This window comes from Notamacropus eugenii, chromosome 4 (assembly GCF_028372415.1).
Source record: "Notamacropus eugenii isolate mMacEug1 chromosome 4, mMacEug1.pri_v2, whole genome shotgun sequence".
Lineage (NCBI taxonomy): Eukaryota > Metazoa > Chordata > Mammalia > Diprotodontia > Macropodidae > Notamacropus > Notamacropus eugenii.
The window spans coordinates 18,951,712-19,023,800 of record NC_092875.1 but is presented as its reverse complement, the minus strand read 5'-3'; positions in this window follow the sequence as shown (position 1 = coordinate 19,023,800).

The window sequence follows — 72,089 nt, the reverse complement described above, 5'->3', positions numbered from 1 at the left end:
CATCAGTGTGGGACCAGAATGGTAACCATAGGTATCTTCATGGAGGAATCAGGACTGAGGGAGGAGACTTGAAGAAAGATGAAGAAATTGGGGAAGTCCATTTCTGATAATAGAGAGGAACCATACAAGTAAACCAAGATGGGAGAGTATAGGAAGGAATCAGGGAAGGATGAATAATCCATCTTGCAGGAGTTGAAAAGGGGAGGAGTAAGAGATTGAGTCAGAAAGGTAGGTAGGAATCATATTATGGAACAACTTAGATGCAGAGGAAGTTTTGAATTAATATGTACAAAATTACTGAACTTGTAGTTGGGTAGACCTGGATTTAAATCCTACATCACACATTTATCAGTTGTATGACCCTAACTATGCCACTTAACATGTCTTAACATGTCTTAACAGTTTCTTTATCTGTAAAGTGAAGTGGTTGGATGTGATGGTCTTAAAGTTTCTTCTCAATTATAGTTTTTGGAAAGCTGAAGGTATTTGGACTTCATTAGATTCACAATAGGTAGTCACTGAAGGTGGGGTGACTTTGGAGAGACATGATGAGAACACTATTCTCAACTACTTCCTCAGACAGTCAGAGTAGAATGGTTTGGAAAGAGAGATTACAGAGGCAGGTCAACTTGTTAAGAATCCAGTGCTATAGTCTGGTTAAAAAGTAATGAGCACCTGAATGAGTGATTATCTTAATATGGATGGATGCAAAGACAAGACTCCAGTAAGGTATCTCAGATCACTTGCCTAAATAACTTTTACAGCAGACATGCCCTGCTCAGATAAATGACTCACCCCTTTTAGCATCTTGGGGAGCAAATAGGAAGAGAGAGAGAGAGAGACAAAGAGAGAGAGAGAGAGAGAGAGAGAGAGAGAGAGAGAGAGAGAGAGAGAGAGAGAGACAGAGAGACAGAGACAGAGACAGAGAGAGAGAGAGAGAGAGAGAGAGAGAGAGAGAGAGGAGAGAGCGTTGGCAAGATACCCCATCATTAAAAATAGAAACCAGCAAGATTATTTACATTTGGAGAATAGCATCTTTAAAGAAACTCTCCATCATCCTTTGAAAGGCCTTTAGTCAAACGTGCTCCATTATTAATGCCTGGTGGCTTTATTTAGCCTATGACTGCAATTATATATTTATGAGGTAATCAGCGATTGGAAATCTCCCTGTAATGGTAACTGGAGCATCTCAATAGAGTGAGCGCCATTAAGCCAGGATTGTGGGCGCTGGGGTGGATCAAGTGTGCTAATAGCCCAGCTAACAGCAATTAAGTAAATTAACCATTCAGACATATGTTGTTGGGTTTCCTTGCTTGGGCTTTTGGGGGCATCTGTGAAATTTCTGGAACTTATATATGGTGCACATGGCTGGCCCTCATTACTAACCAGGAGGAAGCTCAGGAGGGAGAGTATCAGGAAAAACAAATAGGGTACTTGGCTAAAGGGTCAATAACTGAGAATATTCCCTTCGATGGCATTCCCCTTCCCTGGATCCACCATTTTGCCAGACTTATGTAGTAGAAATTGTCCATTGCTTTGCGTGGTCCCCAAGTTTCACCCTGGAACAAAGCCCAGTCTTTTCTATACTAATACTCTCTCAGTGATGATAATGGGTAAAAGTCATGGAATGACAATGTCTCATAAAAATTGAAGTTGAGGATAATGGAAAAAGGACTATGCAGAGGTGTGTATTGGGCATATTGGGCATGAAGCACCTGAACTATATTATGAATACATACAGACTTAGGAATCTGAAGCAGTGTCAAGGATATATGATCAAATGAAATGCCTCATCACAAAACATTGGTCATTAATTTAGAGTGAATGAGGATAGCTGATGAACAGATACTCTAGAGGTATTCTTATGGTGCCAAGAAAACTTGAGGGAGGTCTCTTGTATGTTGGGTAGATCTGCTCTGGTGAACTTATGGGAGGATATGGACTGTAGCTGCCCAAGATGGATGAATGACTCAATGGTGACTTGACTCATTGAAGGGAATATGTATACTAATGAGACTACATTGCCATTTGAGAATTTCAGTGGCTATTTCAGTGGTTGATTGCATGGGATACCGTCATTTGGGGGAATAGAGCCTAAGGACTACCAGATGGAAATAGAGAGGTATATGGTACACAAGAGCAATCTATCCCATGAATTACAAATGATGAGGAGAAGTAGATTGAAGGACATCAGTAGAAAGTTTTTAAAATTACTTTTCCAACCCTATTAATCCATTGGTATGATGAACTCATGATATGACAACTTCTTCCACTGATGTTGGAGAGAAGTATCACTTTAACCTAAAGTCAGAGAGAATTGTACAGGACACCAAGAAGTATAGTGGTTTTCTCAGGGTACATATCCAGGAGGTATCAGAAGCAAGACTTGAACCCAGGTCTGCCTCACTTAAAACCACTCTGAATCTCAGATGAATATGGGGATATGGGAAAGAAGGATAACCTGATCACACAGCAAGAGTGAGGAAACACTTGAGAAAAATGTACAATTTTCACTAGTATCCAAACACTTCATAGTAATGAGAGTAAGACCCCACCCAAGATACTGACCGGACCCCATGTGGTGGCAGTAGGGAACAGATACAAATCACAAAGGACTGGCAGTCATGGGTCAGTCACAATTCACATTGGTGGAAGAGATACTCAAAAGAATGAAGTCCTAGACCTATTGTCAAGCTAGAGTGCAGTGTTTAGTAAAAGGTATTGAATGTCATGAATTTTCTATCTCCATTAGTCTTGCAAGCTAGTTGAATGCCTTAATTTGTCATTGCTTTGTAGGATGTCCACATGGCACGGTCCTAATCCTTCAGATTTATGGACTGCCCTGCTGAATGCCTTGGATGAAGCCACTGACTTCATCCATCATTGAACTTTTGTTAAACATCTGCTATGGGTCAGACACTCTTCTGAGGGCTAAGAATTCAAAGACAAAGATAAAACAGTCCCTGTCTTCTCTCTATCAATGGAAACATGAAGCCTTCAATGGTACAGATCTCTATAGATTCCCACCAGTTTATCCTGGCATTCAATGTCCTAGGAAGCCCTGTCAATATTGTGTGGACACTACTGCAATACTCTAGTTGATCATCTGTTATCCCACTCTCATGCCACCTGACTGACTTGTCTGTCTTTCTCTTTATACTCCTCTGATGATATGTTTCATGCCATGTCATTTTCCCAAGTCTTTCTGGAAAACATGCTACAAGTCATTTGTGAGGCTAGAAGACCACTGGCTGACTACATTAGAAGAGAGAGTTCTTCGTGTATGGGTTGGACTGGATGGCCACAGAGGTCCAATCCAATTCATTAATCCTGTGATTCTGATATTCACTACATGGATCTCCATTGTCCTTTGGATGATGCACAGTTTTGAGTCTTCAGATTTTGTGATGTTCCACAATTCACAGGAATATACCATCCATGGAAGAATATTAACCTTTTAAAAGTAGATTTGCATCTGTCCTGCACATAAGAATAGGAATAAGGACCTGTGTGATTTATTGGCATAGGGTTCTCCTGGATGAAGGCACTCCCTCTACCAGGGCTTCTTCCTGTCAACTTACAGTCTTAGAGATCTACCTATAACACTGAGAAGAGACTTGACTAGGGTCACACAACCAGTATATGTCAGAGGAGGAACTTGAACCCAGGTCTTCCTGGCTCTAAGTCTTCTATTTCCTATTTCACATTATACTTTCTGCTATTATTTCCTCTTCTACCCTTGTCTTATGTAAAGAATCGATCCTTCTTGCCAAGGCAAACCCCTTTACATAACAGAAATCATTCCACTCCATCCCATCTTGTCCAGCAGACTGTCCCTTCTGTCAGCAAAACCCTCACTGATTTTCATTGCTCCCTATTTAAGGGCTGCCTGTCTATTGCCAACAAACACACCCATCTCCAACATCAGAAAAAAGCCTGCGCTTGATCTAAACATCCCCATTAGCTATGGTTGTATACCTTTTCTCTCTTTCTTGGTTAAACTCCTTGAGAAAGCCATCTACACTTGGTACCTCCACTTGCTCTCGTCTTAACTCTTTGGCTTCTAACTTCATCATTCAACTGAAACTTCTTTTTCCCAAGAAATTTCTTTTTCCACCAACCATGTCAGCAGAGATTTCTTGTTGTTCTATTCCTGTTATTTAATTGCTATGGGGAATCCATGGCATAGAAATGGAATTTTAAAAATCAATGACCTTTTTTCAATGCTCATCCTTCTTGACTCTGCTGCAGCATTTGACACTGAATCACCTTCTCCCTGATAATGTTTTCTCTCCAGGTTTTTGTGAATCTTCTCTAATCTGGTTCTTCTCCTACCTATCTGACCACTCCTTCTCAGTCTCCTTTGATGGTTCTTCAGCCAGGTCTCATATGATAATCATGGATGCTCATCAAGTCTCTGTACTGGACTCTACATTTTTTCTCTGTACCGTTTCATCTGATCTCAGCCGGTCTCATCATAGATTTAATTATCCTACTTACAATATTATTTTCAGATCTATTTATCTAGCCCTACCCTCTCTTCTGATCTTTAGGCTCATATTACTATCTGCTTCTATCTTTAGCAGTGGAGATAGAAAATGGAGAGAGAGAGGGTAAGGCTACATAAAGGGCATCTTGGCAGGAATATGGATGGAGAACCAAATGGACTTGATCTGGCAAAACCTCACTGTGAGAGTGGAAGTGATGGGTCGAGGTAGAGCCTTGTGATTCAGAGTACAACACAAATACAATGGACTGGTCATGTTGTTTGAATGCAAAATGTACACTTGCCAAAAAGACTATTTTATGAGAACTCGCATGGGGCAGGCGATCACAGGGGGTAGGCCAGAAGAAGCGATGCAAGGACACTCTCAAGGTCTCTCTCAAGAACTCTGGATTTGACTGTGCAACATGGGAGACACTGGCACAGGACCACTCAGTATGGTGTGCCCACATCAGAAAGGGTACTGTGCTCTATGAGCAAAGCAGAATTGAAATAGCACAAAGTAAACACAGGATGCTCAAATTTGGGATATCCACCCCAAATATTCACACGGGCTATCTATGCCCAACCTGGGGTAAGCATTCCGAGCTCGTATCGGTCTGATCAGCCACAGTTGAACACACTGAAAGTTCAATTTATCATGGTGATGTCATTTTGGCCCTCTTCAAAGATGAAGGACAACAGCCAACCAATCATCAACCACACAAATACAGCCAGGAATTAGTTTACCAGATTACAAACTCAGTGTGCTTCCCTACTACACCAAGTGGCCTCTTTGGAAATATGTTGTAATATAATAATATAATATGATATGATATTATGCAATAAATAATATAATACAATATAATATAATATAGTATAATATACTATAGTATAGTATAATATAATATGATATGATATAATATAATAATGGATATAATGGTGAAGTTACATGATTGGAAAAGGTCGCATGCTCAGTGTCACATATTAACAATGCTGCTGCTGCTGCTGATGACCATAACTAACATTGACATAGAATGTCTCAGGATGAAGTGAGGATTGGTAAGGGCAGGTACCACATCTGCAAAGTCAGGATCCCTGAGAAGTTCTTTGCCCTCAGAAAAGAGCTGACGTCACTCTCTATGTCGCTTTGGATAAGTCATTTCCCACTTTGGAATTTCCATTTCCTCAGCTGTAAAATTACAGTTTTGCATTGGTTAACTGCTTAAGTACTTCCCTGATCTGACATTCCCTGCTCTAATGGCCTTCCCAACTCTGACATCCCCTGGTTTAAGGCCCCTTCCATCTCTGACATTCTCTATTCTAAGCTCCCAGCTCTGACAGCCCTTATTATATATCTTAAGATTCCTTTCATCAGCAACGTTCTGTAGTTTTCTAGGTGCTTGGAAAATGAAGAAATTTGTTCAAACTTTACCAGGTGCCCACATCCAATCAACTCTCCTTAATCTTCTCTCTTCCTCTTTATCCCACCAAATTACTGGTCCAGGGTCTTCCTGGTTTCTTTAATCCTCGAGATCTGGAATCTAGCCTGTGACAAGGAATCCAAGAGCCCAAAGAAGGCAGCAACAGTCTGCCTAACTCTTGTAGCTCCCTTCTTGTCTTCTGAATCTTCATTTTGGAATGGGGCCTTACACTTGGCATTCAAGGGATTCCCCTGCTCTTTCTACCCCCGACCTCCAGACATATCAGTATGGTTTAAATTGAATTTGACTTTTCAACCGTTTCTCTCCTATTTCCCTCTACTTTCTTCCTCTCTCTCTCTCTCTCTCTCTCTCTCTCTCTCTCTCTCTCTCTCTCTCTCTCTCTCTCTCTCTCTCTCTCTCACATACGCACAGTTGCAGAGGGCAGAACTATGTACAAATGAAGGAAATGCACAGAGGCAATGTGGGGTCCCTATGAAACACTTAACAATGAGAGCTGTTCATAGTTGGGATGGGCTTCCTCAAAAGGTAATGAGTTCCCCATCATTGGAGGGCTCCAAGCAGAAATTGGTTGCCCTATTTAATAGGGATGGTGCAAAGTAGAATCTTGTTCAGATGAGAGATCCTCTGAATCCCCTTCTAAGTCTGAGATTCCCTGATGTGGTTCTCCCATTTAAATATTCTAAAGTACTACCAATCTCCTAGAAGCAAATATGAAGAACTCTTAAAGTTTAGCTGAGTAAACCATGATACCCTTGAGACCTCCCATCACCCCCGACTACTGGCAAGCAGAAGTAGCACTCTGGTTACAAAAGGACAGAATAAATAGTGTGATAAGCCCCTTTGTAAACCTTAGCCCCTCCCCACATCTCTTGCTTGAGAAGCCAGTATTATATACTGGGAAAGCGAGACATCAGGAGGCCAGAAATCTGGGCTCTCCCTTCCTCTTTGCCATTCCTGATGGTGATCTAGACAGACAAGGAAGGATTTTGAGTCAAGCCACATAAGAATCTGTTGAAGAGGTAGGGAATATTTTCCAATGGGAAAAAAAGGCTCGAGGAAGATATGGGGTCAGATTTAGATTAGATTTAGAACTGGAACAGACTTTCTAGGACAGATAGTCCAAGTGCATCATTTTACAGGTAACAGTGCTGAGGTCCACATGGGTGAGGTGATCAGTACAGGGTCCTATATAGGCAGTAAATGGCAGAAAGGAGTCCCATGACTGTAAACACATGATTAGTGTCTTCAAGTTTTTGCATTTATTTCTTCAGTAAGTCAGCAAGCATTTATTAAGCCCCTATTATTTACAGGCACTGTGCTAAGAGTTGGGAATAAAGAGAAAGGGAAAAAATAATCTCTCCTCTCAAAGAATTCACAGTTTAATGGGGGAGACAGCATGCAAACACCTATTAACAAACAAGATAAAGACAGGATATAAATAAGATTTATGCAGAACAAATTGCATACATTTCTTTTGAGATCTGCTTTCAAAGATCCCTTTCATCTCTGATATTCTATATTCCAGTGTCCCTTCCAACCCTGGCATTCTATGTTCTATGATCCTTCCCAGATTTGATTTTGGTAGCAGATGGGGCACCAGAACCCAGGTTTCCTGACTCTCATCAGAATTTTCTTTCCACGACCTCACACCAATGTACACTCTGATTGCCTTTGATTTATTTTTTGTAAGCCCACACTTTTCCCCTGGCAGGGATAAAATTAACTCACCCATCTTTCCCCACACAGGGTTCCATTTTGCAAGGGGGAAGGTGTGAATCATTCCCCTCCATGATCAGCCATTTGCTTCTGGCAGAGGCTGTCAAAAACACCGAGAGCAGCCCCAGGAGTTGGGCCAGATTACACACACACACACACACACACACACACACACACACACACACACACACACACACACACACACGCTGACTGAGAAGGAAAGGCTCTGAAACCCCATTCTGCTCAGCAGGGCTTCTCCCTCCTCCTCCTCATTCTTTTGCCAGCTGGGTGTCGATGCCCAGAAATATGCCCTGCTGAGCTCTTGCCTGCCTGCCAGGTCTCCACGGATCCCTTTGATGTAGACCAATGTGGAGCTCGAACCCAGATCCCAGAACAGAAATAAATCCTTCATGCCAAGTGGCAGGCGCTAATTAAGGCCAAGAGCCGGATTCCTGCCAACAGGCTGTCACTGCTGGCCACATCTGAGGTGGAGACTTTCTGGGAACTGACTGGAAAGGGCTGAAATAAGGAGAAACCTCCTCCTGAAAAAGACTCACTGTCAGATGGCTGAGGTGTGGGGCAGTGAGTATCCTTAGAAAGTGGGCTTAGAGATGCTATAGATAGGAAAACTGAGGCCCAGTGAAGTTAAGTGATTTGCCCATGGTCCCACTTGTAATAAATCCTGGGACTGAAATTTGAACCCCAGTCCTCTAACTTACTCTATCAGGCTGCTTTGCTAGCTTGAGTAATCTACTTCTTAGATCATCATCTTTGTCTATAAGAAGGAATTAGATGTTGCAAGAGATGGAAAAACTGGAACTGGCCATCAGTAAGACCTGAGTTCAAATCTGGCCTCAGATGCTATGTGAGCCTCAAGAAGTCACTTCATTTTGGTTTACCTCAGTTTCTTCATATGAAAACTAGGGGTAATAATAATATTCATAATAATATTCCTACCTCCCAAGCTTGTTGTGAGGATCAAAAGAAATCATGTTTGTAAAGTGTTTTGCAAACCTTACCATGCTTTGTGCTAGCTATTTTTATTAGCTATAAAATGTAAAAGGTAGGAGGTGGACACCGACCATTAAGGTCCCTTTTTGGAGCCTTATTCTATCTTGTCATCTGTTGGGGAATTCTAAAATCTACCTCCGAGTATCCTCACTCAGGAGGTGATGTGGTTTCATAGAAACAATTTGCTGGAATGTAGGTCAGAAGACTCATATTCAAATTCTGGCTCTACTACTTACCTGTGTGACCCTGGACAAGTCAATTAACTTCTTGAGATTTTTCATCTATCAAAGGAGAGAGTTGAAGTAGATGACCTCCAAAGTCCCTGAATTGATAATCCTATGATCCCTTTTAGTTTTAAATAGTTGCTGCTATGGTATCTCTCAGTGGTAGTATGGCATATTGAACAGGAAGTTACACCCAGAGTCAGGAAGATTTGGATTTGAATTCTACTTCTGATTTTTGTTAGTTGTGTGATAGTGGACAAGTGACTCTGAATCTCTAGGTCTCAGTTTCTTCATCAGTAAAATGGGAACAACATTAATCTATAGCTTCTACCTTTGCCCAGGACGAACAGATGAAATAAAGTACATAAAGTGCTTTACCAACCTTGAAGCATTCTCGAGATGGCCGTTATTCTATGATTCAGCAGAAGGGCTTGTGGCTAATTGTGGCAACAGGGGAGGGACAGGAATTCAGTGATAACCATAGCCCTCCTTTCAGTCAGCTGCTCCAGTCCCTTCTCCCACCAGGACTTTGCCAAGGGCTGCCAACAAGCAGCCAGATGGAAAGGTTTGAGTTTCATTCCATGTCTCTGCCCAAGCGGATGCTCTGTTCGAGACGTTAACTCCCCAGGGTGAATCTTTGTTGAGCTGGCATCTGGGACTAAGAGACAATCATAAATTAATGGAATGGCAGAGCAAGGAAGGAGTCTTAAAATATTATAAGAATAGTAACAAATAAAGCCAAAACCATTTCTATAAGACTTAGGACCACAGGAACTAAGAACTGGAAGGGACCTCAGAGGTGATCTAGTCCAACTCCTCTTAGAGTACAAATAAGGAAACTGAGGTCATATGATAATCAGGGAACATCCACTAGGATGATAGATTTACAGTTGAAAGGGAATTCAGAGGCCATCTACTCTAACATCTTAATTTTACAGATAATGTCCTTAAGGAGGGACAGATGATAATCAATGGATCATGGAATCATAAATCTAGAGATGAAAGCATCTCAGAGACCCATGCAACGTCTTTATGTTGCAATTGAAGGAACTTGGACTTTGGAGTTCATAGGAGGTTAGATCTTGATTTTTAAAGGACCTTAGATACCATCTAACCCTAGCTCCAACATTTCCAGTTTATAATTGAGGAAAACAAGACTGAGAGAGGTTAATTGATTTGTCCAGGGTCACAGATAATGAGTATCTGAAGTAAGCTTTGAAACCAGATCTTTCTTCATGTCTAGTATACTTCTTCTTCTTCTTCTTCTTCTTCTTCTTCTTCTTCTTCTTCTTCTCCTCCTCCTCCTCCTCCTCCTCCTCCTCCTCCTCCTCCTCCTCCTCTTCCTTCTCTTTTTTCTTCCTCTTCTCCTTTTTTCTTCTCCTTCATCATCATCATCATCATCATCATCATCATCATCTTCTTCTTCTTCTTCTTCTTCTTCTTCTTCTTCTTCTTCTCCTCCTCCTCCTCCTCCTCCTTCACATAAGTAGAGGGAAACCAGAATTGGGAAGGGTCTCTGCATGCCCTACGTGGACCAGTTAAAAGAACTGGAAATATTTAGCCAGGAGAAAACTTACAATCATTGATTTAGAGCTGGAAAGGACTTCTGATGTCATTCCTAGGCCCTCATTTTAAAGATAAAGAACCTGTAAATCAGAGGTGTAAAGAGCTTTCCAAGATCATAGAGGACTGGAGTTGTGATTTGAACCAAAGTCCTAGCCCTAATTCTATTCTTTTGAGACAAAATTGTTATTGACGCAGAGAAAGCACTGTGACTTGAAGGATGGGAGAGAGGGGGCCAGAAGAAATAAATAAAGAATCGCCCACACGTCAAAGAGTTAGACTAACTCTACTGTAGTCATAGCCTTTCCACTAACAATCCATATGCACTTGAAAGAAGTCCCTTTCCTTCTCTGAATCTCAGTTTTTTTTTCCAACTAGAAAATGAGGAAATTGGACAAACTGATCTAAAGACCCTTCCCAGCTCTTCCATTCTCTCTTCTAAAGTCCACCCCCCCACCCCCAGCTCTGACATTTCCAGTTTCAAGGCATCTCACAGTTCTGACTCCCTCTATTGTAAGAATTCTCCCAATTTGACTTCTTCTATTTTTATATTTTAAGATTGCTTCCAGCTTTGATATTCCATGTTCCAAGGTTCCTTCCTTGATAATTCTATCCCGTATATTTCATAGGTCCCTTCCCAATTTTAATATTCTACATTTGAAGTTCCCTTTCTTTCTACCATTCTATGATTTTACCATTGAATAGTGGAGGGACTTTATTTTTATTCTATCTTCATAACTAGGTTTTTGGATTCAGCCAGGGAATATGGGTGAGCACTGGGAAACCTCAATGGAAACCTTGATTTTTTTCCCTGTGATTCAAGTCCCTCCTCCACAATCTGGTTCCTGCCTATCCTTCCAGGCTTATTTCATGCTATTCATCTTTCTAAACTCTACATTCCTATGAAACTGGTCTATTTGCCCTTCAATGAACTTGACACTCTCTCCTGTCTCTTTACAAGAATGGAAGCTGTTCCCCATGCTCAAACTGTCCTCCCTCCTTCTCTGTCCTTTTCAGAAGTTTTATCTTTCTTTAAAGTTCAATTGAAGTTGAGCTAAGGTTCAACTTAAGGTATCAGTTCCTCTGTGACCCCCAGCACTATCCCTTCTTCCTTTCTCCTTGCATTAGACCTATGAATGTGGAATACCATCTAAGTAGAATGGAAGCTCCTTGAGGTCAAGGGTCATTTATTATTTTTGTTTCTGTGTCCCAAGCACTTAATATAGTTCCTGGTCCACTGAAGGAGAAAGACATATAGATAAATAGATAGATAGGTAGATAGATAGATAGATAGATAGATAGATAGATAGATAGATAGACAGACAGACAGACAGACAGATAGATGTTGCTGTTCAATTATTTCAGTCATGACCTAATTTTGGGGTTTTCTTGGCAAATGGTTTGCCAGTTCCTTCCCTAGTTCATTTTATAGATAAGGAAACTGAGGCAAACAGGATTAAGTGACTTACCCAAGATCACATAGCTAGTAAGTGTCTGAGAACAGATTTGAACTCATGAAGATGATTCTAATCACTGTACCACCTAACTGCCTATATATATATGTATATATATATATACATATATATATATATATTATATACACATACAGAGAGAGAGAGAGAGAGGAAATAAATTGAAGTAATTTACTTATAATTGAGTCCAAGATCTTTATCAGTTGAATTCCCCAATCTATTTGTAGCCCCAATGGTGAAGGACTCCCTACGACTATGGAATATAGTGTTAAACTGAAATAGAAGACTACATCTTGTGACCCTCTAACCCTAGCTAGCTGTGTGACTCTAAGCTAGTCACTGGATTTCTCTGAGCCTCAGTTTCCTCATATGTGAAATGTGAGACTAGGTGGGCTCTAAGTTTTCCTTCAGTTCTGAATTTATGATCCTTTGCTCCTGCAAAATGAAATGGAAATCATAGGATGATGAGATGTTAGATTGAGGACTGAAAAGGACCTTGGAGCAGACCAATCTTGGAAGCCAAAGCCCACAGAAGCTCAGTGGTTTATAGAAGGTCCCATAGATAATAGGCATGCTAGGTCCATGTCCTTGCTCTGCCTCTTACTACCTGAACAACTTTGGGTAAATCATGTTCCCTTTCTATTTTTGGTCTTTCCATCTATAAAATGATGAATCTGGACTGGTTAATCTCTCAGCCCCTTCCCATCCTATGTCCTCTGAGCCCAAGGAAAAACCCTGGAAGAGAAATCAAAAGCACTGGGTTCAAGTCCCAGCTTTGAGGTTGATCCATGGTGTGACCGTGGGAAAGTCCATTTTCCTCTCTAACCCTCAGGAGACCACAACACAGAACTGAAAGGAACCTCATCTGTCATTGTATAGATGGGGAAATATAGGCAAGAGAGATTTGTGTGAGATCATAAAAGTAATGAGTAACAGTGCAGAAATTTGAAACCAGGTTCCTTTACTTTAAACCATATTTTTTCCTATTACATTACAGCCTCAGTTTCCTCCTTCATGCAATGGGGATAATGGATTTCAATGTAACAATCACAATATGAAAAATGATGATGATGAGGAGGAGGAGGAGGAGGAGGAGGAGGAGGAGGAGGATAGTCTCTGCCTTCTTTCCAAGGATTATTGTTTGGAATGAAAAGAACAATGTATAAAGCCCTTCATCATCAGACGGCACCATATTTGAAGGTAAAGGTTTGTTTTATTTATTAAACAAGGAAGCGTAGAGGAAGTTTGAGCGGGAGACACCCTTCTAAATCTGCCTTCGTAGCTTCGTGAATGTCTCTGTCCTTCGCCCTTTGTCCAAACACGGAAGCTCCCGGATTCTTTTCATGAACCCCATTTAAAGCTAACCTAGCCCCACAATATATGAGCAAAATCTGCTATAAATAGAGGTAAATAGAGATTGTAAGATAAATAACACTTCCAGTGTGCAAGAAGTGATAATGTACTCTATTTACTAGAAGCTCATAAAGAAAGCTGGTAAAAGATACTGCCCCTTTAATGACTCACTCTCTCCCTGGCAGCCAGGGCGCTGTTAGTGAGCTAAGGAGGCAGTGACACAAAAAGCTTACAGATAATTAAATATTGATTTCTGTTCTCTAATCCTATATAAAAATTGTTCTGGGTCTCCCAGTGGTAGTTTCATCTCACTAGGACATGGTGGGGGGGCAAACGGGGGGAGAGAGGTCTTTTAACCCTCCTTGCTTTCTTGCTGTTCACAAAAAAGAGGGAAGACAGTGAATGGGGAGGGAGCTCTAGAACCTGGGGATTCCCCTGAGCTTTTCTTCCCACCCTTGCTTTCCCATGCCTTTCCCTTACCTCCCTCCCCACTCCATATAAGGCCCAAGTTAGCACCAGAATTGAAGTCTCTAAACAGAGCCAAGAAGACTCTTGAGATGACATGATTTGAAATGTTCTCTCCCATGCCCTATACATACAATTTCCCTCCTCCGCATTGCACCCTTTTGATTTCATCCCCCATGAAAGGAAAATCTCCTTGTTGTTTTGAGTTTGCCATGATAAAGTCGTCATCCTGTCATCCATAGGCCACATTTTTGTGTATCCAGTACGGTCACAAGTACAGAGTTCAAGTCCAAACAGTAGTGAAAGAAAGTCGAGGCAGATCAGATCATAGGCTCACAGAGTATAAGAGCTGGGAGAGTTTAGGATATGGAATGTTGGAAGTGGGAGGTACCCTAGAACATAGACTGGCAGAATTGGAAACACCCTCAGAACAGAAAACATTACAGATTAAGGGTCTATAAAACAGAAAAGTACAGCTGGGGCAATTTAGAAGTTTTTAATCCAACTTCCTTATTATTTACAAAAAGAGGAACTGAGAGCAACAGAAGTGAAAATAGAATCTCAGTGATTTGGTAATTCAGAGACCATTTAGTCCTATCAATATGTGAAAAGGAATTTCTACCTTAGCATCCCTAACAAGACTTCCAAAGTCAGCCCACTGCACCTCCATTATTCCAAGTGTCTCACCTTACCTTAAGCTTAACTGATTTGCTCCAAATCACAAAGTAGGTAAGCTATAGAGCTGGGACCCCCAGGTTGGATGGTATCTCCATTCTACCAAGGTGCCTCTGTCATCACACAAACATTCAGTGAGCATCTTCTCAGTGTCTTATCCTATGCTAAATGCTTCCAAAAGTACTAAGAAGGATAACATTCAGCTCCCAAACATCAGCTTACATTTTACTTTGGGGGCTGAAATTTCAGCTTCTGGACAGTTAAATGGAATTGCCCAAGAATCTCAGGTATCCTGCTATTAATCTGGTAATCATTCTGATGGAGAACTTCCCATTTACAAAAGCTGTTAGCAAAACCAGTGCACAAAGGCAGTATAGGACAGTAAAAAGAAGGATGGGTTTGAAATCAGGATGATAGTATCATACAGATATCTACCAAGAAGGAACCATAGAGCCTAATGAGTCCAACTCCCTCATTTTAAAGATGAGAAAATGAAGCCTTTAGGAAGTGAAATGACCTTTCCAGGATCCCACTGCTAATAAATGTCTAAGTCTGGATTTGAACTCATCTTCCTGACTGCAAGTCTAGGATCATATCTACTCTGAAATTAGTTGGAAGGGACCTCAGTGACCATGTAATTCAAGCAATACCTGAGCAAGAATTGGTAGTGCAATAGAATAGAATATAGATGTAAAGCCTCTATAAACCATAACTATATGGATTCTTCATATTGTTCTTGAGTGTTATTAAGCACTAGAACATGATAGATGCTATTGCATTATAGTGGAGGGTAAATTAAGTATGGCTTCTTGGAGAGAATAGGTCTTGGAGTTGTCCAAGGAAAAACAATATACATATATATGATGGATATAAAAACATAAAGGGAAGTCCTTAATGCAGAGCTGAAAATGAATGTAAGAGTCTAAGCCCCTCATTTTGCAGAGAGAGAAACTGAGGCTGAGAGTGGTTACATGGCTTCCCTATGACCATATAGGAAGTAAGAAGAAGAGTCAGGATTTGAATACAGGTTCACAGGTTTCCAAATCTAGTACTCTTTCCACTGTCCCACACTGCCTAGAAATTAAAGGATGGAAAAAGATGAGACACAGTGGAGAGTGAAAGAATATGGAAAACAGTGGGGTAGGATAGAGAATGGGGAGTGTGGTTACTTGTCAGAAAAGCCTACTTTGAGAGGTAATGAAATGTTGACTGGGTGGAAGCTTTTGACAGAAGAGAAAATTCAACTTCTACTTTTGGGGGATTGTGAAGAGATTCTTGATCAGCAATGGATTGAGTTGCGTAGCCTTCTAAATTGCAGATTCCATGATTATGTGAAAATAAAAAAGTTATGATGATGTTGAGGGAGATAGAATTGGAGCCCTAACTCTAAATGCACTCTGATTCTGTCTGATACAGTGAAAAATTATGGTTTATGAATGACATTATGGAGGGATAGAAGAGAATGGAAGAAGAATAGAAGGATGGCAAGGTGCTCAAATGTATGGAACCAGGATATAAGTGGATGGAAGGGTATGAGGAAGACAGATGAGAATGGACGGGCAGACAGACAGTCATAGGAGGCCACTGAAAGAAGGTAGAGGAACACGGAGTATGGGGGACAAGGATGGAGGACAATGAAGGGGGCAATAAATCACAGGGTCATCATCAAGTCCATCCACCTTTATTTTACAACTGGGGAAACTGAGGCCCAGGAAGGTCAAGTAGGTTCTAAGGTGAAAGCATCATAACTCTATAGATAGAAGGAAAGTTCATTTTAGACAGGATGAAACAAGGAGCTGGAAAGACCAAGTAATCCCTCCGAGGTCACAGAAGTCACAAGTAGAAGAACAAGATTTCATGTTCAATGATGGTTCCAACTGATATTTTCACCATGATGTCATGAAAAGCAGAGGATGGTAGAGTGAGGTACAGAGGATGGAAGAGGAGAAAATTCATATATAGAATTGTTATTTGCCCTCCTCTTTCCACTGCTTCCCCTTCAGTTCTTGCTTCATTTCTATTGGCATCAGATTGGTGTGGACAGACTTCTCTTTGGCTTTCCCCTTGTGAGACAACCTTTGCTGCAGTATTGTCCAAAGATCAGGATTGGGCAGAACTTCCTATCTGTCTGCAGGGGGAGATCAACTGTGGAGAGAGAGGCTTCTTGGAAACAAGCCATTTCCAAACCACCCTCAGCTACTTCCTCTAGCCAGTGCCCAGAAAGCGCCCACACCAACTCCCTGAAAGCTGGAAACATCACTGTCACTCTTTCTGCCATAGAAGCAGTGCCAAGAATAGCAGCCCTTGCATGCCCACCTCCCTGCATGTGGGAGGCTTGTTGTGAATAGAGGGAGGAAACCCAAAATGGTGGAATTCCAAAAAAGGGGATTTCGTAGCTGTGACGTGGGAGTGATGTTAGACTTGGTGGAGGCAGAATGGAGAAGTGGTGAAGTAGATGAAATCAGAGCTGAGAGACCTGAAAACAGAATGTCAGAGCTTGGAGGGGCCTTAGAACATGGAATGCCCATTCAGGAAGAGAACTTCAAATACAAAATTTCAGAACCAGAAATTATCTTAGGACAAGTAACAGAGATTTTGATGTTTATTTTTTTAATTTAATTTTTAATACTAGAAGAGGACATAAAGAGGAAAATAAAAATAATTCAGGACTAGAACTTTAATGATCTGAGTTCTAGACCCAGCTTAGCCCTAGCACTTCCTAATTGTGTGACCTGGGCAAGTCACTCTCTAGCCTTTAAATTTCTTCATTGACAAAAGGTTCATCTTGGAGTAGATGAAACTGAAGCTTCTCTTTACCCCTAACAACATTGTATTCTCTATGATCCCACCCTGACATTTTAAGTTTTAGGCTCTAGGATCCCTTACAATTCTAAAAGTCTCTGTTTTGGGGTCCCTTCCAGCTCAGATAGTCTACATTCTAAGGTCTCCTCTAGCTCTGATATTTCCTATTCTAAAAGCCTTTTCAGCTCTGCCATTCCCTGTTCTGAGGCCCGTCCAAGCTCTGATATTCCCTGTTCTAAGAGCCCTCCCAGCCCTGATATTCTGTGTTCTCAGTTCCCTCCCTGAAGGTTATTTCCATGCCTGAACTTTGTTCTTTGATCTCTCCCACCTCTAGCAACCTATGTTCCATATTCTAGCTCCAAAACTCTATTACCCAAATCTCAGTGAAGTAACTTAAGCCCAAAGAAAGAAAATGACTCCACTGGGACCGCACCAAAAGTTCATGGTGCCTCTGAGTTAGCTCTCTGACCTGGGCCCTTACCGCCACTCCATTCTCAGATCCAGTCAGTGGTATTTGTCTCTGAGGTGCCCGGCATTCATCAGCTCAGCAAGCTCCCAGAGGTTGAAGGGCCCTGTCTTTGAGCTTAATTCAGTGCCCTGGTGCCCCAGCATAATTCCCAGTGGCCCAGCTATTTCACATCCTGGCCTCCAGGTTTATCTCTCTTCTACCCAAAGCAGGGCCCAGAGTTATCACCTCTCCAAGTCTTCCACCTAGGCACCACAGCTATCACAGTCTGGGACTGTTGTTGTAAATGAGCCACTGAGAAAATAGATCTTGGCTAGAAGTAAACACATAGTAAATACTGCCTGCACCATTGGACACCGGGGTAAGAAAAACCTACCAGAACCCCAGGCGATATTTTAACTCATTCACAAAGTGAAGTGAGGGGTGCTGGGGGCTGAAGGGGGACTTAGCAGTAGCATCTTTTCCCCAGAACCTCCTGGCATCACTCACACAGCTTGGAGTCAATCACTCAGCTTTGCAGAATTCATTCCATTCGGCAAAGGAAGGGAACCACATTTATTTCTGTCGATTCCCCGAGATGAGACTGCTCCCCTAATGCTTGTCAAGGAGATTGCAGAGATAAGGAACCACAAAGACTCTCCCTGAAATCTCCATGAGCCATTTCTTCAGAGACATTAAATATTTTTCTCTGAGAGGGGGAGAAAAAGGTACCCTGGAAAGTGATCTCCCCAGGCACCCTCCCACCTACCCACTGCACCTCCCCCCCCCAACCTCCGTGGGGAATATTCTGTCTCCTGTACACCTTCCCAATGTCTCCTGATGGCAAAGCATGTGAAAAGCTGAGAATAAAAAGTGTGACTTGATTTTATGCTAATATATGTAAAGAAAGTGTGGATGGAGGCTCACACAATGAACTTAACTTTTTTCTGCCTTTTTTTTATTGAATTATAATCACTAGTTTCCATAGCAATTACTGTATTACCTCGCATGTTCCTGCAAAGATCTACCTCACTATTTCCCAGTCATTCTTGTAAACATTTTTACTTTTTTACTATATTCTAGGGGAAAACATAAGCCCATCTTGCCTAGTAGCAATCAGAGACATATTCAAGGGGGAAACAAAGCAAGCAGGGCTGAAAGTTGAATTTTGGTGTTGACTTTTCCTTACATGCCCATGAGTTACATGCCAGCTAGATGGCAAATTGGGAGAAGCAGCCAGTGACAAGCATGTCACCTACCGGCCAGAGGATTAGTCAGAAGACTGCCGGGATCCTGGGCCCTCTGATAAGGTCCCTTTTGAGAGAAGAAGGATCATTTCAGAAGATCAGTCAGTAAATAAGCATTTAGTAAACACCTACTATGTTCCAGACACTATACTAAACGTGGGGACATGAGGAAAGGCAGAAGATAGTCCCTGTTCTCAAGAAACTCACAGACCAATGAACAACAAGGTACAAAGAAGATATAAACTGAACATATCAGAGATAAATAGCAAGGGGAAGGCACTAGAATTAAGGGGGATTGGGAAAGGCTTCCTAGAGAATCTTAAAGGAAGCCAGGGAAACCTAGAGGCAGTGACAAGGAGGGAGAGTGGTCCAGGCATGAGGAGTAGCCATACAAAGTCTGGAGACAGAAATACTTGAAGGAACCCCAAGGAAGACCATGTCACTGGATCCTAGCATCCAGAAAAGAATCGAAGATTTAAGAAAAATGGACAAGTAGGAGGGAGTCAGGACTTTGAATGCCCAAAATAGGGCTTTCAATTTAATCCTGGAGGTGATGGAGAACCATTGAAGTTAGTTGAATAGAAGGATGACATGATCAAATTTGCCCTTTAGGAGAATTAATTTGATAGGAAAATGGATTGAAATGGGGAGCCAGAGAGAGGATATTTCAAAGCCTACTGCCCTGGAGCAGTGGCCATATCAGAGGAGAGGAGGGGGCATAGTCAGGAGATGTCATAAAGGCCAAATTAATTGCAACAAATTGGATATGACAAGTGAAAGAGAGGGAGGAGTCAAGGACAACACCCATATTAGGAGTCTGAGTGACTCAGAGGATGGAGGTGGCTTCAAGAATGATGGGGGGGGGGACGTTATTGTGGAAAGACAGTTAGCTTTGTTTTGGGCATAGTTTGAGAGCTAGGGCTTAGAAGATTATGGCTGAGAGGTTAGTGCTGGATAAGTAGGTCTGAGAATCATGAGCAGAGAGATGATCATTGAAAGCATAGGAGGTGATGAGATCACCAAGTGAAGGAAAATAGAAAGAGAAGAGAAGACAGTTCAGGACAGAACCCTGAGGGATGCCTGATCTGGAGGAGGTCCAGAAAAGGACATGGTGAAAGAGCCACCAAAGAGGTAAGAGGAAAACTGGGAAAGGGTAATGTCATGGAAATCTAGAGAGAAAAGGATATTAAGGAGAAGAGACTGATCAACAGTGGCAAGGCTGAAGACAGATCAAGAAGGATGTCAACTGAAGAAAAGCCATTGGATTTGACAATGAAGAGATTTTGAGTTAAGTGATGAGTTGGAAGCCAAATTGGAGAGAGAGAAAAGGACCAAGAGCAAAAGAAGTGGGAGCCCCCAGTTGTAGATGGCTTTCTCAAGTATTTTAGGCATAAAGGGGAAAAGAAATAGGGGATGATAGCTTGTGGAGAAGGATGGAGAAGGTGTCTTTTTTTGTTTTTTGAGAGTGAAGAAGACGTGGGCATGTTTGTAGGTAGTAGGGAAACAGCTAGTAGACAAGGAGAGAATGAAGATAATTGAGAAGATGGGGATGATGAAAGTGAAAAGCTGCTGGAAAAAATGAGACGGAATGGAATGAGGATAAGCCTTTTAAGCTACCTTCCTACTCCCTCAGGGCAGATATCACTCCTTTCTTAATTGTGGCTACTCCTAGGGGTTCCCTCTGTCTTCTCCCTAAGAGAAGACACTGCTTGGACCATTGCCACGGTCAACTTCCATTTCACCAGCCCTAAGAGTTATGGGAGTGACCTCCCTTGTGTGCACACCTGTCCTTCAGCAAGTCTTGGATTTGAATGTCATTTCCTAGCCATGTGGCTCAAGGGAGGCCATTGCCCTTCTAGAACCCTCATTTCTTTCACTTATGTAATCAAAAAATTGCACTAGATGAGTTCTAATGTCCCCTTTTAATTCTTGATCCAATAATCTTTCATTGGCTTTTCCAAGCCAGAAGGAGCTTTGGAGTTCAGCCCAATTTCCTCATCAGTAATAATAACCAGCATTTATAGAATACTTTAAGGTCTGTGAAGCACTGGACATATGTCATCTTATTTGATAAATATTTTATGCTAGAAAATGAGGACTGGATTATATGTCTTTTGAGGTCCTTTTCAGCTGTTATGTCTACATTCCCACTGACTTATGAAACAATCTTTTGTCTTAATGGGTGAAGAAACTGAGGCTCCAAAAGGAAAAAATTAGTTGCTCAAATTTGAATAGCTAACGGACAATATAGTTAATGACTGAATTCAGGTTTGCTGATCCCAAATTCTTTCCAGTCCCTGAGGATATGATCATAACTTCACATTAATAAGATACACTTTCACATTTCAATGACAGATTTGGCTTTGATTTCACAATCATTTCAATCTTCCTTCTCCCTCAAAAGCACACCCTTCTTTGTGATAAAAGAAAACAATCAAGCAGAGATAGAGGATGATAGAAATTGCGTCTGACAATGGAGACAGTATTCTCTTCTGTCAGTGCCCCACTTCTCAGCAGTGATGGAAGGCACATTTTTTAGATCATCTTTTCTTTGGAACTTTCACTGGTTTTCCTCTGTTTTGGGGGGTTGGTTTCCACATTAACTGAATGAGTACAGATGACAATCTACTACTATTGCTACAATGGATGACTTTATGACTATGCTCCCCAGCCCTGTGACTCCCCAGAATCCCTTCTCCCCAATCAAGTTCTAACATATTCCTACAACAGAATGTCATCTCCTTGAGGGTAAAAACCATCTCACCTTCATATCCACAGTATCTAGCACATAGTAGGTACTTATAAATATACGTTGATCTAGGAAAAGAAAGATCCTTATAATGCTGATATAATGGACTGTCAGAAACTCAGTCTTAGAACTTCAGGACTTGAGAATCATGGTGTAGGAGGAGGGACTAAGAGAAATCCCCAGTCCTTTGAATTGGAGCACCTCCCATGGTAATATGGGCATACACATTTTGACTCTGAGGAGAGGGTCACATACCCTGGCCCCTTAATAAATAATGTGAAACTCTGGGTTAAGCCTCAAGGGCTGTCTCAAAGGATCAGCAACCAAGGCACATTCTGTAGGATGTAAGGAGTAAGGGTGGTGAGGTCAAATCTTTTTGGAACACAACCAACCCAAATTATCCTTGGAAATCTATCTAATGGGTCAATGGGATTGCTTTCCTTTACTTCTCACTCTGTTAGTGACAGCAAATTTGTTCCTGCAAAGTGTTTCTGCTTAAGCTAGTCTGAGATTGGATCTCAACTCTTGCCCCCTCTCTTCTGTTTGGTGTTTCTCTCCCTGAGCTTAAGTTATCAAAAAGCAATCAAGGGATGTGCATGCTTAGATCTACAGAATGATAGAACTCAAAGGAAACATACACTTTGATACCTCTAACTTTTCAGTCTCCGAATGCCTTTGCAATGTTAAAAATGATGGCGGACTCCACCCACCATGAACTTTTGTCTGAGGGGAGTTATATTTGGAGATATTTGTCATATTAGAAATGCATAAAATTTAGAATATGTTATAAAATATAAATATAAAATATATTTTAAATAAAATAAAATATAAAATATATTTTAAGTAATATAAAAATATATTTAAAAATAATTCATTAAATATAACAAGAATATGCTCACTATATTGGTAATTTAAATAACATTCTTAGTGAAAAATAATTATATTTTTTTCCAAAATAAAAAAACAAATTTGTGACAAGACTGGGATGGTTTTATATGTTTTTGCAATTTCTTTAATGTCTGGCTTAATAGAAGGCAGCTGTATTCTCATATCTTACTTTTGCATTCAATCCGTTACAATATATTATTTTGGTCAAAGTATACAAAGAAAATCTGGCCTCACACAGCTAAGTAAATAGAAAAGTGGCCAATGGTTTAATAGGTGAATAAAACTCTAGTATTATTTGGGAATAGTTCTGACCTCAGGGAGCCACTGAAGGTCTCAGAGACCCTTTGGAACCTGAGGACCACCTTTGGAAAAAGCTGATATCAGCCCACCTCTTCTTGGGACCAAACAAGCAAAGAATGCCTAGGGGAGGAGAAACAATGGGAGTGCTGGGTGAGACCAGCCCCAGAGTGAGGTAGAGGATGGACTGAACTCAAAGGTCCAGTCAAAGTCTAGCTCTGTCAGCATGACCTGGGGCAAGTTACAGCTCCCTTGGCTGAGTGTCCTTAGCTCTAAAATGAAAAGGACTTCCATAACAGATGGAAGGGCCCATAGAACAGGGGTGTCAGGGCTGGGAGTGGCCTTAGAACAGAGAATGACTCTCAATCTATGAGCTGCTGTAGACACAGACAGACCTCTCAGTTTGCCTCTGGTTCAGCTCTCAGCACCCCCAGAGCCTCAGATCGTTCAGGGATCCAGATCTCCAGGTGGAATGACAATGGAGCTATTCCAAATCTGTAATTACAGATGCACCAGTGTGAGGTGCAGGAAGCTCAGCTGATTGATTTCCTGAGGATTCCTCCATTTCCACTCTTCTAAGCACCTATCTCCTTTCCTTCCCCTCTCCGCATTCACTCAACAGCAGATGATAAACGAGGAGAGACCAGAGGGGAGGCTCCAGGACTCCATGCAGAGTCCCAAAGAGCTGGTTAATGAACATCTCCATTACCAGGAAAAATCATTTTGATCAGAAAGGGAAGGACATATCTTCTATTTTTTGCCCTAAATAATTGAAGGATGGGAAAAGCAAAACTCCTGCAAAGAGAGGCAGGGCCCCCATCCCACCCTCCCTGTCGTCCTGGCATGGGCCCATAAGCCACCTGTTCCAGCCTTCCCTCCAAACCTGGGAGCAGAAAGAGGAGGGACCCCAAGTGTTAAACAGTAAATTGTCTAATTGGAAATGAAGTGTCTGGGAATGCTGGGAAGGACCACCTGGTAATCTCATTTAGTGTGTGTGTAGCCGTTGGAGGTGGGGAAGGATATCTCCAGTAGCTTCTGGGGAAAGACAGAGGCAAAGGATCAGGAAAGCTTCAATCAGAACAAAGTGATGAGTTGGTTTGCTCCAAAAGGACACCAAGCTGGGTGCAGAGGAGGCCAGGACTGGGTATCTGATAGCTCCTACCATGCTTTGGTAAGTGCCGCTGGGATTGATAAACTTGGGGGGGGGATGTGCCCCCCAGGGGAAGGGTCATCTGGGTCTCCTCTAAACTCAGTGTGTGTGGGGGTGCTGAAGAAGAATGAAGGAGGGGGGCACCACATGGCCCCCTGGGGTGACACTCTTCCAATCTCAAGGACAAGGGTGATTTGGAAACTCTACATCTGATGGATGTGTGTCCTTTGGAGGTCACCAGCCTCAACTTCTGGGACCATCCTTACATTAAGCTCAAAGTCCTCCAGCCCCCAACTCCCTGAAGCAGGCCTTGTTACCTGGGATATCAGCTAAGAGCCTGGTCTTCTTGGAGAGAATCTATTAAACATTGAACTTTGAGGGATGAGTCTAGCTGGAAGACGGGGGTTGGAGGTGGAGGTTGGAGGTGGGGAGGAAACCTTCCTTCTTAATAGAAAGAAGCTAAGTAAGACAGGGAATCTTCAAAGGTTGAGTTTAGGAGGTCCCATATGACCTCCTGTAGCCCAACATGGGGGAGAGAGGCAATGACGTGTCATGGGAAAAATGCTGGATATGGAGTCAGTTGGTCCTGGTTTTAAATCCTGCCTTTGTTGCTATGGCCATGAACAAGCAAATTAGTCTCTGAAATTCAAGTTTCTCATCTGTGTATAAGGAAAAGGGTTCCACACCTACCTTGATCAAAGAACCAATATATAAATCAACCTTATGCTTTTAATAAGGTGCAAATACGATTGCCTATATTCTGTGCTCTCTTTAACAGGAACACCCTTCTCTTTAGTTTGGTTAAAAAAGGAAAGTCAGGATGGGCCAATGAACGAAATTAATTAATATGTCCCTGGCTCAGCATTTGTTCAGTTCCAAGAGGGCCAGTCAAGTCGTGACAGACTTCAAAGGCAGGAGAACCATGAAAATGCAGAGCTTTGAAGGAAGCAAAAGTTGGGGGTTGGTGTGGGAGGGAAGAAAGAATTGAAAGGGAGTTTTACATTTCCCCTCTCCACCTCTGCCCATAACTTCACCTCCAGCACACCATCATTGTTGACCATATTATTGGAGGAACCAGGCCAGTAGGAGATAACACATCAATCTTGGAGCAAAAAGAAATATACTAAGGGAAGATAGGAAGAAAGGGAGAGATTTCACATCTGTTCTCCAATCTTCTGTCTGGAAGGGAACTAGCTTCCAGCTTAATGCCCTAGAAGAGCCAACAAGGGAAGGGTGGTCACCTTGTCTCCCCCATAACTATGAGCACATGGTTGTTTCTGTCACATGTTGTTTCTGTATTTATTCCTTTCAAGGTAGATGTGTCCATGGGTACTTTGTGAGTCTGTGGATCCAGAGACACATTAGAGGTCCTCCCAGTAACTGGAATCAGTAGCAGAAACCACCAGAACTGATGACAGTGGCCACAGTAGTCAGGGGATAAGATAACAGTGGCCTACTCGCCATTACAAAGTCAACAGAAAATGTGGGATGCCAACTGAGATGTCTGACTTGGTACAGAATGACCTAGCAAAGCAACATAGTGACCCTTTTAGAAGAGATGGCAAGCCCTGGGAAGAGTTGGCCCAGCAAAGAGACTCATCCATTGCTGGTCCCACATCCCACAAAGAGAGAAAAAAGACTTGCAGAAATAGGCATTACCCCTTTGCCATACAAGTTCTCTCTTTTTACGAATCAACACCATCAGATCTGAACTTAAGTTCATTCTTCCCCTAGCCTCTGATTACATTTGAGGGACAGTGTGTTTCAGGATTTGGGGGGGAAATGCTTAATATTAACTATTCTTAACTATCCCATCTTAGTAAATGCCCTTTTTAAAAGCTAAAAGTTAATTAAGTCTGACTGTCTACCATTTGGAAGCACACTGGTGGGTCTTATGAGCAACAGCAGACAGCTAACTAGTACAGTGTATAGAGCATTAGACCTGGGAAGATCTGAGTTCAAATCCAACTTCAGACACTTAGTAACTGTGTGACTTTGGGCAAGTCACTTCACTTCTGCTTGCTTCAGTTTCCTGGTCTGCAAAATGTGGATAATAGCTTCTACCTCCCAGGGTTTTGGGGAGGATACAATAATTGTAAAATATTTAGCACAGGGCCTGGTATATGAGAAGTACTATAAAAATGTAATTATTATTAACAGCACTAGGAACCCAGCCCTTTATGGTTAGCCAAAAATATGTATTCAAATGCCTTCTTGGATCTTGTCTGACATTATGAGTAGAAATTTTGGTAAGGGGGAGGCAGGGTTGGTACTACATGTGAAATAAATGAGGATGCTGAAGAAGAGGACATCTTCTTGGTAAAGATTCTGCAGTGGTTTTCCATTTCCTTCTCCAGCTTATTTTAAGATGGGGAAACTGAGGTTAACAGGGTGGAGTGATTTGTCCAGGCTCACACAACTAATAAGCGTCTGAAACGGGATGTGAGCTCTGGAAGTCTTTCTGTCTCCAAGCCCAGTGTCTATCCACTGCACCACGCAGCTGCCCTTGTGATCTTATACTCTGGGTTAAAATCTTAGCTGTACTGACTTACTTCCTGTGAGATCTTGGGCCCTTTCCAACTCAGAGAACCCTGAGATCATAGAGTCAAAGATCAAAGGACCTCCAAGGTCATCCAGTGCAACCTTCTCATTTTATAATTGAGGAAACTGAGGCCCAGAGTTAAGTGACTTGTTCTAGGTCATACAGGTAGCCATTTAACAGAGTCAGAATTTCACCCTAGGTTACCTAGGGTTATAGAGTTAGAACTGAAAAGGACCTGGGAGTACATCTACCATACCCCACTAGAGTTTGACTCTGAGGCTTGTAGAAATAAAGTGACTGACCCAAGGTCATGTAGGCAGTAAATGACAAAGGGAGAACTCAAAATCACATCTTGTGACTCCAGAAAGCAAGATCGAAATTTGGGAGGAAACTGAAGACTGGGGAGAGGATAGAAAATGACTTCCTTAAAATCAAACAGTGCATTGATTGTAGATAAAGGCTAAAAGTTGGGAGTCTAGAGGATCATGTCAATTCGTTTCTTTTTTTACCTCCATCACCATGCCTGAGGGAAGGAGGAGTTTTATTATTGGTAAGAAATAGTCTCTCTGTGCCAAACACCCATCCTGAATAATAATAACAATGCTCAGTCTCCATAGAGCTCTGAGCTTTGAAAGAACTTTACATCCACAATCTCATTTAAACTCATCCTAGGAAAAATGGCAAGGATAAGCATCATCCCCATTTTGTGGATAAAAGAAATAGGTAAATGAGGAATGGGATGTGTACACAGTCACAGCAGGTCCCATCTCTGTCTTTAAGTCACTCTGGGGAATTCCATCAAGTCACTCATCATCTTTGGACCTCAGTTCTTTTGTCTGTAAAATAGGGGCATGGAGAATAAATGATCTCTAAGATCCTTTCCAGGCTGATATTCTATTTCCAAGGTCCCTTCCAGATCTGATATTCTATATTCTAAGATCCTAAATTCCCTTTCTGTTCTAGCAATCTTTGTTCTAAGGTCCCTCTGGGCTCTAATGTTCTATGCTCTAAGGTCCTCCCAATTCTGACATTCTATGTTCCAAATTTCTTTCTGTTCTGCTCACCTATATCCTGACATCTCTCCCAGCACTTAAACGCTATGCCCTCAGTTCTTTCCCAGCTCTGACATTCCCCATGCCCCTATTTTACAGACAAAAAAACTGATGTCCAAAGATGATGAATGACTTAATGGAATTCCCCAGAGTGACTTAAAGACAGAGATCAGAACAAAAGTCATGCTTTTGTTTCACAGTTCTTCCACTGAACCCAATAAATTTCTACTATTCACAGATTATAAAAGATCTGAAGTTCCCAAAACAATCGTTTCTACTTTTTCCTGTAGGCAATAATGAGCCAATAGAATTTCTTGAGAGAGGAATGACATCGTACAATTAATGCTTTCTCATCACAATGAAAATGATGACAATCCCTGGTGGATTCTTCATGGGTGGCAAGGGCGGGGCAATGTGTGAGTTAATGTGAATAAGAATCACTTAGGTTGAGAAAGTGGATGTGAAGGGGTTACAATCTGTACCACTGGGTGGCCTGGACCCTTGCATCTGCCCTGATAGAGGGAGCACCCAAACAGATGAGATTCCAGAGCCATCAAGAAAGGGAAATGGGGGAAGAAGCCAAGATGGTGGAGTAGAAAGGCACATATACACAGGGTCTCCCCACACAGCCCATAAAATACATGTAGAGAGGGACTCTCAACAAATTCTGGAGCAGCAGAAGAGGAGAACAACACAGTGGAGGAGATTTCTAGCCCAGGGTGGCCTGAAAGACCCACGGGAAGCATTGGTTGCACCAGACATGGAGCGGAGCCCAGCCCAGCCTTGGCTGTGCAGTGTGGGTCATGAGCAGCCCTTGGGGGCAGAATCTCCAGTCGTAGAATCCCCAGTTCCAGTAGCAGCACTTCCCAGATCCCTCAACCCACAGGTGCCAAAGGTCAGTGATTGGGTATTTTCAGCTGACCAGGAAAGGAGAAGGACCTTCCCATAGCTCCAGCAGCAGGCAGTGGCCACAGAGGCTGCTCAGCAGCCCGTGTGGACCACTCCATTGTTGGAGCATAAAAACCCCTGGGGGCACTGAAGAACTGAGTCTTACCTCAGCCCTGTGTGGAGGCCTTGACTGAGATGGTCTTTGTCTCACGCTGAATGGCAGCCCTGCCCATCCAGCTTATCTGAAAATCAGCCCTCAGTGCTGACTTGGCGGAACTGGGGACCAGGTGGCCGTGGAGAGGTAACTGCTAAAATTCTGGGCACAAAAGTCCCTTTCTGCATCCAGACCAGTACATGCTTGATTGTGCCACCTTGGAGGAACTGAAAGCTCACAGATTCCCAGAGTATATCCTTCTCTTGACAAAGGATCCCAAAATCAAGTAACTGGTTGGGGAAAATGCCCAAAAAAGGGAAAAAAGTAAGACTATTGAAGATTACTTTCTTGGTGAACAGATATCTTCTCCCATCCCTTTGGATGAGGAAGAACAATGCTTACCATCAGGAAAAGACATAAAAGTCAACGTTTCTATATCCAAAATATCCAAAATAAATATGCAATAAATATTCAGTTCATGACTCAGGTCATGGAAGAGCTCAAAAAGGATTTTGAAAATTAAGTAAGAGAGATGGAGGAAAAATTGGGAAGAGAAATGAAAGAGATACAAGAAAAGCATGAAAGACAGGTCAACACCTTGCTAAAGGAGACCCAAAAAAATGCTGAAGAAAGTAACATCTTTAAAAATAGGCTAACTCAATTGGCAAAAGAGGTTGAAAAAGCCAATGAGGAGAAGAATGCTTTCAAAAGCAGAATTAGCCAAATGGAAAAGGAGGTTCAAAAGCTCACTGAAGAAAATAGTTCTTTCAAAATTCGAATGGAACAGATGGAGGCTAATGATTTTATGAGAAACCAAGAAATCACAAAACAAAACCAAAAGAATGAAAAAATGGAAGATAATGTGAAATATCTCACTGAAAAAACAACTGACCTGGAGAATAGATCCAGGAGAGACAATCTAAAAATTATGGGACTACCTGAAAGCCTTGATCAAAAAAAGAGCCTAGACATCATCTTTCTTGAAGTTATCAAGGCAAACTGCCTGATATTCTGGAACCAGGGGGCAAAATAAATATTGAAAGAATCCATCTATCACTTCTTGAAAAAGATCCAAAAAGAGAAACTCCTAGGAACATTGTGGCCAAATTCCAGAGTTCCTTGGTCAAGGAGAAAATATTGCAAGAAGCTAAAAAGAAACAATTCAAGTATTGTGGAAATACAATTAAGATAACACCAGATCTAGCAGCTTCTACATTAAGGGATCGAAGGGCATGGAATAGGATATTCCAGAAGTCAAAGGAACTAGGACTAAAACCAAGAATCACCTACCCAGCAAAACTGAGTATAATACTTCAGGGGGAAAAATGGTTTTTCAATGAAATGGAGGACTTTCAAGCATTCTTGATGAAAAGACCAGAGCTGGAAAGAAAATTTGACTTTCAAACACAAGAATGAAGAGAAGCTTGAAAACGTAAACAGCAAAGAGAAGTCATAAGGGACTTACTAAAGTTGAACTGTTTACATTCCTATATGGAAAGACAATATTTGTAACTCTTGAAACTTTTTTCAGTATCTGGGTAGTTGGTGGGATTACACACACACACACACACACACACACACACACACACACAGAGACAGAGACAGAGAGACAGAGACAGAAAGCACAAGGTGAATTGAATAGGATGGGATCATATCTTAAAATAATGAAATTAAGCAGTGAGAGAGAAATATATTGGGAAAAGAAAGGGAGAAATGAAATGGGGCAAATTATCTCTCATAAAAGAGGCAAGTAAAAGACTTTTCAGTGGAGGGAAAAAGGGGAGAGGTGAGAGAAAAAATATGAAGCTTACTCTCATCACATTTAACTAAAGGAAGGAATAAAATGCACACTCATTTTGGTATGAAAACCTATCTTACAATACAGGACAGTGGGAGAGAAGGGGATAAGCAGGGTGGGGGGATGATGGAAGGGAGGGCAGTGGGAGGAGGGAGCAATTTTGGGGAGGGATAGGATCAAAAGAGAGAACAGAAGAAACAGGGGGAGGATAGAATGGAGGGAAATATAGTTAGTCTTACAGAATATGACTATTATGGAAGTCATTTGCAAAACTACACAGATATGGCCTATATTGAATTGCTTGCCTTCCCAAAAGGAATGGGGAGGGAGGGATGAAGAGAAGCTGGAACTCAAAGTTTTAGAAACAGCTGTTGAGTATTGTTCTTGCAACTAGGAAATAAGAAATACAGGTAATGGGGTATAGAAATTTATCTTGCCCATCAGGACAAAAGAGAGGATGGGGATAAGAGAAGGGAGGGATGTTAGAAGGGAGGACAGATTGGTGATAGGGGTAATTAGAATGCTTGGTGTTTTGGGGTGGGGGAAGGGGAGAAATGGGGAGAAAATTTGCAACCCAAAATTTTGTGGAAATGAATGTTGAAAACTTAAATAAATTTAAATAAAAAAAGAATAATACAAAAAAATAAATAAATAAAAAATGAAAGGGAAATGGTGCTTTATGGTTTACAAAGTCTTTTCATTTGTGCCTTGTTTTCTGATAACTCTCACAACAGCCCCATGGGGTGGGTGGGGAAAATAGAATATTCCTCATCTGACAGATTGTAAACTGATGCACAACAGGCATATGCTGGGTGAACTGGTACAAGTCACTTCACCTGAGTATCAGTTTCCATATCTACCAAATGGAGATATAATTCAATTCAGTTTAGCAAGCATTAATTAAGCATCTAATGGGTGCCAGTTGCTGTTCAAGTTTCTGAGGACAGGAAAAAACTGGTGGTGCAGATGGAAGTCAGCAAGATCTGAGTTCAACTTCTGCCTTACCAGCTGTGTGACTCTGAACAAGTCACAACCTCAGTCTCAGTTTACTAATCTGTAAAATTTGATCCCTTTGGCCTCTAAGGTCTCTTTGTGCTCTCAGTCTAAGATCCCAGGACAGGCAAAGGATTCAAATCCAGCTCTTCCACAAAAAAAGTTACTTTTTCCTTTTTCTACAGTAGACCCAAATTGGAAATATTGGGGAATGTCTAAACAAATTGATGTATGTGAATGTGATGAAAGATCATTTTGCCATAAGAAATGATGAAAGGGACAGTTTCACACGAAATTGGAAAGATCCATGAGAATTGATGGAGAGTGAAAACACTTTATACAATGACAACATTATTTAGGGAAATAACTTCAAATGACTTTGGAACTCCAATTTAGACAACTGACAAACCAGGATTCCAGAGGACTGAAGATAGAGGAAATTGATGAACTTCAAATAGTCCATATAATATATACCTTGAGACATGGCCAAGGTGGGAATAGATTTTGAGGAAACATGCATATTTTAAATGAGGGCTTTATTTTGCCTTTTTTGTTCAGTGGGAAGGGTTAAAGAGAGAGAAAAATGCCTGCTCACAAAATCAATCAATCAATTAATTAAAACCTCTCTCTACCAAAGGACCTTCTTTCTTTAGAAACTCCAGCTTACAACTGCTCTAAAATGATGGGACCCTAAATTAGAAACAACCCTAAAGATATACTCTTACCAGGGGTAAGACATCAGATTTCTATTAAGGTGGCCTAAGATTGAATTAGTTATGTTGGCTCCTGACTCTTTGCCACAATGCTGCCTTTTATTTAATTGAGGAGGTGGGGGGCAGAGGGCAGCCCTGAGGTAGGGAAAGGAGACAGTAAGAAGAAAGGCAGGGAGAAGACCTCTAGCTTTCTTTTTTTAAGCCTGGCCACTGTGGTCAATTCTAGAAAGCTGAGGCACCTTAAAAGATTGACCCTCAGTGGTGTGATGTCCCCAGAGCTAAAAGTACAACAGATGTTGTTTGGCCCAGGGCTCTGATAGTCAACTCATCCCAGGTCTGAAGTTGTCAAAAGCAGCTCAGAGGTGAAGATCATATTTCCTTTGTAAGCCCTTTCTTCTAACAGCTCCAGTCTGTGAAAATGTATTGGTTGCATGAGGCAGATGGAATGTACCAGAGAAGCAGTAGCCCCTTGGGAGAGAGTGGTTGACACCCCGATACAGGCATGCTCATACACTGTTAATGGGCCTACAGATTGGTCCAACCATTCTGGAAAAGGATTTGAAATTATGAGGGGGAGCAGGGGTCAACTAAAGATCAAACCCTTGGATCCATGGATCTCATTTCCAGACAAATATTCCCAAGGAAGTCAAAGACAGAAAGAAAGACCCCAAATATACCAAAGTATTCGTAGCAATCCTTCTCATGGGAGTGAAAAAGACTAGAAACACAACAGGTATCTATTCACCGGGGAATGGCTAACCAAATTGAAATACTGAATTTAATAAAAAAAATAGTATTGTACTCTAAGAAAATCAGAGAACCATGAGAAGACTTGAATAAAGTGGCATGAAGAGAATGAAGTAGAATCCCAAAATATCCTCTCAAGGGGAAGTTGGATTAACCCTGACATTTAATAAGGGATGTATCCCCTGCTCTGGGCAGCTCTGGGTTTCTTAATGCATTATAATGACTCTTCTCCCAACACACACATGTACACACACTCTATTGTAGCAGGGGAACAGAGGGTCTCTTCTTTCTTGATCCATAAATGACATCAGAGCTGATGAAGAGAGTGCAGATACCCATCACATTACACAATATAGAGCTTGTGCAATGGTTGGACCTTTCAGGAGTCCAGAAATGTGAGTTGAAGCTGTCAATAGAAAATTCAAATAAACTCACAGGTAGTAAGTAGAGTGCTAGAGGCATTACAAAAGTTGTTGGGCTTGAGTCCCAGCTTGGTTACTGGCACCTACCTATGTGGCTTTGTAACTTGTGGCAAGTAATCTCACCTCTCTGGTCCTCAGTTTTCTCATCTGAAAAGGGAGGGGGAGGGAGAATGAGCACTGGTTATGACAGGTACAGTGCTAAGAACTTTACAAATATGACCTCATCTAATCCTCATAACAACCCTGCAAGGAAGATGCTATTATTACCCTATTTTACAGTTGAAGAAACTGAGGAAAATAGAGGTTAAATGACTTTCTCAGAGTCACACAGCTAGTAAGTATCAGAGGTTGAATTTGAAATCAGGTCCTCTGACTCCATCCCAATACTCTACCCACTGGGCCCTCCTAGTGGTGAAGGAAGGAATGAAAGAAGAAAGGGAAGAAGGAAGGAAGGAAGGAAAAATGGAAGGGACATGCAAAAAAATCAGAAACGAGGCAGAACCAAGATGGTGGAGTAGAAGGACAACCTGCTGTAGCTCTCCCCCCACAGCCTATAAAACACCTGTGAAAAATGACTCTAAACAAATTCTAGAGCAGCCAAAGCCACAAAATGCCAGAGTGAAAGAGATTTCCTGCCCAAGGCAACCTGGAATGCTGACAAGAAAGGTCTATCTAGCCAGGCACCGAGTGGAGCACAGCCAGGCCTTGCACATGCAATGCAGCCAGGACAGGACTAGAGCATGCTTCAGGGTGCTACCATCAGCAGCTGAGGTTCCCAGATCTCTCAACCCACAAATGCCAGAGACAGCATCAAAGGTCAGTGAGAAAGCTCTTTCACTGGAGTGAAAAGGGAGCAGGGTCCTCCCTAAGCCCTGGCCCCAGGCAGAAGCAGCAGCATCCATTTTTGGAGCCCTCAACCTAAAAACCCTGAGGGAATCAAGTAACTGATCTGGATCTCAGCCCTGAGTGGTGGTCCTGGGGTGAGGAAGAATGCTGGGATGAGGAAGAGAGCTGGCATGGTGGAGCTGCAGGTGGTTGTGGAGAGGGAACACTACTTGCAGATCCTGGGCAGAAAAACTTGCAGTAGCTCCTAGATCAGAGTTTAGGCCAGGAGAGGAAGCTCCTCTCCCTTGATTGTGCCACCTTGGAGGAAGTGAGAACTCACAGGTCCCCAGAGTATACCTTCTTCTTGACAAAGGACTCAAAAGGCAAGTAACTGACGGAGAAAATGCCCCCAAAAGGAAAAAAAAATAAGACTACAGAAGGTTACTTTCTTGGTGAACAGATATTTTCCTCCATCCTTTCAGATGAAGAAGAACAATGCTTACCATCAGAGGAAGGCATAAATGTCAAGGCTTCTGCATCCAATATAAATATGCAATGGTCTCAGGCCATTTCAAAATCAAGTAAGAGAGGTGGAGGAAAAATTGGAAAGAGAAATGAGAGTGATGCAAGACAATCATGAAAAGTGAGTCAACAGCTTGCTAAAGGAGACCCCAAAAAAATGCTGAAGAAAAGAACACCTTTAAAAATAGACTAACTCAAATGGCAAAAGAGGTCCAAAAAGCCAATGAGGAAAAGAATGCTTTAAAGAACAGAATTAGCCAAATGGAAAAGGAGGTTCAAAAGCTCACTGAAGAAAATCATTCTTTCAAAATTAGAATGGAGCAGATGGAAGCTCATGACTTTATGAGAAACCAAGAAATTACAAAACAAAACCAAAAGAATGAAAAAAATAGAAGATAATGTTAAATATCTCATTGGGAAAACAACTGACCTGGAAAATAGATCCAGGAGAGACAGTGTAAAAATTATGGGACTACCTGAAAGTCATGATCAAAAAAAGAGCCTAGACATCATCTTTCATGAAATTACCAAGGAAAACTGCCTTGATATTCTAGAGCTAAAGGGCGAAATAAATAGTGAGAGAATCCACTGATTACCTCCTAAAAGAGATCCAAAAAGAAAAACTCCTAGGAATATTGTAGCCAAATTCCAGAGTTCCCAGGTCAAGGAGAAAATATTGCAAGTAGCCAGAAAGAAACAATTTGAGTATTGTGAAACTACAATCAGGAAAACACAAGATCTGGCAGCTTCTACATTGAGGGATCAAACGTCTTAGAATATGATATTCCAGAAGTCAAAGAAACTATCATTAAAACCAAGAATCACCTACCCAGCAAAACTGAGTGTAATGCTTTCAGGGGAAAATTGTCATTCAATGAAATAGAAGACTTTCAAGCATTACTGATGAAAAGACCAGAACTGAATAGCAAATTTGACTTTCAAACACAAGAAGAGAAACATGAAAAGATAAACAGGAAGGAGAAATCATAAGGGTCTTACTAAAGTTGAACTGTTTATATTCCTATATGGAAAGATAATATTTGTAACTCTTGAGACTTTGCTCAGTATTTGGATAGTTAGAAGCATTACACACACACACACACACACACACACACACACACACACACACACACACAAATATAGACAGAGGGGACAGGGTGAGTTGAATAGGAAAGGATGATATCTAAAAAAATAAAATTAAGAGGTAAGAGAGGAATATATTGGGAAGAAAAAGGGAGAAATGGAATGGGGCAAATTATCTCTCATAAAAGAGGCAAGAAAAAGCTTTTTCAATGGAGGGGAAAAGTGGGGAGGTGAGAGGGAAAAAGTGAAACTTATTCTCATCACATTTGACTTAAGGAGGGAGTAACATGCACACTCAATTTGATATAAAAATATATCTTACACTACAGGAAAGTAGGGGAGAAGTGGGGTGGGGGATGATAGAAGAGAGGGCAAATGAGAGGAGGGAGTAATTAGAAATAACCACTTTAGGGGAGGGACAAGGTCTAAAGAGAGAATAGAACAAATAGGGAGAAGGATAGGATGGAGGGAAATATAGTTAGTTTTTCACAACATGACTATTATGAAAGTCTTTAGCAAAACTACACATATATAGACTATATTGAATTGCTTGTCTTCTCAGTGGGGATGGGTGGGGAGGGAGGAAGGGAGAGAAGTTGGAACTCAAAGTTTAAGGAATGAATGTTGAGAATTGTTTTGCATGCAGGAAATAAGAAATACAGGTAATGAGGTATAGAAATCTATCTTGCCCTACAAGAAAAGAGAGAAGATGGGGATAAAGGAAGGGAGCAGTGTGATAGAAGGGAGGGCAGATTAAGAGAAAGGGCAATCAGAATGCAAGGTGTTTTGGGTAGGGAGGGGAAAGATGGGGAGAAAATTTGGAACTCAAAATCTTGTGGAAATGAATGTTGAAAACTAAAAATTAATTAATTAATTTTTAAAAAGCAAGAAGGAAGGAGAGAAGGAAGAAAAGAAGAAAGGAAAGAGAGAAGGATGGAGGAAAGTAGAGGAGGAAGGAAGAAATGAAGGAAGGAAGGAAGGAAGGAAGGAAGGAAGGAAGGAAGGAAGGAAGGAAGGAAGGAAGGAAGGAAGGAAGGAAGGAATAGAAGGAAGGAAGGAAGGAAGGAAGGAAGGAAGGAAGGAAGGAAGGAAGGAAGGAAGGAAGGAAGGAAGGAGAGAGAAGGAACAAAGGAATGAAAGAGGGAAGGAAGGAGGGAAAGATGAATTGGTTAGACAAGAAGAAGGACTTCTGTGATCCTTCCAGTTGTGGATCTATGAGTTAAGTATTCATCCATTAGCAATATTAAAATCCTACAGTCATGGAATCAAACACTCAAATTCACGCAGCTACAGATTCTTAACATTGCTGATGCAGAATGCTGGACTCATAATCGGATGCATGCTCTTATAGTCATTCAGCTTTAGAAGGGGATGTACAGATGGTTGAATCCTAACCGTAATGAAGAAAGGCTCTCCCCCAAAGTGATTATCTGGCCTGTGATTGAAGATGGTTAGTTAGAGGAGCCCAGTTTCACCCAGTGTAGACAATTTGAATTTTGAGGAAGTTTTCCACACATGAAGCTGAAGTCTGCCTTCCCTAGGTACATGTGGATGGCTCACTAGATTGGGATTTAGGAATACCTGGGTTCTTCTCTTTCCTTAGACACTTTATCAACTGTGAGACCTTATGCAAGTCACACAGGGTCTCAGTTTGCTCCTCTGTAAAATGAGATCTGATGGCCAGTATGCACTCTTAAAACTTTAAATCTAGGGCCCTATGATCTGGCAATCTTTCTTCCATGTGACATCCATCCAAATAATCAGAATGAAGATTGGTTACTGGTATACACAGGTATAGAATGAAGGCAAGGGTTAATAATAATAATGATAGGCATTTATATAGGACATTAAATTTTGCAAGGCACTTTGCATTATTAATTCACTTAATCATCACAGCCCTGGGAGGTTGGCAACTTGGTGGCACCATGGAATGATGACTAGGCCAAAAGTCAAGAAGACCTGAGTTCAAAGGCTACCTCATACACTTACTAGTTGTGTGACCCCAGTCAAGTCACTTAACCTCTTTGCCTCAGTTTCCTAATTTATAAAATGAAGATATTAACACCACTTACATCTGAAGGTTGTGTGGACCAAATGACATGCTATTTTTGTTATTATTATATATTATTATCATACTTATACTATTATAGATTGATGCAAACTTGCAACTTCCTGACTCTAATTCCAGGACTCTGGTCTTTGTCACCTTCAGCATATGTCTATATTTGAAAGGGATCTTTGACCTTTGGTTCAGCTCCTTCATTTTACAGATGAAGAAACTGATGCCAAAAGAATAGAAATGACTTGCCCAAAGTCCAACAAAATGGGATTTAATTTGAACCCAGCTCCTCTGGCCCTCTTTCTGTAACACTGAACTATCTCCAAGGAAACAACCAATCTGGGGACCAATTCTTGCACTAAATGTTTATCAGGCTTCACTGTGTGAAAAGCTCTAGGATGGAGACTCCTGGGGGACATAAAGAGCAGTAATACATAGTAGTAGTTATGAATCATGGGGTAGCAGAAACCCCCATCCCCGCCCTGAGAGAGACAAAAAGGCAGAGACACGGAGAGATTGGACAAAGACAGAGTGAGACACAGAGACAGAGACAGAGAGAGAGAGCGAGAGCGAGAGAGAGAGAGAGAGAGAGAGAGAGAGAGTGAAAGTGCGAGAGAGAGAGAGAGAGAGAGAGAGAGAGAGAGAGAGAGAGAATAGTCAATTTGAAAATCCTTTTGTCAAATACAGGAATGGGATGAAGGTTCTCTTAACTGTCTTCTAATTCTGACACTCTGTTCTCAGGCCCCTCCCAGCTCTGACACCTCCTAATCTAAGGCCCTCAACAAAAAAGCACCAAGTAGGGCTTCAAGTTTTGACTTCAAGACCTCCCTTGACAGTGAGTCTCACCACTGCCTCCTGATGTTGCCCATCACACTTTGGGACAGTTACATTTTTTTAATGAATAATAATAACAGATGGCATTTCTCTACTGCCTTAAGGTTTGTATATCACTTTACAAATATTATCTCATTTTATACTCATGACAATCCTTGGATGTAAGTGCTCTTATTATCCCCATTTTGCAGATGAAGAAACTGAGGTACACAGAGGTTAAATGACTTGCCCAAGGTCACAGAACTAATAAAGTTCTAAGGGAGAATTTGACCTCAGGACTTCCTGAGCAGACCCTCTGCTCTATCCACTATGCCACTGGGCTTTCTTGTGGAAATCTTCACCTTCTATCCTACCCAAATCTGTCTACTTGCAACTCTTCTTAGCCCAGCTCTAGTACTCCTATTTCTATCTCCTAAGGCAAGACAAATCAAGGTTCCTATGCCCTCTTCCATAGCACAGCCCTTTAAACTATCCCCTGCCTCTGTAAGTCTGTCTCTTCTCTAGGGCAATGTCCAGAGTTCATTCAGCTGATTCACATATGATATCCTAGCAGCCTTCCTCTGGATCCTCTTCTACTTACCAATGTTCTGCCTAAACTATAGGATCCAGAACTAAGACTGCATTGAAGGCACAGTCCAGCCAAGGAAGATGACAGCACGGGCAACTCTTCTCTCTTCTGGACCCTATAGCTCAGAAGATCTAACAGTCCAGAAGATCTGAGTCAAAATCCAGCCACAGAAACTTACTAGCTGTATAATCTCTCTGGCTGCCTGTAGTATTTTCTCCTTCACCTGATAGTTCTGGAATTTGGCAATGATATTTCTTGGGGTTTTGAGTTTGGGATTCCTTTCAGGAGGTGGATTCTTTTGATGATTATTTTGCCCTCTGGATCTAGCACTTCTGGGCAGTTTTCCTTGATGATTTCCTGGAAGATATTGTCCAGACTCTTTTTTTCATCATGGCTTTCTGGCAGGCCAATAATTCTTAAATTTTCCCTCCTGGATCTATTTTCCAGGTCAATTGTTTTTCCAGTTAGATATTTTACATTTTCTTCTATCTTTTCATTCTTTAGATTTTGTTTGACTGACTCTTGCTATCTCATAGAGTCATTAGTTTCTACTTGCCCAGTTCTAATTTTTACCAAACTATTTTCTTCAGTTAACTTTTGCATCTCCTTTTCCATCTGTCCAATTTCCATCTGTCCAGTTAATTTTAATACTTCCTTTTCCATTTGTCTGATTTTTTCCCAGTTAGATTTTGTGTTTCCTTTTCCATTTGTCCAATTTTCCCAATTAGGTTTTGTGCTTCCTTTTCCATTTGTTCAATTTTCCTTTTTAAAGAGATGTTCTCATCAGTGAATTTTTTTTTTCACTGATGTTTGGCCAGTTTTTTTTCTATTTCCTTCTTCAGCTGTTCCAGGAGAGCTGTTTGTGCGTGTGAGCAGTTCATGGTCCCTTCTGAAGTTTCAGATGAAAGTATAGTCTCACTACTGACCTCTTTGGTGTTTGTGTTTTGGTCCTTGTCCCCATAGAAAGATTCTATGGTTTTTTCATGCTTGTTTTGCTTTTTCTTGTTCATGATGGTGATCGTGTGTTGTGGCTTCTGGTTCTTTCAGTTAGAAGTTGCAGAACTTGGTGTTGAGCTGACTTGAGTGAAAAAGCTAAGAACAGGTGTCTTTTTATCTTTTTGTTTTGTATTTCCCTGATCAGCCCTGGGGTTAGCTTGTTAAGTGTGGGGGAGGAGTGGTCTGGTCAGGGGAGATCTCCTCAGCTGAGCTGAGGCAAAGGCAAACTCAGGGGATGGTGATCGCAGCTGCCCTATTGTCTTCCCATTTCCACTGGAGTGCTGAGGCATGCCTAGATCCTAGTGCAAGTTTCTACCCCTCCTGGGGTTCCTCTCCTAGCACTAAGGCTCACCTGGGTCCTCATGAGAGTTTCCACCTCCCCTGGAGCTCCTCTCCTAGTGCTGAGGCTCACCTGGGTCCTAATGCAAGTTTCCACCACCCTGGGTTCCCTCTCCTTCTGGTTCGCCTCTGCCACAGTAAGAGGAATCCCTCTTAGCTATTTTCCTAGCCTCAGGTGTTATGAGACTATTTGCCCCCTCTCCTGTTCCCACTGATCCAGGATTTTTCTGGGGAAATATTTTATGGTTCTTTCAAGGTCATCAAGGGGGGAGGAGAAAGCATTTACTGATCACTCCACCATTCTGACTCCCAGAAGTTCAAGTAGGTGACTTACAGACATTTAATCTGTGGGCTGAAAGTCTCAGGAGCTGCTGTGGCTGATATCTGGGGCTCAGCAGCTGTCACTTGCTCAGCTCTGTTGGTCTCTCACCCTGGGCTGCCGCTCAGTCGGTTCTGCCTGCTGCTGTCTCAGGTCTCTCTGGGGCCCTCCCACTCTACTGCACTGGATGCACTGCGCCATGCACTGTGGGCTCACCCCCGCTGAACAGATCCTTCCTGTCGACCTTCAAGTCTGTCCTAGGCTATGAATCTGCCACAGTCTGTCTCCTATTGGATTCTGCACCTCCAAAATTTGGTCAGATTCTCTTTTTAGAGGTATCTGAAGGAGTTTGTCTAAGAGCTTAGGTGAGTCATTGCTCTCACTCTACCATCTAGGCTCCCTCCTAGCTGTATAATCTCTCTGCCTCCATTTCCTCATCTGTTAAATGGGAATAATAATTGCACCTACTTCATGGGGCTGTTATGGGGACCAAATGACAGATATAAAGAACTTTGAAGCATCACCTGAACAGTGGTTTATTATCATTCTTATTATTGTTAGCCAGGAGAAGACAGGAAGAACTTGGAAGAATTGTTGCAGGATTTCTCTGAAATAGACAAGCCCTTCCCCTGGGCTGGAGCTCTCCAAGTCTGTGAATGCTAACAGGGATGTTAATTCCCCTGAAGCATTTTTGCATTCAATGTTCTGCCCCATATCATTCAATAAAGCCAGAAGAAAACAACTGGAGGCTTTAACCCGGCAGATCAGCATAAAAATAGCCTTAAAACAGGCATAAATAAAAGCAGTGTTAGTAATTATCTGGGTCTAGTTAGCCATGGAACAAAATGAAATCAACTCAGCTCCATTAACCTTATTTAAAAAGTGCTTTTACAATGCATGTTTATGATCCCCTTAACATTTAAAAGGGTAGACCCTTACCACCCTGTCAGCTGGGGAAGCAGCAGTGAGAAACCATATCACTCAGTGGGAGGGGAGGGGAGCTCCAAACACCTCAGCACCTTGGCTCCTTCCTGGGTCGGACACAGAATTACAAGCATCTAGATCAAGGATTGAAAGAGGTCAGGATCTAGAGTCTAAGACTAAGCTTAGCTGAACCCAGACCTGTGGGACAATGGAAAGAGGACTGGATTTGGAGTCACAGAATGTGTTTGAATTCTGACTTTGCCACCAACTAACTGTGTGCTCTTGGGTAAGTCACTTCTCTGATTTGGGTTTATTTTTCTGGGATCTGAGAAACAGAGAAGAGAGGACAGTAGAAAGAACCTCTTCTCCCTTCTGGACACTATAGCCCAGAAGATCAACTGCTGGACTTAAAAGAGTCCAGAAGATATGAGGCAGAATCCAGCCTCAGACACTAGCTATGTAATTCTGGACAAGTGACTTAACCTCTGATGTCAAGGCCTTTTTCCTATGCAGTGGAATAAAGAATTGGGCAGAGATTCATGATAACCCCAAATCAACCCTGGGCACCTCACTTAACCTCTTTTTATCTCAGTTCTCTTATCTGTAATATGAGTGTGATAATAACTCCTGCCTCCCAGGATTGTTTTGAGGATCAAATGTGGTAATGGATATAAAATTCTTCTAAAACTTTGAAGCATTATTTAATCTTAGTTATGAATATTGTTATTTATTCAGTGAAATCCCAGGAGACTGACTGGTCTTCAGCAGGTATCAGGGAAATTCACCAAATGATGTCATCAAACATTTATTGAGTGCTTACTGGGTGCCAGACACTGAGGCTATTGCTAGGGACACAAAGACAAAAGGGAAATAGCATCTGCCCTCAAGGCACTTATATTCTAATGAACAATACAGTATGGTTCAGCGAATAGAGTTTTGGCCCTGGAATCCAGAAAACCTGAATTCAAATCCAGCCTCACATTAGCTGTGTGACCCTGGGCAAGTCATTTAATCTAATCTGTTTCAATTTCCTATCTGTAAAATGGGCATAGGGTATCAAGGTGGTACAGTGGATAGAAAGCCATGCCTGGAGTCAAGAAGACCTGAATTCAAATATGACCTCAGACACTTACTAGCTGCATCCCCAGGGAAGTCAGTTAACCTGTTTGCCTCAATGTCTTGATCTGTAAGATGAGCTAGAGAAGGGAATGACAAACCACTCTGGTATCTCTGGCAAGAAAACCCTAAATGGGGGTCACAAAGAGTCAGACATAAGAGTACCTACCACTTAGAGTTCTTGTGAGGACAAAAAGGAGATATTTGTAGAACATTTTGCAAACCTTGAAATGCTATCTAAGTGCTGGTTACTATGTATATAAGTAGACACATACTCGATATAAAGGAAGCAGATACAATGTATCTGACACATACTGGATACAAAGCAGATACATGCAGGGAAGGCTCTCTTGGGGGGAAAATGTTTGAGTTAGTGTAGAAAGAAATTAGAAATTAGCAAAACATTGGATGACTCTACAGTACTTGGTCCAGAAAAATAAAAATAAGATGGTTTCAGTGAATTTTAGTTTCAAATACTTACCTAGTTGGTATGATAATTAAAAACAAACTAACAAGCAAACCACAAAAAACTAGTGCAATCTTGGGCAGAATTCAGATACTTAGCTTCTTGGAATAAGGAGATGCCTGCTCCTTCTTTGTCCTCTGTCTTGAACAGACCTCATTTGGAATATTCTTGGTTTAGTTCTGGGTATGACATCTTAGTAAGGACCTGGACAGGTCACAAGACAAGGCATAGACTGAAGAGTATGCCATATGAGAATGTATAAGAAGGAATTGGAGAGGGCTAGCCTAGAGAAACAAGACTCACGTAATCCAAGGGTTATGGTATGCAAAGCGGGTTATCTAGACTTGGTCTATTTAGACTGAGAAGGTAGCCCCAGAAACAATGGGGAGAATTGAATAATGATGATCATTCAGTTCTGGATGGATGGAATCAAGTTGGAACTTCATAGAGGAAGACTTAGGTTGGATCAATTGATCAATCACCATTTCTTAAGCTCCTATTATACAACAGATACTGTTTAAGCACTAAGGACACAAACAGAGGCAAAACACAGCCTCCCCCCCCCCCCCCCCCCCCCCCGCCCCCAGCCTCCCAGGGAACTTACAATCTAATGGACATCAAGAAGTTCAAAAGGTTGGTTTTTCCTCATTGGAGGTCCTCAAGTACAGCCTGCAAGGTGATGCTAGTGTGGTGACTCCTTTGGGTGTGGGTTAAAATAGATGGTCACTGAGGTTCCTCACAGTTCTAAAGACTCTGGGAGTACACAGAGGAGGAAGAATGTAAGCCAGACAGTAACAGAGTCAATTGTATTTAGAACTGGCTGAATGCTTGGACCTAAAGAGGATCCATTAATATGTCAATGTCAACTTAGAGGTCATGAATAGTGTCCCTGGTATCTGTGTTTGGCCCCAGGTCACTTGACATTTCTATCTATGATTTGGATAATGGCATAGATAACGTGCTCATCAAAATCATAAATTATACAGAGCAGGGAGAGATGGAAGCAGATCAAGCATCTCTTTCTAAATCAGGAGCTTGTATCATGGATCCCTTTGACAGTCCAGCGAAACCTATGGACCCCTTCTCAAAATCATGTTTGTTGCCTACATTCATAATTGAAACAAATATATAGTTTCAGTTAGAGGCCAGTGAACATAAAAATGTGATTTTTTTTTCCTTTCAAGGTTCTTGAAATCTATCCATAGACAAGTCTGTGGACCTCAGGTTAAGAATTTCTGGATGAAGCCCCTCTGAATTGTCCCAACACTTGGTATCTTCCATCCCAAATGGCCTTATATTCAACTACTTTGTGTCTGTGATTATATTTATTGTTTTAAATTTATTGCACACACACACACACACACACACAGTCTCTCCTGTTAGAATGTAAGATCTTTGCAAATAGGGACTATTTTCATTCTTTGTTTTTTAAACCAAGTCAAGTTGACAGACCAATGAGCATGTGCTTACTACACACTATGATATGTGCTGGGGATATAAATACTGTCAGAAGGAAAGGCAGTGGATGCCCCTAAGAACTTATATTCTAATAGGAGAGGACCACATATTAAAGGGATGTGGGGAAAGCAGTAACAACCAGGAATTAAAGGTATGTGGGAAAGGGAGGGATAAGCAAATACAGCTTGGAGAGAAATAAAGATAGAACTGGCCTGGGCTCTTCCTTAAATGGAGGTTTGGGGAAGTAGCCATCCAATCGGAGGGGGATGTCCTGCCCCAGTAGGAGCCAAAGGTACTTCTGATGTGAGCAGAGATCCAGGGGTGTGGTGAGCTTTCAGGGTGAAGAGACTTCTGGAACCTGGGAGAGTCCAGACAGTCAGAACTATATCCCAGAGAGAATCCTCAGGGTCTGGCACAGGGGAACATAAATAATGATTGATACATCCATTCTTTGATCTTGCTTTAGTAGAGGGAGTTTCCTACTTGGAGTCCTGAACCAGCATATAATAACAGTAGTGGGAGTGGGAGTGGGAGTGGGAGTGGGAGTAGTAGCGGCAGCAACGCTAGTGAAAGATAATACTAACAACAATAATAAATCAGTAAAACTCGAGTTCAGGGCACTGAGCAGAAGATGAAAGTGGAAAGGGATCTTAGTGTCTGGTGCTTTTCCCTCACTTCGTGTATGAGGAATCTGGGGCCCAGAGAGACGATTGTCCTCTTTCCACAATAATTACTCAAGCTACATACATTAAACTCTCACTCAACAGTGATTGGCCTAAGGCAACCTGGGCGTTCAGAGCTGGGATTTGAACTACTGTTCTCTGGACTCCAAATCCATCAGCACTTTCTATTATAATAGGGATCTTTGTTGATATACATTTCTTAGTGTCTCACTCCCCACTAACCCTCAACCTAAAAACAATCCCAGATGTTAAAAACCAAAAAGATTCCTACCCCACCTCCAACATACACACTCCTTACCCCCCACACCCACTCTCCCCATCCCCATTCCTTGCCCCGCTGTGTTTGAAGCCAATGGCTTAAAAAAAAAAAAAAAAAGCTGGGGAGGGTCTCTCCCATTCAGGTCCACCTGGGAAAGAGAACAATGAATCCTGGGCTTTTCGCTGAAGACCAGCAGGGGGTATCTTGCCTCCAGGGCTGGCTGAAGGTTGAGGAGGCAGCTGTAATCATTCTCCCGAAGGTTCGGGGCTTAATAAATGGGAGGGGAAAACTATTTGTTTTTCAAGCCTGGACTTAATTCAGGTTCATTGCAGAGATGCAGTTAAGAAAAGTAATGACCAGACACATACGTGCACACATATCCACACACCCTCCACACAATAGAATCAGATATGGTAATAACTATACATTGGCGGTAAGAAAAGAGAAGCAATACCAGTCATTCCATTCAGTTAAGCTGGGGAATTGGGGTGAGTGTATGTGTGTGTATGTGTGCATATGTACATGTGTGTGTGCAATTGTGTGTGTGAGATACTGTGTGATCATATGTGTATATAAATATGTATATGTGAGTGCATATGCATGATTGCGTGTGTTTGGATGTGTGCTAAATTGTGTGTATATGTGTGTGGTGTGTATCAGCCTAAAAAGAGGGGATTTTTTTAAAATGGGACTAACTCACCCTTTCAAAAAGAGGCAAAGGGGATTTTGGAAAGAACCCTGGTCGGGGAGTAAGATACCTTCTTAAAGCTGGATCTTCTGTATTCTCACTGGGTGGCCTTAGGAAAGTCAGCTGCCCTCCAAAATCCCTCAGAGCCCTAATATCCCCTGTTCTAAGGCCCCTCCCAGCTCTGACATTCGCTGTTCTAAGGCTTCTCCTAGTTCTGACATCTATGATCTGTGAACTAAAGTTCCCTCCAAGCTCTGACATCATAGGACTACATGGAGAGCTGACAAGCTAGCCATCCAAAATAAATATAATGCATCATTAAAGCCAAATCTGTAAGCCCTGAGCTCCTTCCCCACATGGCTTTATTCATGGTTAGTGGTTGTTCCTGGGATATGGTCTAAGTTGATCTGGGAAGTAATAGTGCCACTAATTACTCCATTATAGGTTTAGTTTACGGGGGTGTTAATGCCCCAACATACAGTAGATCAGCAAAATGGCCTTGTGTATCATAAACATGAAAGAATAGCAGTGCTTTAAGGAAGGAAATATAGAAAGGAGTTGGATATACGGGAAGACACAAGCTGAGAGCAGTAGTGAGGGGACTCAGCTGCTTTGGGGAATTGCTGGGAACTTGATGTGAGACATTGGGAAGTCTCTTTTTCCAATGTGTTCCTCAGTTTCTCCCTTGGCAAAATTATGGACACTATTTGATTCCTAAGATCCTTTCCAACTCTGGTCATAGAGTTCTAAGAACTAAATGAGTGAGATGCAGAGTCACTCCCATCATGCATAGGGACAAACACACAGGATGAAATATGCTCAGGCAGCCTCAACCACCTCAGTTTCTTCCTTTACAAAATGAGACAATTGGACAATCAAATACCTTATTCTTCTGTGCAATTAGGGATGGGAGCAGGACCTTCTCATTCAATGACAACAGAAACTCTCTCCACCAATGCAAGTAGATGATTTGTAATCTGAGAGAGTTGCCTACAACACAAAGGAGTTAAGTGACTTGCCCAGGGTCTCTCAGCCAGTCAGCATGAGAGGTTATTCTGACAGAAAGAAAATCTGATATTTATGCTCGCTTTCTCCTTTTTCCCTCCTCCTCCTCCTCATTCTTCCTCCTCATCCTTCTTTTTCTTCTTCTTTCTCTTTTTCTTCTCTTACTTTTCTCCTTTCTTCTTCTTCTTCTTCTTCTTCTTCTTCTTCTTCTTCTTCTTCTTCTTCTTCTTCTTCTTCTTCTTCTTCTCTTTCTCTCTGTCTCTGTCTCTGTCTCTCTCTGTCTCTGTCTCTCTCTCTGTCTCTCTCTCTCTGTCTCTGTCCTCCAGGGCTAGATAGTAGGAATACTGAAATCCTGAGATCCTAAAGGCTCAAGCTTTCTCTCTACCATATTTCATCAAGCAACACACATTAAACTCTCACCCAAGGCTCCAAATCACTTCTTGAAGAAAGCACCTCAGGGCCCCAAAATGCTGTTTTAACTTTTTACAGTTTCCTTCTTAGCAAAACAAAGGATTATGTTCGAATCTCAGATGTCTTGCTTAATACTTCTGACAACGTGATACAATGGGGAGGGAATAAGCATTTTAATAGAACCTACTGTGTGTCATGGGGTAGTGAGGTGGTACTGTGAATAGGCTGCCAAAAAGACTAATCTTCCTCAGTTCAAATCCAGTCTCAGGCATTTACTAGCCATGTGACCCTAGGTAAGTCACTTAATCCTGTTTGCCTCAGTTTCCTTATCTGTAAAATGAACTGAAGAAGGAAAAGGCAAATTACTCCAGTATCTTCGTCAAGAAACCCTCAACTGGGCATCAGGAAGAGTTGGACATGACTGAACATCATCAACTATGTGTCAGATACTTTGTGTGCTGAGCACTATACAGTCATTATCTAATTTGATCCTTACAACAACTATGGGAGGCCTATTACATATAAGGAAAGTGAGGCATGCAGAGGTCAAGTGACTCGCCCAGGGTCACACAGCTAGTAAGTGTCAGGCTAGATTTGAACTCAGGTCTTTCTGAATCCAGGGCCAGGGCTGTACCCACTGTACCACCAGCTGCCTCATAGGTAAACGGTTCTGGAGTTCAAAGGACCAGGGTTCAAGCCCCATCTCTGACAAGCTGCTCACTTCTCAGTGCTTCACTGAAGTCTTTATGGTTAAAAGTCAATGATCTGTACCGAAGAAGGGAGTTTTCACTGGAACAGTGCCCTATCATGAAATACCATTTTTAGACAAAAATGGTAAAGGTTGCCTACTTGTATGACCTTAGGAAAATCACCCAAATCACTTAACTAATTTAATTTAACTAACATTTATAAAGCACTTATTATGTGCCAGTCTCTATGCTAAGGACTTTACAATTACTATCTCATTTGATCCTCACAACAACTCTGGGAGGTGGAGGAAGCAGAGGCAGACTGAAGCGAAGTGACTTGCCCAGGGTCATAGAACTAGTAAGTGTCTGAAACTGGATTTGAACTCACATCTCCTGACTCCAAACCCAACTCTCTACTCATTTTCTCACCTAGTTGCCTCAGGGGCAGCTCTGGGCATCGGTTTCCTCATCTTTGAAATATTATAAAGGAATTGGACTCTGATCTTTCAAGTTCTTCTAATCCTAAATCTTTCTCTACTATATTAAAACTGCTGCCACATGAATGTCAAAAAGGTGTTTGGAATACTTTTCTCCCCCATTGATGGATCTGTGAAGACCATTCATTGAATCCAAGAAAGTTTGGAGACTGCAGATAAAGGGAAGCTCACCTGATTACATGAGTTCCTTTATGCTCCAGGGTGGTTGCTGGATCTGAGGCTGCTACTCGAGAAGCCTGGGACACTGAATCCATGATGGAGAAATCACGAAACCTTTGGGATACTGACTTGTGGTGACAGGTTTCTACCCCTAAGAGTTATAGCTTCTATTAGTGTGTGTATAGAAATACCCCTCCATCATACTTCTGGAGTTAGGATCTGGGTCCCTGGGTTAGCACAGGCTACTTTCTGTCCATGATCCTAAGGAGCCCCCTAAGGCTCCTGGTCAGAAAAATCTCCATGAAGCTTCCCTTGGGACTTGGCCTGGGCTGGTTCTTTTTATTCAGTTAAGAGTCTTGTTTAAGGGGAGCTGGTGGGGAGGGGGCTGGGAGGTGTGGAGAGAAGCAGAGAAGGAACTCAAGGTCATGGGGGTGATTTGTCCAGCATCGGATGCCAGGAGACAGCTCCCAACCAAGCTCGCACCTAACGCTGACTCTCCCACAATGCACCATGTGCCTTGTGCTGATAAGACAGGGGGGCTGAGCGACCTTAAGGGGCGCGTGACCGGAATGGAGAGAGAACAATTCTGTTCTTGTGGGCTGAAAAGGAAACTCCAGCGCTCAGAAGATGAAGTCAGCTTTAGCAGAGAAAACTAATAAGGGGGGGAGGGGGAACTGTAAAGGTGGAGTCTCTCTCTCTCTCTCTCTCTCTCTCTCTCTCTCTCTCTCTCTCTCTCTCTCTCTCTCTCTCTCACTCCCCCCCTCTATCTCGTACTATTGCTGTCTCTCATCTCTTTTTCTCTGTCTCTGTCTCTCTGTCTCTCTCCCCCCTCCCTCTATCTCATACTATTTCTGTCTCCCTCTCTCCATCTTTTTTTCTTTGTCTATCTCTATGTCTCTGTTTCTAGTTCTTTTTTTAAAGGGGAAGGGGAGATGCACTGACCAGAGAGGGGGAAGATTTAATCAGGAATAGGATATCAGTAGCTCGCATTTATTGATCTATGAATAGTTTAACAGTTCAGTGGAGTGGGTGACACAGATATTACAGCTGTCTTTTTGCAGATGAGCAAAATGTGACCAACAGAGAGAAAAATGACTTGTGGTCTAATGATCATATTTTGATTTTTAATTTAGATTAAAGAGGCAGCTAGATGGTACAGTGGATAGAGTATCAGGCCTGGAGTCAGGAAGACCTGAGTTCAAATTTGGCTTAAGACACTTAGAAGCTGTGTGACCTTGGACAAGTCACTTCACCCTGTTTCCTTCAGTTTCTTCATCTGTAAAATGAATTGGAGAAGGAAACAGTAAACCCCTCCAGTATCTCTGCCAAGAAACCCCCAAATGGGGTCATGAAGAGTCAGACATGAATAGAAATTGATTCAGCAACAACAAAAAGGCAGCTTAGCATAGCAATTAGAGTGGGAGACCTGGGTTCAAATTATGTTGGACCTCCGATACTTAGTAAATCTGTGACTCTGGGTGAGGGAGTCAGCCTCTATCTGAGCCCCAGTTTTCCATCTTGTAAAATGAAGGCTTTGGGTACAATGGCTTTTAAGGCACCTTGCAGCTCCAAGTCTATGATCTGATGAATTCCAGCTTTGTTGCTTCACTCTGTGACACTGGGGCAAATCATTTGACCTCTCTGGCTCTCAGTTTAGAGTTTCAGGACGGACTAAAGCAGGGGTCATTGATCTTTCCTTTGTTTCGTGGACGCCTTTAGCAGTTTCATGGTCCCCTTCTCAGCATAATGTTTGTTGCTTTCATTCATAATTCAAGGAATTGATAAATTTCAGTGAGAAATGAGCAAAATACATATTTTTAATTTTATTATAAAAGCTAATTTTTTCTCCATCCAAGCTAGCGAATTCCCTGGAATCTAGCCACAAATTCTATGGACCCTGGGATAAGCACCCATCAACTGGAAGCTCTCTAAGGTCCCTTCCAGGGGAATGTGACAGGTCTGAAAAGAAGTGTGATAGAGAATTATGGGCCAGGAAGACCAGCTGAATCCCATCTCAGATGCCTTCTAGCTGTGTGATCCCGGATGATTTACTCTCTGAGCCTCAATTTCCTTCTCTGTAAAGGAAGGAACATGAGGGCCTCTACCATCTTATCAGCCTATGACCTATCACTTCCCTGTATGAATCCATAACTGACAAGTGGTGATGCATCCTGTGGATTCAGACCCAGGTCTCCTGAATTTGATCTCCACTAACTGGGCTGTCTTCAGGGTCCTTTGAATCTTGAAAAGATGCTTCCCTACCCAGGACCTTCATAGAATCCCATAGACATACCACTCTAGGTGCTGAATTCAATGAAAGCCTTTCCCTGAAACGCACACCCTCCTTACCCCTGACTCAGACCTCTGTTTCCATTCAAAGCCAAGCTCAGGCACCACACAGGGCATATTCACAGCCTCTTCTTTCCCTCCCCTCTAATTATTAATGTCCTCTCCCTCTTAAAATTTCTTTGCATATACTTTATACTGAGCAAAGTCATGTCATCCCTCTGAGTCTCAGTCTTCTCTTCTGTAAAATGGGGGTACTAACACTGTCTGGATTTTAGATTTGTATCTCTAGGTCCTAAAACTAGCTCTGAATCACAGTAAACATTTAATAAATATGAATTGAATCTAATTAAGTTGGATTTCAATTTGTGATTTTTCCAGCTGTCAAGGGACCATCAGACAAATCCATGCCAGGCGTTAGGTCTTCCGCAGCTGCCAAACTTGGTGGATTTTGTCCAGAAGTTAAAAGGGGAAGGCTTGGACAGTTTCTCATAATGCTGATGGTGCTGGACATGGCATCAGTTAGACCTGGATTTAAGTGAAGCCTCAGGTACTTCTTAGCTATATGATCCTGGGCAAGGTACCTCATTCTCTGGGCTTCGGGGTCCTGGGCTGTAAAATGGCAATAATCATCCTTGGAATCCTTGCCTCCCGTTATGTTGGCAAGGCTCAGAAGAGCTCACATGGGGAATGTGTGTTGTGAATGTTCAAGTGTTCTAGAAATTTCACCATCATCACCATCACTATCTTCCTCCTCATTATTATTAGAGTTTCCTTTCTGGGAAAAAATAAAACTTCTATCTTCTTCCAATCAGTGTATGGAGAAGGAAGAGAGGAAGGGAGAGGAAGAGGGGGGAAGTTTAAAGAACAAAGAGACAGAATGCACCCCAGGCTAAAGGGTCCCATTATGTATCCGAGTCTATGCCAAAGGACCAGAGTCCTCACCACAGTTTGGCCAGAGGTGTGACTATGGCTAGATTTGTAATGGAAATTGAAGGTCAAGATACATATAGCATCCAAATGAAACAGAAAGCATCTCTGGAAGCCCTGGCAGTTCTCTTCTTATCTATTGAAGACTGCCTCATCTCTAAGGTCCCCTGCCTCTCTGCTACACATGCCTACTCTCTACCATCTCCCAAACCTCTAGGATTCAATCCCAACTGCAACAGTGCCAGGGCACATCCAACTGGAGTGAGCAAAGAGCAAACAGTCCAGTGGGAACATTCACCTTGGCCAAAATATTTTTCAAGGGGAGGAAACAAAAGAGAAAATAGAAACTTCTTTCTTCCTTTGGGAAGGGAAACATTTCCTGACTTGCTTACATGTTAATCTCCTGCTGGAAATATGAAGGTCCTGTTGTTTTGGTCAGTGGGGGAACTACTTCTAACAGGGCAGATTTCAGCCCATCTAGGTGGTGGACTGAGGCCCAGAGAGGCTGAGTATATATGCAGGGACACGGAGATGTTAAGTATCCTAGGATGCTAGACCTAGAAATGGAAGGGAAATTAGAAGTAGTATTTGAACCCATGTTGTAGATAGATAGATGGAGATAGACAAATATAGATAGATACATACACATGTGTATGTGTATGTATGTATGTATTTACGTGTATACCAAGCCCAGCATGCCATGCTTGTTTCATTTACTTATCTTTATAAACATTTAATTGGCCAATGAAGTAAATGAAAGCTCCTTGATGGCACCCATCGTTTCTGGCTTTGCCTTTGTGCACCCATTGCAGACTTTTGTGTTCTGCATGTACTAGCAGCTTTGAAAAGGTAATTTGAATAAAGAGGAAGGTATAAGGGAAAGAAAGAAGGAAGGGAGGGAAGAAGAAGGGAGGAAGGAAGGGAGGGAAGGAAAGGGGGAAGGAAGGAAGAAGAAAGGAAGGAAGAAGAAAGGGAAAGAAGGAGGTAGGGATGGAGGGATAGAGGGAAGAAGGGTAGGAAGAAAGGAAAGAAAGAAGAAAGAAAGGAAGGTAGGCAGGAAGGAAGGAATCATCCTGATTTATATCTTGCTACTGAACCCAGATGGCTCTGAAGGAAAAAGTGAGGTTGGTAACTTTGCACAGTCCTCCCTCACTTAGATCCAATTCATTAGAGAGTCATGTCATCACTTTCCTGATGCCGTGATCCTCGTCCAGAAAGTAGGACAAACAGCAACAGGAAAGAAGGAAGGAAGGAGGAAAAGAAGGAGGGAAGGAAGGAGAGAGAGGAGAAAAAAAAGGAAGGAAGGAGGGAGGGAAGGATAATACAATAAAGAAATGGAAATGCTTCCTTTTGCCTGCTACAATCAAGAGCTATGTTTGGGGGAGAGGGGGAGGGAGGGTGGCAGCAGTAGCAAGGCATTGAAGGGAGCAGAAAAGAAAAGGTGGACCCCGTACTTCCAGCCTAGGCAAGATGAGAAGACCCAATGTTTTCAAAATAAATAAACAATCAGATGGGACCAGGACTGGTTGCTGCTTTCTAGGGGCGAGCATTGCCATATGGCTGCCAGTTCTGAGTTCCCGTCTTCCTGGACTCCACTGGTTTTCTTGATCTTGACTTGATTGTCCTGATTCCCACTCCCTCTGGGGATTTTCTCTAATTGTCTCTCTCTGTATATTGTTTGTACATAGTTGCTTGCTTGTTGTCTCCCATCAGAGTGTGCACCCCTTGAGGGCAGGGACTGTCTGGTTTACCTTGGATCCCCAGCCCTCACTTAGCACTTTGGCACATAGTAGACACATAAATGTTCATTGATTGAATGACCTCCCACTTGTTCAGAGACTCTATCACTGGTTGTTGTTCTGACTCTTCGTGATTCCATTTGGAGGTTTTCTTGGCAGAGACACTAGAGTGGTTTGCCATTTCCTTCTCCAGCTCCTTTTACAGATAAGAAAGCTGAGGCAAACAGGGTGAAGTGACTTGTCCAGGGTCACACAGGTAGTAAGTGTCTGAGGTCAAATTTGAACTCAGATCTTCCTGACTCCAGGTCTGGTGCTCTGTACACTGTGGTGCCACCTAGCTATCCTGTTACTGGAAGGCCCGGTCTAGAAGACAGCAATTAACAGGGATGAGTTCATATTACTTTGAAACCCATTTTTGAATTAATAAAGTCACAAAATTTTGGGAGGCAGCTGCCACTTAGAATGAAGATGACAGAATGTGACTATAACTCCCCTATCTACATCTGACTCAACCTTCCAATTCAAACTCCTTTCCTGACTTTTTGAGATGAAGCCTTTGGGGGCCCAGAGAAGTCCATGGAGAAAAGCCTGACAACAGCCACAACTCTAGTCCTGGTTCCTTAGCTCAGAAAACCCTTCATGTCTAACCAGCTCTGTCTCATCAGAGACTAATCCCAGTACCACAAAACATAACCAGTTATTCTCCATTCTTGTCCCTGGGCTTGGCAGAATTGGTGTTTTCTAGGGCTTCCAGGTTGTAGGGGCTCAGCCAAGTCACTGCTAGGAGGGAACTGAGTGAGGACCCCTCCAATCCCCTCCATCCCCCATAGCTGGAGCCTGAAATGCAACCATTCCGGACTGGACTCTGATGTGGTCAGTATTTCAGCTTGCCAATTCACCCGAGAAGGGTTTTTGGGGCTGGGTTCCTCTCCCTGGTTCTTGTTGATGCTGCTGCAATTACCCTGGAGGCCATGCTGAAAAGCACCTCCCTTGTTTGTCTTGCCCATCTGTCACTGCTTCCTTCTCTAGGTATTTAATGACCACCTCTTTAATAATATGGTCTAGAATTCTGCTTGGAACCAAAGTTGTATTTACTGACCTAGTCAATGGATGTCATTCTCTTCCTCCCTTCCTCCCTCCCTCCCTCCCTCCTTCCCTTCCTTCCTTCCTTCCTTCCTTCCTTCCTTCCTTCCTTCCTTCCTTCCTTCCTTCCTTCCTTCCTTCCTTCCTTCTTTCCTTCTTCCTTTTGGAAATCAAAATAATATTTATCCTTTCTCAGTCCTGGGGGCCCTGTCTCATTTACCACCATCTTTCAAATACTGATCTTGCGCTTTTTCACACAGGACACTCCATATATTACCTCTGTGCCTAAAGACTGTCCTGATATGTGAAATCACCTCCCTTTTTATCTCTACCTCCCAGGACCCCTAGCTTCCTTCAGCTCATGTCACCTCCTACAGAAGGACTTTCCTACTTACTCCAAAAGGACGTATTAAAGTGAGGACTGCAAGTGACCTTAATTTCCTCATCAGTAAAATGGGACCAATAATAACGTCTACCTCCTGGGTTTGTTGTAAGGCTAAATAAGTTGATATTTGCAAAGCATTTTGCAAAACTTGGATGATGGTTATTGCTGTTATGTTGCTTTACAAGGCTCAGAGCATCATATAAATGCTAGTCAATATTGTTATCATCCTTCTTCATATACACTCAATATGTATACATACACACATATACGCACATATATGTAGACATGTGTGTATACTATGTTATGTGTTTACATACATATAATTTAGTATATACACAATACATTATACATACTATGTATGTGTGTGGGGGTTGTATAGTATCTACTCATATGTATATGTACATGTTGTCTTCCCTAATAAACACAAGCTCCTGGAGGTCAGGATCTGCTTCATTTTTATCTTCTCTTCCATGCCTTGAACAGGCTTGGGACACAATAGGCTTTTAATACATGCTTGTGGGCGCTCTCCATTAGATAGTGAGCTCTTTCTTTGAGGACAGGGATGGCTTCCTCTTGGTTTGTGTTTCTCTTCTCCATCATATTTCCTTGATCTTGTCTTATGCACGCCATGACTTGTCTTTGATTTTGGTTGGGGAAGATTTAAACCCAAGTCAAGTCAATAAGCATTTATTAAGTACCTACTGTATGCCAGGCCCTGTGCTAAGCAATGGAGATACAAAGAAAGGCCTAAACAATCCTTCCCTTGATGGAAGAGAGCAGAGAACGTAGAGAGCCAAAGCTGGGAGTCTGGGATGGACCTGGGTGTGTATGTACATATACATATACATATACACATACACATACACATACATATGCATACACATGCATATACATATACATACACATGCATATATATACATATATACAGATGCATACACAGATGCATACACATATACACATATACACATACATATGCATACACGTATACACATATATACACACAATACACATGCACAGACACATATACATGAATGCATACACATATGTGCAGGCATGTATATACACATTGTGTATGTACGTACATGCATGCAAATATATTTGTGTGTGCATATGTATACATGTGCATATACATGTATTAAATATGTGCATGTATATGTATATAGATGTACACATACACATTCATATGCACATGTGGGTGTGCTGCATGTCTACACATGTATTTTTACCTCTAATATATATTTAGAATGTCAGAGCATGGGAGGTCTTAAAACAAAACCTACCAGAACTAGAAGGAACCTTAGAACAGAAAATGTCAATGCTTGAAAGTACTTGAGAAAACAGAATATCAGAACTCAGAGACCTTCCTTAGCACATAAATTATCCAAACTGGAAGACCTTTGGAACAGAGGATGCCAGCTTTTTGAGGAATCTTTGATTGTTGGAGCTTAGAAAGACCACAGAACATGGAAAGTGGAAGTTGAGCTATACCTTGGAATATAGAATGCCAAGGTTGTTAAGGCTTCTTAAAGACAGCCTAGTCTAACACCTGCATTGTGGAGGGGACACCAAGGCCCAGAAACCAGGATGAATTGCCCAGTAACATCTCAAAAGTCAATAGTCCAGCAACTTTGTGGTTCAGTAGATGGTGAGCCCACCTCCCAGGGACTCCAGTATGACAGTAAAATTGTCCATTTCACCCAGACATTGAAGAAAGTTGCAGTGAGCCCCAGGAGATTCCCAGAAGAAAGGGATTATGTTTTCCTCCCATCTGAGCTTTGTGGTCATCAGAGGTCACAGATGAACCCTTTCTTCATGTGGCTATTCTGGGCATGATTCCCCTCCCCTGATCGACTGCAGCTCGGCTCCCTGGCTCCCCTGGCCTCCCTCCCCCCTCCTCTTCCTCTCTCTTCTCTTCCCATAAGGAGCCTAACATCCCAAGTGTGTCTGGGAAGGCCCCTGTCTCCAGTGCAGGGGGAGTGCTGGGGGTCAGGCTTTATTAAGGAGAAAGCGGCTGGCGTGACATTCTTGAACATATTGCTTTGAGGGGCTTGAAGAGAATTGGTGCCTCATTAATGTAAAAGGCAGAGAAGAGCTAGCAATCTTCAAGATCAACGGTAGCAATTTATTTTAAACTGTCCATTTTCTGGATGTCAGAAGAAGACTTTTATTTATAATCTTATTTTCAATTTCAACAAAGAACACTTCACTCATGTCCTGCGCCTGGGCTTTTTTTTTTTTTTTAGACAATAACCGATTTTATATATATATATATATATAAAAAAAACTGTACTTTCCCCCCCCTTCCCCTCCCCCAGCAGCCCCCTCCTCATCGTGGTGTTGACATATGGAAATGAATCAAAATGTAATAGGTGCAATTATGCACATTGTATGCAGGGTACAATTAGTGTCTGTTCAAAGCAGTGTTGTAATCAAAAGACAGCGTTAGAACAGGCCAAGGAATGAGAACACAATTCCGAGAATTAGGGGCAGAAGGGAAGGAAGTTTCTTTCTGGAGAAAGGAACTCTGGTTGGTTCCGCCTGGGCTGGAGGAACTTGTTCTGATTCAAGTTTTTTCATCCCTAGAAGAAGAAAGAGCTTCATCCTTTCTTCACCCAGAGGAGATGCTCAATGGCACTAGATTTTATTTTTTTAGGAGAGGTAGGAGTGGGGAGGCAGGGAGAGGTTTCCCAACAACCCATGCTGAGAAGTCTGCTATTAAGTTCACAAATTCCCCTGGGATTTATGGATGTGGGAAGCAGCAGCAAAGAACATAAGATGGTTTTTTTTTCCCGGCCAATGTATTTGGGAGCAAAGACTGGTGCCCACTGAACCACCACATTGAAAAGAGGAGCGTCTCTCTACCTCCTGGCATGTTATGGCCAATTGCTTCTTCTCTGAGGGCCTCAACTCCCTTGCTGCTAAGAAGAATGGGTTTAAGGTTAGGGAAACTCTGAGGTAACCTCTGATCTTCTGTGCCCTAAGGCCCTATCCAGCTCTGACTTTCTGTGTTCAAAGTCTCCCTCCAGCTCTGGCATTCTGACATTTTATAACATTGAGGCAGCTTGTTGGCATATTAAAGAGAGGGCTGAATTCAAATCTTGTTCCAGATGCTTGTGTGACCCTGGACAAGTCACTTAACTGCCCTTAGTCCCTTAGTTTCCTCATCTGTAAAATGGGAATAACAATAAGACCTACTTCCTAGGTTTGTGGTGAGGTTAAATTGAAAATTGTAAAGCATTTTGCACACCTTAAATGCTAGTTATTGCTGTCACCTTGCTTTGCAATTCTCAAAGATCATTGAAATGTTTGCTTTATTATCATTTTTATAGCTTATGTTATTATTTTCATACTATAGTCTGAAGTCCTGTCCAGTTCTTCACGAGTTCTGACAAATGAAATACAGACAGACAGAGACAGAGAAAGAGAGACAGACAGAGACAGAGAAAGAGAGACAGACAGACAGAGACAGAGAAAGAGAGACAGACAGAGACAGAGAGAGAGACAGAGACAGACAGAGACAGAGACAGACAGAGACAGACAGAGAGGGGGGTGGGGATAGAGATGATATCAACATAATGGATTGCCTTTATAATCCTCTCTATTTTATTTCGTGAATTTTAAAAATATGAGTCTGAGAAGGGGTCCAGACTTCCCCAGCCTGCCTAAAGGGTCACGACACCAAAGAGGTTGAGAATCCCTGCTTTAAACTCTCCTGGTCACTGAAAGAAACCAGTGTTTTTTATTCCTTTCTGTCTCAGCTTAGACACAATAGCCTTCCCCAGTCATCATGTCCTGGGTTCCCACACCCTGGATCTCATTCATATTCCACAATTATCTTTGAAACTCTCCTCTGCCCCCATCCCCTGATTAATAAAACCATCGAAAGTGAGAGCCAGAAAGAAGCTAGAATGCAGAATGTCCAAAATGAGAGGGATCTTAGCATCTGTCTTGGCCAATATGTTCATTTTCCATGAAAAGCCTTAGACCTCCAGGGTGGGGAAAGACACAGAGTCACACACAGTAGATTAAGGGCAGTGTCAGAAAAAGAAATCTGGTGCTCTTGACTTTCAGCTCAGTCCATCTTTCCACCTGCTTTCTTTCCTCTTCAAAGAGTCAACTCTGGAGATGCTCCTGCTGCCGTTGCCTGTCTCCCTCCCCCTTCCACTTAAGCCTCCCACCCTCCCTCCCAAACGTAATTCTACCCACTAATTACAACTACTAGCTAAAGGAGGAGCGGAGCTTTTTCTATAGCAAGCAATCAATAGAAGTTAAAAAGGGCATCTTGTTTGTTTCTGTAACAAAGCTCTTTAGAAAATTGGGTCCCGGGTCCTGGCCTGACCGATGTCCCATCAGTCACAGGCTGCCAGGGCTGGGCATGTTAGACTGCAGAGCATGATGTAACGCGATGTGAATGCTGGGGCCAGAAGGAGAATTGCAGGGAAAGGGCTCTCTCAGATAGAGGCTGCTGCAAAAGATTCCCAGAAAGAATCCCTGGTGGAAGAAAGGATGAACCACCCAGGAGAGTGCTAGGGACAGCTCCCATTGGTTTCCGAGATCTCACTGTTAAATTTTCATAGGGAATGTTTACACCTCAGAAAGGGACCAAAGCTACAAACCAGGGCTGGATTTATTGTGTTCTTGATTATCTAAACTTAAAAAATTGTAATGGAGAGAATGCTATGGATGTAAATTAAACTGAAAAGTATTTGCATACATTTTATTCTCCACCTTCCCACCACCCCCAAGCTGGGTGTTAAACATGTACCACCCCTGCAAATGTCCAGATTCTGAAGTCTGTGGAATCAGGCAGACCTGACTGGAAAATGCCTTTAGGACAGAGGGCACTAGCTGGGGCATTCTGCCTGCCCCATGTGACCTGTGTCTCCTAGGACTAGAGATTCCTGCCTCTCTTTGGGCCTCAGGTTCCTTATAGGTATAAAGGATTTAGATTAGACCCACCCCACCCCCACCCACAGACTTTGTCTATATTCTACTGTCCTTTCTAGCATTTATACTAGAAATCCTAAGACCCCTCCTAGCTCTGACATGCCCTTTTCTAGGGTCCCTCCCAGCTCTGACATTCCGTATTCTAAGGCCCCTCCTGGTTCATTCCATGCTCTGAAGTCTCTTCCAGCTCTGACAGCTTTTATTCTCAGGTTCCTGAATTTGTATTAAGGTTCCTTATGATTCCAGCTTTCTGAGATAATAATCATGGTAACCACGACCACCCCAACTAGCTTTTACATAGCATTTTGAGGTTTTCAGGGGGCTTTATAAATATGATCGCATTTGGTCCTCATGAAAACCTCAGTGCTATCATTATCCTTCTTTTATAGATGGTAAAACAGAGGTAGAGAAAGGTTCACTGACTTGCCTAGTCATACAACTCAATAATATATGAAGAGGCTGGGAACTCTGGTCTTCCTGACTCCTGATCCAGGACTAGACTAAATAATCACCTTTCCTTAAAGCTCAAATTTGTCTAGTGCAGGGTTGGGGAACCTGCTGTCTTGAGGCCACATGTGGCCCTCTAGGTCCTCAAGTGAGGCCCTTTGACTGAATCCAAGCTTGTATTCTTACAGCTTAGTATCAGTAACTTGGCATGCAGTAAGGGTTTAATAAATGCCAGTTGATTGACTGATGCAGATACTGTGATTTTAATATAATTAGAATAATATAACATACTGGAATTGTAATATAACATATAGTATACTGTACTTCTATGGTTTTCTCATCTGCCCTCAGAAAGGTGACATTCAGAATATGTGACCAAAATTACCACCGAAGGAATCAAGGAAAACTTTCATATATCCACAGATTGCTAAACTGGGAAGATCTATCCAGTCCAAGAACTTCCTTTCACAGGGGAGAAAACATCAGCCCATCAGTGGAAAATGACTTGCCCAAAGTCATACCAGAAATTTGTGGCAGTTTTGGAAACTGTAAAGGAACAACACTGCTCTCCTGCTCAGTAGACTGGGTCAAGGAGTGCAAGAAAGAGAATTGTTTATGCTGATGAAGCAACCCAGGGAATTAAAGTCACTGAAGGAAATTCTCTAGAGGTGTTGGGCTCTTTCAAGTTGAGCAGAATGACTGGGGGGAGAAGGAGAGATGCAAGGAGGAGGGAGTTACAGACAATACTCTGTCTGGGTCTCATGGAAAATGCTTCAGACATTAACAACAAGGTATTTTCTTGTGGAAGAATCCCAGTCACCTAATAAAAAAAAGATCAGTAGTGTCCTCTGAATTGATCATAAAATATTATCATCAGTGTCACAGATAAGTATGTTTATAAAGAGTTTATAAAGAGCCAGTGTTCAGATAGTTCTGCTAAGTAAAAAATAAAATTCTCAGCTTAAACACACACACACACACACACACACACACACACACACACACAAATAAAAGTGAAGGAAGAGCAGGAGAGAGTCCTGATTAGCAATCCAGCCAACTGAGGTTCCAGTCTCAGCTTTGACTCTCCTTTGCTGTGTGACCTTGGCCACGTTACTTGGCCTCTCTTGGTCTCAGTTTCTCTTATGGTACAAAGAAAGGCCTGAGGGTTCAGTAATCTATAAGGTCTCTTCCATCTTGACCATTCTTTGAAATATAAGTGGCGAGGTCTGGTTCAACTGATAAATTTGATGGGGAAATAAGAGGTTCTCAAAGGTTATCAATGAAAGGTTATCACCATGATTTACAGAGAGGTAAACTGAAGTCCATGGAGGTTATGTGATTTACCCAAATTCTTTCAGGTAGGAAGTGTCTGAAAAGGACTTAGCCTAAAAGGCCAAGGTCTCCCATTGCATCTTGGGCCATCTCCAGTCATCCTGAAGAATATCTGGTCACTGGATCCAGATGACTCATGAGGAGAAAGTGAAGCTGGTGACCTGCACAGCCCTCCCTCACTCAAGACAAAGTCAAGTGCAAGTCATGTCATCAATTCTCTGATGTTGTGGTCTTCTTTGGAAATGAAGGACCAACACAACAATAACAACAACCTGTCAGAGATGGGAATTATACCAAGGTCTTGAGACTCTAGATTGATATTACCAAGACTGTGTTCCTTTCCTTCCTCCAATTGTTAGCTTCAGGAGTTATGGGAGATAAGAGGGAGTGGTGCAGTGATATATGGCTCCCTCTGCCAGAGCCCTGTGAGGTAGGTAGTAAAAGTATGATTATTCTCATTTTACATTTAACGTGCCCTCTGGGATCATTTCTGCAACTCACATTGGCATTGGGAAATTTGGTCTCCAGAAGGCAATGACTACTTCTCCCAGGCTCCTAAGCTTTAGAGATTAGGATTTCTAGTACAAGGAGTAGGGGTGTTCAAGGAGGACCAGAACCTCTCATGAGCCCTTGTCAGGGCTGCTCATCCACCTTGGGTGTCCACCTGCCACCCAACTCTCGCCTGTGGCTCCAAGAAGCTGTAGTACACACAGCAGCCACATCTCAGTAAATTGTCTTGGCAGATAAACTAAACGAACAGGCTACGCACCCATTGGTGAGCATTCGAAAACTTCCCCCAGTGGAATGGGTGGACGAGAGCAATCTATTCCATAGCCATGAAGGCGACTGAAGCAGTCGCCGCAGGGACCTCAGAGCTTGGTCAGACATTGAAGGTGCCAAGGTCATCAATTGACTTTTGTCCTGTCACTGGACTTAGATGACTGGAAGAGAGAGTGAGGCTGATGACTTTGTGCGACTCTGCCTCACTTAAATCCAATTCACACAAGACTCAAGACACCACCCTGTAATCTCATAATGAAGGACAAATAAAAACAGTCACTCAATAAGCATTTATTACACACTATTATGTGCCAGGCTCTGTGCTAAGTAAGCCCTGGGGATTCAGGGAAAGGTAAAAGACAGTCCAGGATCTCAAGAAGTTGACAGTGTAATAGGGGAGATGGCATGCTAACAGCTAGGTACAAATAAACTAGACAGGAGAAACTGGAAATGGTCATCAGTTAAAGAGGATTGGAAAAGATTTCCTACAGAAGGTATACTTTTAACTGGGACTTGAAGGAAGCCAGGAAAGCCAGGTGGCACCACAGTGGATACAGTGCCAGGCCTGGACTCAGAAAGATGAGTCTTCCTGAGTTACTTATTAGATGTGTGACCCTGGGCAAGTCACTTATTCTGTTTGCCTCAATTTCCTTGTCTGTAAAATGAGCTGGAGAAGGAAATGGAAAACCATTCCAGTATCTTTGCCAAGAAAACCCTAGATGAGGTCACAAAGAGTCAAGCATGACTGATCAGCAACAAGGGGAGCCAGGAGGTGGAGATAAGGAGGGAGAATCCAGTTCTTCAAGGGAAACTCATGGAGTGGAGAGATAGAATCTTGTGTGAGCAAGGGGATTAATGTCAATGGCTTGCAGAGTAGGGGGTTAGGAAGAAAGTGTAAGAAGAATGGGAAAATAGCAAAGATGTGATTCTGAAGGACTTCGAATGTCAAACAGAGCATTTTCTATTTGATCTTGGAGGAGACAAGGAGCCAGTGGAGTTTTACAGAAGGGTGGGTGGGATGGGTGAAGAGTTTACATGGTCAGATCTGCACTGTAACTCTTGAGATCTCACTGGTGTGATCCTCAGTAGAGGTCAACCAAATGACCTTCATTAGCTTTTAGAAAAGGGATCTACTGAGAACCAATATCCCTCCCAAGTTGGACGCATGCACTTCTCCCTCACACATTGGGTCTCTCAGAAGAGAGGGCTCAAATATAAAGTTCATACACACTGAGATATATTTGAAGAGATCAGATATGACCACAAGAGAGTCCCGTTCCTGATTACTGGCAGACCTCATGAAGAAGGTCCACTTTGGTGTAGCTCTCTGTTGGCTTCTGAGACTTGACACCTCTGTCCAGTTTAGAACTGCAGCTCCTCTCTGGTATCTCCCTCCTAGACCTACCTCTGTCCTAGCTGGACTCTGTCTCTCCACAAATGTGCCCATTTTCATTGACTGCTGCTGTGCTCACCAGCTACTCTGGTTTCCTCCAGGAGAAATGGGAGAGGAAAAAAAGCTCCCTCCCTCCCTTCCAATATCAATCAAGTGATTCTCTCTCAGGGTGCAGGAACAAGTCACTCTGACCTGGTTTACTGTGTTATCCATAGCCCCAGGGATATGTCTGATTCTTTTCACCAATCACAAGATAGTTCTTGTGTGGCTTCATCTGCCTTTCTCCAATGATCAAATCATTTTATTCCTCTCCTATAGATTAAAGACTGATTGACACATACTTTACATTTTTGTTTGATTGATTCAGTCCAATCCAATTGAGTTAGGGGACAGAATTATCTACTCTTACATACAGCTGAAAAAACTGAGGCCCAGAGAGGCAGAAATAATTTGCCCAAGAACTCACAGCAACATTATAGCTGGAGGCAGAATATCCAATCGTTTCTTTTAAATTCAATCTTCTTTCCACTACATCTTTATCATGGGTTGTTCATGGGGATGAGGGGGAGGAAGAAGAGGAGCAGAGAGACATGAAGAAGTGAGAAAGAAGGTAACTTGTCTCCCTTGGGCATCCCAGAATCCTGTCTACACATCTATGTGATTAAACAAAAATACCATTCAACTCACATCAAGAAGAGGAAAAGGCCAAATTTCAAGGAAACCAAATTTTGGCTAAAATGGGGAGCCTGGGCTTTATTTCCTGGGGAGGTGAGCAGGTGTGAACTTTCCCAATAAATCAACCCCAAATTAAACAAAGCACCAAAGGGACCTCATTAATTCCCTGAAGTCGGTCAACTTCCATGGCCATTATGGTAGCTATGTGGAGGGTCCTTCTTGTCTGAGTTCAACCTCTGCACCAGGCAGGGAACCAGCAGAGGGGGCAGCTCTGAAGTCATACCCCAGGAACTCCCTAATTCTGTGCCAAGTTGGGCTCGACAGAAGGGGTACAGGATGGCATGAAGCACATGCCATGATTCACCATGATGAAAATCAGCCTGGCATAATGGAAATGTCTTGGGTTGGGATTTAGCACATGGGTTCTTGTTCTAGCTCTGGGTCTTGGTATTGACTCACTAGAACAGCTTCTTTCTATGCTTATTTCATCCTGTGTATAAATAAGAACATGATGAGAGTGGCAGTGTAATACCTAGAGGACATAGGTTCCAATTCTATTTCTGACTTCACCTGTGGGACTGTGGGGAATCTCACTGGGAGACTGTGGACCTCAGTGTCTTCATCAGTAAAATGAAGAAGCTAGATTAGGGAGGTTCTAGGGTTCATCCAATTCTAGATCTTTGATACTTTGATGATTTCTTCCAGTTCTGATAATCCATCAGTCAATGAGTTTTCATTAAGTTCTGCTGTGCTCCAGGTGCACAGAATGGAAGTGCAAAGAATGGAATGATTTCTGCTCACAAGGAGCGAACATTTAATAGAGCAGACAACAGGTATATATAAAACTAGATTCGGCATAAATATAAAGTTAAGGAATATAAATATGTAAAAAGTAGTTAAAGACAAGTTGTTTGGCAGGACAGGAGGGTCTAACAGTTGGTTGGATTTGGAAAGAAGTCATGCATCCTGGTGCTTGGGCTATGTCTTAAAGGAAAAAAGGAGTTTGAGATGCAGTTAAAGAGAGAGGGCATTCCATACATGGGAGCAGCCAGTTCAAAGGGGCGAAAAGGAATGGTGTGTATAAAGAATAGAGAAAAAGCCAGTCTGGTTGGGTCACAGGATATGGGAGGGGCAGTAATATCCAAAGAGGCTGGGAAACTAGGATGGGGTCAGGCTGTGTAGCTTTAAAAGCTAAACAGAGGTGTTTCTATAGTATAATCATAGAGATATATGTTTTATAATCATAGAGATAATAGGAAACCATTGAGTCTGGGATTCTATTCAATCAATAAGTGTTTACTAAGCACTGCAAAACAGACCCTGGACTAGATATTGGAAGAGATTAAATACCTACTATGATCCAGAAACTGTGTGTGTTCGTCCTTGGTTGCCAAAGACCATGCCATCAGAGAAAGTTGACAAGACTTGCACTTGACTTTGTTTTGAGTGAGGGAGGGCTGTGCAGGTCACCAGCCTCACTTCTCCTCCAGAGCCATCTGAATTCAGTGACCAGATATTCATCAGGATGACTGGAGATGACCCAGGATGAGGCAGTTGGGGCTAAGTGACTTGCCCAAGGTCACACAGCTAGTGAGTGTCAAGTGTCTGAGGTGAGATGCCTAGGGGCAGCTAGGTGATGCAGTGGATAGATCCAGAAACTATGCTAAGTTTGTATGTTAACTAGTAAGCATGCTAATTCATTTTACCCTCAAATGGCAGAGAGGTAGGTACTGTTATTGTCTTCATTTTACAATTGAGAAAATTGAGGCAGACAAACATTAAGTGACTTGCCGAGGGTCACACAGCTAGTAAGAGTCTGAGGCTAGATTTGAACTCAGGTACTACTCTTAGATACAGATTGCAGGCCTTGTGCTCTCTTCATTGGCCCACCCAACTGCCTCTGAGGTAGCTGCTCAAATATTCCAAGGCTCATTCTGTAGCTATTCTCTCATTACTTATTTCTTGTTCAACATCATTGCACAAGCAGCCCAGCCCATGAAAAGGAGTTGGTAAAGTCTGTTCCTATTTATTGAAACTTTGGGAATTTGAAAATTCACTGCCTTCTTAGAGCCTCAGTGGCTTCCTCTGTGAAAAGGGAATATTACCATCCACCACTCCTGCCTTATGGGGCTGTTGTGAAGATCAAAGGAGAAAACAATAGGGAGGAAGTTTGTAAAGGCTGAAACCAAATGACATATCATGATAGCATCATGGCTCCTGATGCAAAGCTAGATCTAGAGGGGCTGAAATGGGGCTGATAGGAATTGTCCAGGGACTGAGGAACGTTTGAGAGAAGACTGAGAAATGAGGAGAGAGTTGACTCTCAACCCTATGTCTTGTATTTCTCTATTATACATGTTGTCTTGCCCCAAAGAAGGTAATCTTGAGGACTGGGGTTATTTCATTTCTTGCCTTTCTGTCTTTAGTATGTAGAACCATACCTAGTCCCTTGTGTTAATTTTGATCAGACGATTAACATCAAGAAAACAGAGGTTCTCCACCAGTCATCATCCATACATGGAACCATCACTTACAGCAAATAGAGAAGTTTTGAATGCTATGGATAAGTTCACTTACCTTATATACTTTCCAGTGATGTCCACATAGATGATGAGCTTGATGCACACATTGCCAGAGCTAACTGTGTGTTTGGGAGTCTCCGAAGGAAAGTGTGGGAGAGAAGAGACCTTCCAAACTGAAAACCTACAGAGCCGTTGTGCTGATCCCATTGTTGTATGCCTGTGAAACCTGGACAGTCTACCAGCGCCATGGCAGGAAACTGAATTGCTTCCATATGAACTGTCTTAGGAAGATTCTGAGGATCACCTGGCAGAATAAGGTAGCAGACACTGAGGTCCTTGCTCAAACTGAACTGCCAAGCATCCAAACTATACTTCAGAGAGTTCAACTCTGATGGGCTGGCCACGTTGTTTGAATGCCAAACATACATTTTCCTAAAAGATTATTTTGTTGATGACTCATGGAAACCAAGCACTCACACAAAGGTCAGAAGAAGCAATATAAGGACATTGTCAAGATCTCTCTGAAGAACTTTGGAATTGATTGTTTGACATGGGAGACACTGGTGCAGGACTGTCCATCCTGGTATGCCCTCATTGGAGAAGGTGCTGTGCTCCATGAGCAAAGCAGAATTGCAATAGATCAACAGAAATGTGACATGCACAAATTTAGAAACATCTCCATTCCAAATGTTCATATGGACTATTCATTTCCTACCTGTGGTAGAGCTTTCCAAGCTTGCATTGGTCTGATCAGCCACAGTAGAACACACTGTAACTTGACCCCAACCTTGTGAGGTCGCTGGTCTTCTTCAAGCAGAAAGGACAAACAACCCAACACAGTGCCTGGCACATAGCAATTTTAAATGCCAATTAATTTGGTTTTATTTTTTGAAACTGTAAGAATGAGCTTTCTCATCCTCTCCTTCCTTGAGCTCTGAGCTCTTGTGTGTGGCCATATCTTCTGCTGTCTGCCCAGCAGACAACCCTTCATCTGGGGCCTTCTATGTCCTGGGCACTGTAGGAGGAGAGGAAACCAGGCAGTTTGGTAGCCATAAGGAAATCAAATGAGATGTCTCCCAAGGCTGACCCTCCTTCTGAATAGGATCCTCAAGGGAGAAAATTTTTAAAGTCAATCATCCAGATACTCAATATTTCCTAGGTTTCATTGGATTTAAAGGAATAAGAGACTCTGAGATCACTTGTCAGATGGGAAATCTTAGGAGTCATGGCATCCCCTGGAAAGAATATTAAAATTTAGCTTGTCTACCTATCCTCAATTTAGAAATGAGAGGGTTGAAACCCAAAGAGGTTAAACCATAGCATGTAAATGGAAGCAGCCAGGCCTGGAGTCAGGAACATCTGAGTTCAAATCCAGCATTAGACACTTACTAGCTGTGGGACCCTGGGCAAATCACTTAATTCTGTTTGCCTCGGTTTCTTCATCTGTAAAATGAGCTGGAGAAGGAAATGGCAAACCCCTTCAGGATCTCTGCCAAGAAAACCCCAAATGGGGTCACAGAGAGTTGGACAGGACTGAAAAATGACTGACGACAATAACAAAATACAAATTCTTTCACCCTTGATTTTATATAAGAGCTAGCATTTAAATTTCACTTAAAGGACTAAAAAATATTTTACAAATATTATCTCATTTTATCCTCCAAACATCCCTGGAAGGTAGATACTATTATTATCTCCATTTTACAGATAAGGGAACTGAGGCAGGCAAACATTAAGTATCTAACCATAACACTGCTAGGAAGGGTATGAGGCAGGATTTGAACCCATATCTTCTTGAAAAATTCAGTTCTCCATCCACTGACCCATCTACCTCTCTTCATTAGAGGCAATAGTTGTTTTGCTTCTGCCTTTGCATTGCCAAGGCCTACCAGAGTTCCACTGCATGTAGTAGGTACTATATAAATGTTGGTTGATTGATTAGTTGGTCAAATAGGTAGTGAGAGGCAGAGGCAGGTTTCGAACCCAGGGCCTCTGACCTCAAATCCAGCACTCTTTCTACTGAATGATCCTAACTTGCCAGCTTGGTATAACAGAAAGAACATTGGTCTTAGTGTCAGACTTGTCTCCAAGCTTTGAATCTTGGTTTTCTCACTATCTGCATGACTCTGGCAGCAGAGGCCCTGGGTTCAAATTCCAGCTTATATGACGTGGACACCTGACTGGTGCCATAGTGTACAGCACCTGCCATGTTTAGAGGCAGCTAGGTGTCACCATAGTGCACAGAACACCAGTCCTGGAGTCAGGAAGACTCATCTTCCTGAGTTCAAATCTGGTCTCAGATATTTACTAGTTGTGTAACCCTGGGCAAGTCACTTATTCCTGTTTGCCTCAGTTTCCTCATCTGTAAAATGAGGGGATTGGCTTGTGAGGTCCCTTCCAGTTTGAAATCTATGATCCTACCACTTTAGGCAATTCTTAAATTTTCTGAGTCTCAGTTTCTACATTTATCAAAAGAGGACCACGTGATTTATTGTTGATACCTACCAGCCTTTAGTGTCTAGGAAAGAGAAATAGCTTTCCCAAGGTCACACACACACAGAATAATGAGCAGAGCTGCAATTGGGATGCTGCTCCCCCAACTCCATATGTAACATTTTTCTATACTATGTTGGAATTTTTAGAGAACCGTAGTGAAGAATCACTCATTGCCCATTCAAAAGTATGGATTTTTTAGTAGTAATTCAAAAGCAGTCTGAAAAACAGTTTAATCAGCTTTATTTGTACAAAAAGTGTCCAGTTATCATTTATTCATAGAAAAGTGCTTATCATCGATCAATTTTGATCAGGTCAATGAGAAAACTGGCACCTAACCGGGTGAGTTATTCTCCAGGCCAGCAGGGTGTGCTCAATCAAAGACACATCTCAAGCCTGATTCCAGGTTTTCAGCAGAGCTGGTGGCTCAGTTCCAACTTTCCTGTACGAAATTGTGTTTTCAAAGAGATGTAACTAGGGTGGGGCTGGTGGAGCTTTCTCTCAGGGTGTCAGAAATTTGGAAGTGCTGACATCATTCCTTCTCATTTGCTGCATAGAAACAACTGAAGTTACTATACAGTTTGCAAGAATAATTAGTTCACCTGAATTTTAAAAATGTAGGATTCAAGGAGAAGAGAAAAAAATGAAAGGGAATAAAAGCTATTCTCCTACAGATGAAGAAGGAATTTGATCAAATTGGCCAAAAATGACAAAAGATAAAAATAGTGTTAAGGGAAGCCGTGGAAAATTAGGCATCAGGGTACATTGTTGGTAGAACTCTAAATTGGTCCAAAGATTCTGGATTTGGTGGAGTGGAAATGAAATGATTTAACAAAAGTCTCTAAATTGTTCATGCCCTTTGACTCAAAGGGACCAAAATTAAGTATATACTCCAAAGAAGTAAAAAACAGAAATAAAAGACCCATCTTTGCTAATATTCCTAGCAGCACTTTTTGTGGTAGCAAAAAGAGGAGTGCCCATCAATTAGGGGAAATGGTAGAGAAAACACTTAACTTCTCAGTGATACAGGCATTGTCCCAAGATTTCGCATTTCAGAGATTGTTTCAAAGTATATTGGCGGGACACTGAACAAATCTGTGAATGTGATGGAGTCTTATTGAACTGAAAGAAACACATATTAGGAATTCAGAGAAACATGAATGACACAATGGGCAAAGAGATGGATTTGAAATCAGAAAACTTAAATTTAAATCTCAGCCTGTATGGCTATGTAAGTCACTTAAGCCCTGTTGGCCTCATTTTCTTCATTTGTAAACTAAAGGGCCTGAACAAGATAAACCCCAAGGTCCCTTTCAGCAATAATGTTATGATGCTATAAGCTGATGTACAACAAAGACAACAGAAGCAGGAAAACGGTACGCGCAACTTCAATAATATAAATGGATCAAATGAATGCTAAAATGAAGTCAAACGTGGTTCAGTCTTAGCGATCAATTTCATTCCCAGAGAAGAAATGAGCCCCATCCTTTCACTGGAGAGGTGGGAATTATGGATAAAGAATATAGTTACTATATCCATTATTTTCGCTTAACTCTTATTCTTTGTTAAAAGAGAAAGCCCACTACCATGGTGGGATGGAGGTGTGTTTTTAGAAGCTATTAATACAACATTAATCCTTTTATTTTTGTCTATTTGCTGGTTAACTGTTCTTCTCACTGCCTAGTCTTCCTAGTGGTAAAGAAGACAGGAAGATTCACTGTTTTGAAATTTCCCCAGGATTTTTTATTGAGGAAAAGGAGTTCTGGTCCAAAGATGGCTCCATGTCTCCTGTTGGGTTTGGGGGAGTTTTGTGTGAGACTCAAGGTTGGCTTCCATTTCATGCCAAAGTTTGCTCATAGGTATAAATGAGAAGCTTTCTTGCT